The sequence below is a fragment of the Oncorhynchus clarkii genome, chromosome 25 (assembly GCF_045791955.1).
Source record: "Oncorhynchus clarkii lewisi isolate Uvic-CL-2024 chromosome 25, UVic_Ocla_1.0, whole genome shotgun sequence".
Taxonomy (NCBI): Eukaryota; Metazoa; Chordata; class Actinopteri; order Salmoniformes; family Salmonidae; genus Oncorhynchus; species Oncorhynchus clarkii.
This window is the reverse complement of record NC_092171.1, coordinates 37,239,445-37,310,799: the sequence shown is the minus strand read 5'-3', so window position 1 is coordinate 37,310,799 and position 71,355 is coordinate 37,239,445. Positions and strand designations below refer to the sequence as shown.

General features: G+C 44.5%; 4 protein-coding genes across 5 annotated transcripts in view; 3 read left to right on the top strand and 1 right to left on the bottom strand.

The window, feature by feature from the left end:
• LOC139383714 (intersectin-2-like) overlaps window positions 1-23,028 on the bottom strand; it is a 76,079-nt gene extending 53,051 nt beyond the window's left edge. Inside the window, exons 1-2 of the mRNA XM_071128269.1 lie at window positions 22,745-23,028; window positions 3,095-3,163 (exon numbers count right to left, since the gene is read on the bottom strand). Of these exons, the coding sequence (XP_070984370.1) occupies window positions 3,095-3,101 (7 nt within the window). The 5' untranslated portion in view covers window positions 3,102-3,163; window positions 22,745-23,028. The remainder of the gene's footprint in view (window positions 1-3,094; window positions 3,164-22,744) is intronic.
• A 4,943-nt stretch (window positions 23,029-27,971) lies between these two features.
• Window positions 27,972-42,761, top strand: LOC139383759 (GC-rich sequence DNA-binding factor 2). Its single transcript, XM_071128321.1, has 18 exons — window positions 27,972-28,364; window positions 28,898-28,993; window positions 29,085-29,246; window positions 29,614-29,856; window positions 30,171-30,277; window positions 30,429-30,556; window positions 30,729-30,912; window positions 31,064-31,187; window positions 31,342-31,405; window positions 34,479-34,573; window positions 34,840-35,039; window positions 35,142-35,286; window positions 37,459-37,580; window positions 39,774-39,850; window positions 40,163-40,229; window positions 41,999-42,145; window positions 42,314-42,447; window positions 42,548-42,761. The coding sequence occupies exons 1-18, from the start codon at window positions 28,034-28,036 to the stop codon at window positions 42,663-42,665; spliced, it is 2,544 nt and encodes an 847-aa protein (XP_070984422.1). The 5' UTR covers window positions 27,972-28,033; the 3' UTR covers window positions 42,666-42,761.
• A 429-nt stretch (window positions 42,762-43,190) lies between these two features.
• LOC139383305 (profilin family member 4) lies at window positions 43,191-44,572 on the top strand. Of its 2 annotated transcripts, none has more exons than XM_071127782.1 (4): window positions 43,191-43,307; window positions 43,631-43,765; window positions 43,922-44,027; window positions 44,402-44,572. In XM_071127782.1, exons 1-4 carry the CDS (start codon window positions 43,191-43,193, stop codon window positions 44,428-44,430), a joined length of 387 nt encoding a protein of 128 aa, XP_070983883.1. In that variant the 3' UTR covers window positions 44,431-44,572. The 2 variants fall into 2 exon arrangements, with proteins under 2 accessions (XP_070983883.1, XP_070983882.1); XM_071127781.1 differs by having other exon boundaries at window positions 43,922-44,099; window positions 44,402-44,430.
• A 3,675-nt stretch (window positions 44,573-48,247) lies between these two features.
• Window positions 48,248-68,731, top strand: LOC139383841 (protein eva-1 homolog A-like). Its single transcript, XM_071128418.1, has 4 exons — window positions 48,248-48,740; window positions 66,570-66,904; window positions 67,537-67,893; window positions 68,009-68,731. The coding sequence occupies exons 2-4, from the start codon at window positions 66,796-66,798 to the stop codon at window positions 68,119-68,121; spliced, it is 579 nt and encodes a 192-aa protein (XP_070984519.1). The 5' UTR covers window positions 48,248-48,740; window positions 66,570-66,795; the 3' UTR covers window positions 68,122-68,731.
• The last annotated feature ends 2,624 nt before the right edge of the window (window positions 68,732-71,355 follow it).

The window sequence follows — 71,355 nt, the reverse complement described above, 5'->3', positions numbered from 1 at the left end:
GTTAGATACAACAGAACAGCATCAGGGAGGAACGTAGAGTTAGATACAACAGAACAGCATCAAGGAGGGACGTAGAGTTAGATACAACAGAACAGCATCAGGTACAGCAGATACAGCAGTAGAACAGACTCAGGTACAGTAGATACAGCAGTAGAACAGACTCAGGTACAGTAGACATAGCAGTAGAACAGACTCAGGTACAGTAGATACAGCAGTAGAACAGACTCAGGTACAGTAGACAGCAGATACAGCAGTAGAACAGACTCGGGTACAGTAGACAGTAGACACAGCAGTAGAACTGACACAGCAGTAGAACAGACTCAGGTACAGTAGATACAGCAGTAGAACAGACTCAGGTACAGTAGATACAGCAGTAGAACAGACTCAGGTACAGTAGATACAGCAGTAGAACAGACTCAGGTACAGTAGATACAGCAGTAGAACAGACTCAGGTACAGTAGACATAGCAGTAGAACAGACTCAGGTACAGTAGACATAGCAGTAGAACAGACTCAGGTACAGTAGACACAGCAGTAGAACAGACTCAGGTACAGTAGACACAGCAGTAGAACAGACTCAGGTACAGCAGACAGTAGAGACAGCAGTAGAACAGACTCAGGTACAGTAGATACAGCAGTAGAACAGACTCAGGTACAGTAGATACAGCAGTAGAACAGACTCAGGTACAGTAGACATAGCAGTAGAACAGACTCAGGTACAGTAGATACAGCAGTAGAACAGACTCAGGTACAGTAGACAGCAGATACAGCAGTAGAACAGACTCAGGTACAGTAGACAGTAGACACAGCAGTAGAACTGACACAGCAGTAGAACAGACTCAGGTACAGTAGATACAGCAGTAGAACAGACTCAGGTACAGTAGATACAGCAGTATAACAGACTCAGGTACAGTAGATACAGCAGTAGAACAGACTCAGGTACAGTAGATACAGCAGTAGAACAGACTCAGGTACAGTAGACATAGCAGTAGAACAGACTCAGGTACAGTAGACATAGCAGTAGAACAGACTCAGGTACAGTAGACACAGCAGTAGAACAGACTCAGGTACAGTAGACAGTAGACACAGCAGTAGAACAGACTCAGGTACAGTAGATACAGCAGTAGAACAGACTCAGGTACAGTAGACACAGCAGTAGAACAGACTAAGGTACAGTAGACAGTAGACACAGCAGTAGAACAGACTCAGGTACAGTAGATACAGCAGTAGAACAGACTCAGGTACAGTAGATACAGCAGTAGAACAGACTCAGGTACAGTAGATACAGCAGTAGAACCGACTCAGGTACAGTAGACACAGCAGTAGAACAGACTCAGGTACAGTAGACATAGCAGTAGAACAGACTCAGGTACAGTAGACATAGCAGTAGAACAGACTCAGGTACAGTAGACACAGCAGTAGAACAGACTCAGGTACAGTAGACAGTAGACACAGCAGTAGAACAGACTCAGGTACAGTAGATACAGCAGTAGAACAGACTCAGGTACAGCAGATACAGCAGTAGAACAGACTCAGGTACAGTAGATACAGCAGTAGAACAGACTCAGGTACAGTAGATACAGCAGTAGAACAGACTCAGGTACAGTAGATACAGCAGTAGAACAGACTCAGGTACAGTAGATACAGCAGTAGAACAGACTCAGGTACAGTAGATACAGCAGTAGAACAGACTCAGGTACAGTAGATACAGCAGTAGAACAGACTCAGGTACAGTAGACAGCAGATACAGCAGTAGAACAGACTCAGGTACAGTAGATACAGCAGTAGAACAGACTCAGGTACAGTAGATACAGCAGTAGAACCGACTCAGGTACAGTAGACACAGCAGTAGAACAGACTCAGGTACAGTAGACATAGCAGTAGAACAGACTCAGGTACAGTAGACATAGCAGTAGAACAGACTCAGGTACAGTAGACACAGCAGTAGAACAGACTCAGGTACAGTAGACAGTAGACACAGCAGTAGAACAGACTCAGGTACAGTAGATACAGCAGTAGAACAGACTCAGGTACAGCAGATACAGCAGTAGAACAGACTCAGGTACAGTAGATACAGCAGTAGAACAGACTCAGGTACAGTAGATACAGCAGTAGAACAGACTCAGGTACAGTAGATACAGCAGTAGAACAGACTCAGGTACAGTAGATACAGCAGTAGAACAGACTCAGGTACAGTAGATACAGCAGTAGAACAGACTCAGGTACAGTAGACAGCAGATACAGCAGTAGAACAGACTCAGGTACAGTAGACACAGCAGTAGAACTGACACAGCAGTAGAACAGACTCAGGTACAGCAGATACAGCAGTAGAACAGACTCAGGTACAGTAGACATAGCAGTAGAACAGACTCAGGTACAGTAGACATAGCAGTAGAACAGACTCAGGTACAGTAGATACAGCAGTAGAACACTCAGGTACAGTAGATACAGCAGTAGAACACTCAGGTACAGTAGATACAGCAGTAGAACAGACTCAGGTACAGTAGACAGTAGACACAGCAGTAGAACAGACTCAGGTATAGTAGACAGTAGACACAGCAGTAGAACAGACTCAGGTACAGTAGATACAGCAGTAGAACAGACTCAGGTACAGTAGATACAGCAGTAGAACAGACTCAGGTACAGTAGACACAGCAGTAGAACAGACTCAGGTACAGTAGACACAGCAGTAGAACAGACTCAGGTACAGTAGACAGTAGACACAGCAGTAGAACTGACACAGCAGTAGAACAGACTCAGGTACAGTAGATAGTAGACACAGCAGTAGAACTGACACAGCAGTAGAACAGACTCAGGTACAGTAGATACAGCAGTAGAACAGACTCAGGTACAGTAGATACAGCAGTAGAACAGACTCAGGTACAGTAGATACAGCAGTAGAACAGACTCAGGTACAGCAGATACAGCAGTAGAACAGACTCAGGTACAGTAGATACAGCAGTAGAACAGACTCAGGTACAGTAGACACAGCAGTAGAACAGACTCAGGTACAGTAGATATAGCAGTAGAACAGACTCAGGTACAGTAGACAGTACCAGACACACACACACAGAGTAATGAAGCCGTGGTCTTACCATTCATGGCTGCAGGTGGCAGAGGGGGCGGCTCCCGCTCCTCTACTCAGCCGGCCGGCTCGCAGTCATCTGCAAAACACACACACCCACACTAGTGTCCAAGCACACTGAGCAAAACGTCCTCTCATAAATAATGAAGGGAGGGCAGAGCGCTGCTCATCCCAGAGAGAGAGGTAAAGAGAGAGAGAGAGAGAGAGAGAGAGAGAGAGAGTAGAGAGAGAGCGAGAGAGAGAGAGAGAGAGGTAGAGAGAGAGAGAGAGAGAGAGAGAGAGGTAAAGAGAGAGAGAGAGAGAGAGGTAAAGAGAGAGAGAGAGAGAGAGGTAAAGAGAGAGAGAGAGAGAGAGGTAAAGAGAGAGAGAGAGAGAGAGAGGTAAAGAGAGAGAGAGAGAGAGAGGTAAAGAGAGAGAGAGAGAGAGAGGTAAAGAGAGAGAGAGAGGTAAAGAGAGAGAGAGAGAAAGAGGTAAAGAGAGAGAGAGAGAGAGAGAACAAGAACACAGTGAAAGAATACCTGACCACTGTGACTGACCCAAACTTAAGGAAAGCTTTGACTATGTAGACTCAGTGAGCATAGCCTTGCTATTGAGAAAGGCCGCCGTAGGCAGACATGGCTCTCAAGAGAAGACAGGCTATGTGCACACTGCCCACAAAATGAGGTGGAAACTGAGCTGCACTTCCTAACCTCCTGCCCAATGTATGACCATATTAGAGACACATATTTCCCTCAGATTACACAGATCCACAAAGAATTTGAAAACAAATCCAATTTTGATAAACTCCCATATCTACTGGGTGAAATTCCACAGTGTGCCATCAAAGCAGCAAGATTTGTGACCTGTTGCCACAAGAAAAGGGCAACCAGTGAAGAACAAACACCATTGTAAATACAACCCATATTTATGCTTATTTATTTTCCCTTGTGTACTTTAACCATTTGTACATTGTTACAACACTGTATATATATGACATTTGTAATGTCTTTATTGTTTTGAAACTTCTGTATGTGTAATGTTTAATGTTAATTTTTATTGTTTATTTCACTTTTGTATATTATCTACCTCACTTGCTTTGGCAATGTTAACACACGTTTCCCATCCCAATAAAGCCCCTTGAATTGAATTGAATTGAGATTGATAAAGAGAGGAGCAGCTGCTCAGTTTCTCATTGGTCAGCAGGTTAACAGGGTTTCTCCTGTTGCCCTTAGAGTCACACACAGAGACCCCAGGGCCACTTCCCAACTCTACAGCTAAACAGAGACACCAGGGCCACTTCCCAACTCTACAGCTAAACAGAGACACCAGGGCCACTTCCCAACTCTACAGCTACACAGAGACACCAGGGCCACTTCCCAACTATACAGCTACACAGAGACACCAGGGCCACGTCCCAACTCTACAGCTACACAGAGACACCAGGGCCACGTCCCAACTCTACAGCTACACAGAGACACCAGGGCCACGTCCCAACTCTACAGCTACACCAGGGCCACGTTCCAACTCTACAGCTACACAGAGACACCAGGGCCACGTCCCAACTGTACAGCTACACAGAGACACCAGGGCCACCTCCCAACTCTACAGCTAAACAGAGACACCAGGGCCACGTCCCAACTCTACAGCTAAACAGAGACACCAGGGCCACGTCCCATTCTTTTCTGAGCCAGCCAGCCAGCCAGCCAGCCAGCCAGCCAGCCAGCCAGCCAGCCAGCCAGCCAGCCAGCCAGCATGTGTGAAGAAAGATGTGTGTAATAACAAGCATAGCACCAAAACATCTGAACTCCTCAGGTACACATTGGTGCAACGACAGTGCTTTTTTCGTGAATGCACTTGTTAAATCATCTGTTTGGCGAAGTAGGCTGTGATTCAATGATAAATTAACAGGCATCGCATCGATTATATGCAACGCAGGACAAGCTAGATAAACTAGTACTATCATCAACCATGTGTAGTTAACTAGTGATTATGTTAATATTGTTTTTTATAAGATACAGCTAATGATAGCTAGCACCTTACCTTGGCTCCTTGCTGCACTCGCATAACAGGTAGTCAGCCTGCCACACAGTCTCCTCGTGGAGTGCAATGTAATCGGCCATGATCGGTGCCCAAAAATGCCGATTTACCAATTGTTATGAAAACTTGAAAATCGGCCCTAATGAAATCGGCCATTCCGATTAATCGGGTCGACCTCTAGTTAGGTCATACAAGGAAAACAAAGGAGAATTCCAATGACGCTTCTTTTCCTCTTCCAGTTCAGTTACCCACAGACACCAGCATTTCCTGTCCGGCTACTCGGAAGCAGTCAGCTGACAGGAAGTCAGCACAGCTATTCAACTATCTACTTACAGGGCCAGATTTGAAAAAGGTCAGACATTTTCTACATGGGATTCCTTTTCCTTATATCACACAAAACAAAACATCTGAACTCCTCAACAAGCATTTTCGCTAGATATTTGGCTTTCTTGTGGAGGCAACCAGCCCTTCCTTAAGCTCACGAAGGCTTCTCTCTTGACAGCATTATTATCCTTGCTTAGCAAACCCAACTTCCTTACGTAAAAGTAGATCTTGATGCTATGATGGCCATAACTGAATCCATAGCATTTATTAACTCATTCATACCCCCAGACTTATTCCACATTTAGTTACATCCTGAATTAAAAAATGTACACACAATAACCCACAATGACAAAAGTGAAAACATGTTTTTAGACATTTTTGCAAATGTATTAAAAAATGAAATACTTAAATATCTAGTGTTCATAAGTATTCATGCCACTGAGTCAACACATGTTAGAATAACCTTTGGCAGTGATTAGAGCTGTGAGTCTTTCTGGTTAACTCTAAGAGTTTTGCACACCTGGATTGTACAATATTTGCACATCATTATTTTAAAAATTCTTCGAGCTCTGTCAAGTTGGTGGTTGATCATTGCTAGACAGCCATTTTCAAGTCTTTCCATAGTCAAAACTGTAACTAGGCCACTCAGGAACATTCAATGTCATCTTGGTAAGATACTCCAGTGCATATTTGGCCTTGTGTTTCAGGTTATGGTCCAGCTGAAAGGTGATTTAATCTCCCAGTGTCTGGTGGAAAGCACACTGAACAAGGTTTTGCATGTGTCTAGCTCCATTCCGTTTCTTTTTATCCTAAAAGACTCCCAAGTCCTTGCCGATGACAAGCATACCCACAACCTGATGCAGCCACCGCAATGCTTGAAAATATGAGGAGTGGTATTCGGTAATGTGTTGTGTTGGATTTGTTCCAAACTTAACACTTTCTATTCAGGACATTAAGTTCATTTCTTTGCCACATTCTTTTGCAGTTTTACTTTAGTTAGTTGTTGCAAACAAGATGCATGTTTTGGATTTTTTAAATATTCTGTACAGGTTTCCTTCCCTTCACTGTGTCAATTGGGTTAGCATTGTGGAAGAACTACAATGTTGTTCATCCATCCATCAGTTTTTTTCCTATCACAGCCATTAAACTCTGTTTTAATGTCACCATTGGCCTCATGATGAAATCACTAAGTGGTTTCCTTCCTCTCCGGCAACTGAGTTAGGAAGGACACTGTATCTTTGTAGTGGCTGGGTGTATTGATACACCATCCAAAGTGTAATTAATAACTTCACTATTCTCAATTCAAGATTCAATGTCTGCTTTTTTTACCCATCTACCAATAGGTGCCCTTCTGTGCAAGGCATTGGAAAACCTCCCTGTGGTTGAATCTGTTTGAAATTCACTGCTCGACTGAGGGATCTTACAGATAATTGTATGTGTGGGGTACAGACGAGGTAGTCATTCAAAAAGCATGTTAAGTCCATGAAACTTATTATGCGACTTCTTGCTAAGGATTTAGGCTTACCATAACAAACCATAACAAAGGGGTTGAATACTTAGGCACTGTATGTGGCAGGGACTCCAGAAAATCAGACTATAAAGGCGAAAACCACACCAACGCCTTGCTCTCGGATAAGCAAAACACCTTCGCCCGCTTCTAGGAAAACACAGTGCCACCGACGTGGGCCCCCACCGCTCAGGAGGACTGTCTGCCCACGAGGTTTGTCTGCCCACGAGGACTGTCTGCCCACGAGGACTGTCTGCTCACGAGGACTGTCTGCTCACGAGGACTGTCTGCCCACGAGGACTGTCTGCCCACGAGGACTGTCTGCCCACAGGGACTGTCTGCCCACGGGGACTGTCTGCCCACGGGGACTGTCTGCCCACGGGGACTGTCTGCCCACGAGGACTGTCTGCTCACGAGGACTGTCTGCCCACGAGGACTGTCTGCTCACGAGGACTGTCTGCTCACGAGGACTGTCTGCCCACGAGGACTGTCTGCTCACGAGGACTGTCTGCCCACGAGGACTGTCTGCCCACGAGGACTGTCTGCCCACGAGGACTGTCTGCCCACGAGGACTGTCTGCCCACGAGGACTGTCTGCCCACGAGGACTGTCTGCCTACGAGGACTGTCTACTCACGTTCGCCGTGGCCGACACGAGTAAGACATTTAAGCATGTTAACCCTCGCAAGGCTGCTGGCCCAGACGGCATAACAAGCTGCAGAGCTTGTGCAGACCAGCAGGCTGGAGTGTTTACAGACATATTCAATCTCTCCCTAACCCAGTCTGTCGTCCTCTCTTGCTTCAAAATGTCCAGCATTGTTTCTGTACCCAAGAAAGTGAAAGTACCTGCCCTAAATGTCTAGTCCTGTCATCATGAAGTGCTTTGAGAGACTAGTCAAGGATCATATCACCTCCATCTTACCCGACACCTTAGACCACGTGTCAAACTCATTCCATGAAGGACCGAATGTCTGCAGGTTTTTGCTCCACCCTTGTACTTGATAGAATTAAAGTCACTAATTAGTAAGGAACTCCCCTCACCTGTTAATTTAGGTCATTTAAAAAAAACATTAAAAAAAAATAAAACACACAGACACTTGGCCCACCATGGAATGAGTTCGACACCCCTGCCCTAGACCCACAACAATTTACATACCGCCCCAACAGATCCATGGATGTAGCAATCGCACTGCCTTTCCCATCTGGACAAGAAGAATACCTATGTAAGAATGCTGTTCATCGACTACAGCTCAGCCTTCAACACCATAGTGCCTTCCAATTTCATCACTAAGCTCGGGGCCCTTGGGTCTGAACCCCGCCCTGTGCAACAGAGTCATGGACTTCCTGAAGGGCCGACTCCAGGTGGTACAGGTAAGCAACAAAACCTCCACCACACTGATCATCAACAAGGGGACCCCACAAGGGTGCGTGCTCAGCCCCCTTCTGCACTCCCTGTTCACCCATGACTACGTGGCCATGCGCATGTCCAACTCAATCATCAAGTTTGCAGGTAACAGAGGTAGGCCTGATTACCAACAATGACGAGACAGCCTACAGGGAGGGAGGTGGTGAGGGCCCTGGTGGAGTGGTGCCAGGAAAATAACCACTCCCTCAATGTCAACAAAATGAAGGAGCTGATCGAGGACTTCAGGAGAAAGCACGTCCCCAACCACGAGTGAAAAGCTTCAAGTTCCTCCGCGTGCATGTAAAATAGCGGACCCAGAGAAGCCAAGGGAGGTGATAGGTTGGAATGAAGTGGACCCACAATTGTACAAAAACAATACTTGAATTTATTACAGATATAGGGTTTCAGGATTCAAGGCTTGTCTCAAACAGTCCATAGCAGCAACATTCAGGACATGAAAACTCACAAAAAATGACAAATGTCGAGTCTAAAACTCAGCGTCTCAAAAGGGTTCCTACTGCATCTAAGTCTGGGCCTAAATGGTAAACAGCATAACTAGAGGATTACCCCTTTTCCCAGATCTAAACAGAGCCCAACTCCCCTTACTGGGACTAAATATTGTCTACCAGAACAGCCTAAATCAACTGTCTGTGGAGCACAATGTAAAATGGTGTTCAAATCTCAGCTGAAAGAAAAGGAAAACATGTATCCCCTGTGATCCTCAACCCCACCCACACATATTAACCAATGAGAAGCAGCATTTAATTAGCATAACTTTACTTTGTTAATTAGACCAGGTAACACTATGGAAAACATGATTCGTTAATTGCATTCAATAGTTTAAAATCACCATATTTCGTCATGTACAACTTAGTTTAAAAGACAAGAGCTACATCAAATAGAACATGATTCATGTACAACTTAGTTTAAAAGACAAGAGCTACATCAAATAGAACATGATTCATGTACAACTTAGTTTAAAAGACAAGAGCTACATCAAATAGAACATGATTCATGTACAACTTAGTTTAAAAGACAAGAGCTACATCAAATAGAACATGATTCATGTACAACTTAGTTTAAAAGACAAGAGCTACATCAAATAGAACATGATTCATGTACAACTTAGTTTAAAAGACAAGAGCTACATCAAATAGAACATGATTCATGTACAACTTAGTTAAAAAGACAAGAGCTACATCAAATAGAACATGATTCATGTACAACTTAGTTTAAAAGACAAGAGCTACATCAAATAGAACATGATTCATGTACAACTTAGTTTAAAAGACAAGAGCTACATCAAATAGAACATGATTCATGTACAACTTAGTTTAAAAGACAAGAGCTACATCAAATAGAACATGATTCATGTACAACTTAGTTTAAAAGACAAGAGCTACATCAAATAGAACATGATTCATGTACAACTTAGTTTAAAAGACAAGAGCTACATCAAATAGAACATGATTCATGTACAACTTAGTTTAAAAGACAAGAGCTACATCAAATAGAACATGATTCATGTACAACTTAGTTTAAAAGACAAGAGCTACATCAAATAGAACATGATTCATGTACAACTTAGTTTAAAAGACAAGAGCTACATCAAATAGAACATGATTCATGTACAACTTAGTTTAAAAGACAAGAGCTACATCAAATAGAAGATGATTAGAACTACTACTGAGGGAGACTAAACGCATGGCTGAACTACATGCTAATTATCTAACACACCACACCTGGTTTAAACCTGAACAACCAACTCGGTAGCAAACAACAAAGGTTAGGAACACCTAAACTGGTAGATAGCCATGCATGGATCTTTGCACTTTATCCAAACCACACAATTTATATACATTGAATCATTTAAAGATAATGTTAACTTCCATTTTAAAATGGTAATGAGGCCAGACGAAGGCTGCCTCTTCACAGTGCACATCACTGACAACCTGAAAATGGTCCACACACACACAGACAGTGTGGTGAAGAAGGTGCAACACTGCGCCTCTTCAACACATGGAGGCTGAAGAAGTCTGGCTTGGCCCCTAAGACCCTCAGGAACTACTACAGATGCACCATTGAGAGCATCCTGTCGACCTGTATCACCGTCCGAGCTGTACAGAGGGTGGTGAGTCACCGGGGGAACACTGCCTGCCCACCTGGTGTCACAGGAAGGGTAAGGAGATCATCAAGGACACGAGGTCACCCGAGCCACGACCTGTTCACCCCACTACCATCTAGAAGGTGGAGACAGTACAGGTGCATCAAAGCCTGGGACCGAGAGACTGAAACACAGCTTCTATCTCCAGGCCATCAGACTGTTAAACAGTTATCATCAGCCGGCATCCGCCCAGTAACCTGCCCTGAACATTAGTCACTGTTACTAGCCGGCTACCACCTGGCACTCTACCCTGCACCTTACAGACTGCAGCCCAATGTACATAGAGTCATGGAACACTGGTCACTTTAATGATGTTTACATACAGTTTTACCCACTTTATATGTAAATACTGTATTCTAGTCAAGGCTATATAACTACTGCTGTACACACCTTTTCTATTCATACACTGTCCATACACACCATCATATACATTTACAGTGTATTTACACTGAACAAAAATATAAACGCAACATGTAAAGTGTTGGTCCCATGTTTCATGAGCTGAAATAAAAGATCCCAGAAATGTTCTATATTCACACAAAAAAAAGGTTTATTTCTCTCAAATTTTGTGCACACATTTTTTTACATCCCTGTTAGTGAGCATTTCTCATTTGCCAAAATAATCCATCCACCTGACAGGTGTGGCATATGAAGAAGCTGATAAAAACAGCATGATCATTACACAGGTGCACCTTGTTCTGGGGACAATAAAAGGCCACTCTAAAATGTGCAGATGTCTCACAACACAGTGCCACAGATGTCTCAAGTTTTGAGGGAGTGAGAAATTGGCATGTTGACTGCAGGAATGTCCACCAGAGCGGTTGCCAGCAAATGTAATGTTAATTTCTCTACCATAAGCCGCCTCAAATGTTGTTTTAGAGAATTTGTATTATGTCCTACCGGCCTCACAACCGAAGACCACGTGTATGGCATGTGGGTGAGAGGTTTGCTGATGTCAACGTTGTGAACAGAACAAACCTATCTGTATCAGTGAGAAAGGTGTCCGTGTAGGTGCCTGTCTGGAAAAGAGAAAGGCCTAATCCAGGATGCAAAAAGGTATAGGAAAACATTACTAACAGCCAGGGATCCCCTAGGTCTTTGTGGAGCCTGCTGACACATAACACTGAGCAGCACAACAGGAGAGAATGGTGTCTGACAGGACAGAGAACACAGGCAACTCCATGTTTACAATCCATTTAGAGGAGCGGAGGAGAGGAGACAAGGGCTGGGAATTGCCAGGGACCTCACGATACTATCAGGATACTTAGGTGCCGATACAATATGTATTGCGATTCTCACGATTCTATATGTATTGCGAATCCATACTGCGATTTAGGATGAAGGAGTTTTGGTGCAGGGAATGCCACTTAGCGCGAGCTAACGCCACCTAGCGCTAGCTAACGCCATCTAGCCCTAGCTAAAGCCATCTAGGGCTAGCTAAAGCCATCTAGAGCTCAAAAAATAAGTATATGGATTCTGCACTGACCACATCTTGTGTTGAAAAGGAGAGAATACCGCTACAAAGAGAACAGAGTGACAACTCTGGGCCTGTAGAGATGACATCATCAGAACACCAGTTAACCCTGTCATCATTCTCTGTGGGAGTTCTACTCTACCAACAGGGAATAACACAACACATATCAGGGCTGAGATACAGAGACCGAACAGAAAGGAGAGAGGGTAGGAACAACACACGTCACTGTCCATACCTCTCACTGATCTATTGAGGCAATTCCGTTCGGGGCGATGAGCGCTGACTCAACACACACCTGAGTCATCCTGTCACAGCTCAGGAATGCAGACTGGCAGCTCTGAGAGAGAAATATAGAAAAAAGGAGAAAAAAGAGCTGAGAGAATGAGAGCATGTAGGGTGGGTAGAGGGATACGCCTAGCCGAGACGTGGCCTAAAGCCCATCTCACCATGGTGACATCAGGACTTTAAATGGTGAACTATAGAATCACTGCAACATGAACACAGATTAATGATGTTTACCTTTCTTTCTTTCGGGGCACGCCTCTCCCTCCATTGTTTCACCCTGAAGCCTTTGGGTGAGTTCCATCTAGAAACTCCCTCTACACAGGCCTGTACAGATGATCATTGGGCCTACAGACAGATTAGCTGACAACGTCAGGAAAACGATGCAGGAGTTTCAATGGGGCAGAAGTCTGTTTGTTTGTTGTGATTCTGGACGGCCAGATAGTTAGCAATATTGACAAGAAACTGTGGGAAATCGTAAGTGGCTCGTTTGAGCTAGTTTCATCTGGTTCTTGATACCTTGTCTTGGGGTGTTCTGACTGATACCATGTCTATGCTAATATGGCTCAAATTCACTAGCTAGCTAACCAACAACTGTATCAATGTATTTGAGAATCAACATGTGCTCATTGTGCAAATGTATTTAATGTTTCAATAAACATTGGAAAGGAAATATAGTTTACATGACGTCAACAGTCTCTGTGTCTCTCTCTGTCTCTGGTAGTGATGCACCGATATGCTGTAATAGAAATAAGGTCATGCTATTTAAACAAGAATAAATCATCCTCCCTGATCTTAAAAACATCACTGCAACCCATCTATAGCATATTGATGTGGTCCTTGACATACTGAAGACCTCTCCAGACATTGTAAATATCTGTATATCTGCCTGGACCTACCAGGGATGAAGTTCTCCACAGCCAATCACAGACAAGATGGAGATCAGTGCACAGTTTCCCAAAAGCATCTTAAGGCTAAATTAATCATTTAGGTCAATGGTTCTAACGATGAATTTAACCTTGATCTAGAGAATATTAGGTCACTTGATCTCATCTAGGCTGGATTGGCTATCTGGATGAAGGTTTAATCTGGATTAACGGGTGTGGAACTACTTAAAATCTCTCCCTGATCACAGTCAAGACCAGAGCTGGAGAACAGCTGGCTACTGTTGGTATAGTTTGGGTTATGGGCAATTCCATGGTAATGGAATTGCGTTGAGACTCAAGATTTATCACTTAAAATGTATTCCAAACATAAACCATTGATTTCAAAGTTTAACGAACCATACAACTCTATGCACAAAGACTATTTTAAACAAATTTACACAGAACATTTGACAAAACCATGTTAACTGGAAGAACTGTGCAAATGCAAAGTTTGGTACGAGAATTTCTGTAAAATAGCTTCGTGTTTTTTTTTGTCTCCCCATGTTTTCCAAAAAGTCTAAAATATCTGCTTCGAATTAAGATTGATCGATGTCTTCAGAAAGAATGGGGTGTCAGCTACGACATGACACAAAGGACACAATGGTTATGGAACTAGGTTTACATTAAGTGGATTTCCACCCGGTAACAGAATTGCATCATGGGATCTGTACTACATAGAAATACATAATGATGGATATGAATGTCATTCTCTTCATGGTGATGTATCCTAAATAAGTCAACAAAAAGGTATAAATATACAATATCCTCCGTTGCATATTTAAATATTAAACAACACACTGGCATCAGACCGTCTGTTTCACAAGTTTCAACATCAAAGTACAGCACAGTACAGTAGAGAGGAGTAGAGTTCAGTACAGTACAACACAGTACAGAACAGAACAGTAGAGAGGAGTAGAGTTCAGTACAGTACAGTACAGTAGAGAGGAGTAGAGTTCAGTACAGTACAGCACAGTAGAGAGGAGTAGAGTTCAGTACAGTACAGAACAGAACAGTAGAGAGGAGTAGAGTTCAGTACAGTACAGAACAGTAGAGAGGAGTAGAGTTCAGTTCAGTACAGTACAGAACAGTAGAGAGGAGTAGAGTTCAGTACAGTACAGAACAGAACAGTAGAGAGGAGTAGAGTTCAGTACAGTACAGAACAGTACAGTAGAGAGGAGTAGAGTTCAGTACAGTACAGAGGAGTAGAGTTCAGTACAGTACAGAACAGAACAGTAGAGATGAGTAGAGTTCAGTACAGTACAGAACAGTAGAGAGGAGTAGAGTTCAGTACAGTACAGAACAGAACAGTAGAGAGGAGTAGAGTTCAGTACAGTACAGAACAGAACAGTAGAGAGGAGTAGAGTTCAGTACAGTACAGAACAGAACAGTACAGAGGAGTAGAGTTCAGTACAGTACAGAACAGAACAGTAGAGAGGAGTACAGTACAGTACAGTACAGTAGAGAGGAGTACAGTACAGTACAGTACAGTACAGTACAGTAGAGAGGAGTAGAGTTCAGTACAGTACAGCACAGAACAGTAGAGAGGAGTAGAGTTCAGTACAGTACAGCACAGAATAGAACAGTAGAGAGGAGTAGAGTTCAGTACAGTAGAGTTCAGTACAGTACAGTAGAGAGGAGTAGAGTACAGTACAGTACAGTAGAGAGGAGTAGAGTTCAGTACAGTACAGTACAGTAGAGAGGAGTAGAGTTCAGTACAGTACAGAGGAGTAGAGTTCATTACAGTACAGAACAGTAGAGAGGAGTAGAGTTCAGTACAGTACAGTACAGTAGAGAGGAGTAGAGTTCAGTACAGTACAGAGGAGTAGAGTTCAGTACAGTACAGAACAGTACAGTAGAGAGGAGTAGAGTTCAGTACAGTAGAGAGGAGTAGAGTTCAGTACAGTACAGAACAGTACAGTAGAGAGGAGTAGAGTTCAGTACAGTACAGAGGAGTAGAGTTCAGTACAGTACAGAACAGAACAGTAGAGAGGAGTAGAGTTCAGTACAGTACAGAACAGTACAGTAGAGAGGAGTAGAGTTCAGTACAGTACAGAGGAGTAGAGTTCAGTACAGTACAGAACAGAACAGTAGAGAGGAGTAGAGTTCAGTACAGTAGAGTTCAGTACAGTACAGTAGAGAGGAGTAGAGTACAGTACAGTACAGTAGAGAGGAGTAGAGTTCAGTACAGTACAGAACAGAACAGTAGAGAGGAGTAGAGTTCAGTACAGTACAGAGGAGTAGAGTTCAGTACAGTACAGAACAGTAGAGAGGAGTAGAGTTCAGTACAGTACAGAACAGAACAGTAGAGAGGAGTAGAGTTCAGTACAGTAGAGAGGAGTAGAGTTCAGTACAGTACAGAACAGTACAGTAGAGAGGAGTAGAGTTCAGTACAGTACAGAGGAGTAGAGTTCAGTACAGTACAGAACAGAACAGTAGAGAGGAGTAGAGTTCAGTACAGTACAGAACAGTACAGTAGAGAGGAGTAGAGTTCAGTACAGTACAGAGGAGTAGAGTTCAGTACAGTACAGAACAGAACAGTAGAGAGGAGTAGAGTTCAGTACAGTACAGAGGAGTAGAGTTCAGTACAGTACAGAACAGAACAGTACAGAGGAGTAGAGTTCAGTACAGTACAGAACAGTAGAGAGGAGTAGAGTTCAGTACAGTACAGAACAGAACAGTAGAGAGGAGTAGAGTTCAGTACAGTACAGAACAGAACAGTAGAGAGGAGTAGAGTTCAGTACAGTTCAGTACAGTACAGAGGAGTAGAGTTCAGTACAGTACAGTACAGAACAGTAGAGAGGAGTAGAGTTCAGTACAGTTCAGTACAGTACAGAGGAGTAGAGTTCAGTACAGTACAGTAGAGAGGAGTAGAGTTCAGTACAGTACAGAGGAGTAGAGTTCAGTACAGTACAGAACAGAACAGTAGAGAGGAGTAGAGTTCAGTACAGTACAGAACAGTAGAGAGGAGTAGAGTTCAGTACAGTACAGAGGAGTAGAGTTCAGTACAGTACAGAACAGTAGAGAGGAGTAGAGTTCAGTACAGTAGAGAGGAGTAGAGTTCAGTACAGTACAGTAGAGAGGAGTAGAGTTCAGTACAGAACAGTAGAGAGGAGTAGAGTTCAGTACAGTAGAGAGGAGTAGAGTTCAGTACAGTACAGAACAGAACAGTAGAGAGGAGTAGAGTTCAGTACAGTACAGAACAGAACAGTAGAGAGGAGTAGAGTTCAGTACAGTACAGAACAGAACAGTAGAGAGGAGTAAAGTTCAGTACAGTACAGAGGAGTAGAGTTCAGTACAGTACAGAACAGAACAGTAGAGAGGAGTAGAGTTCAGTACAGTACAGAACAGTAGAGAGGAGTAGAGTTCAGTACAGTACAGAAGAGTAGAGTTCAGTACAGTACAGAACAGTAGAGAGGAGTAGAGTTCAGTACAGTAGAGAGGAGTAGAGTTCAGTACAGTACAGTAGAGAGGAGTAGAGTTCAGTACAGAACAGTAGAGAGGAGTAGAGTTCAGTACAGTAGAGAGGAGTAGAGTTCAGTACAGTACAGTAGAGAGGAGTAGAGTTCAGTACAGAACAGTAGAGAGGAGTAGAGTTCAGTACAGTACAGTACAGAACAGAGCGGTAGAGAGGAGTAGAGTTCAGTACAGTACAGAACAGAACAGTAGAGAGGAGTAGAGTTCAGTACAGTACAGAACAGAACAGTAGAGAGGAGTAGAGTTCAGTACAGTACAGAACAGAACAGTAGAGAGGAGTAGAGTTCAGTACAGTACAGAACAGAACAGTAGAGAGGAGTAGAGTTCAGTACAGTACAGAACAGAACAGTAGAGAGGAGTAGAGTTCAGTACAGTACAGTACAGTAGAGAGGAGTAGAGTTCAGTACAGTACAGAGGGGTAGAGTTCAGTACAGTACAGTACAGTAGAGAGGAGTAGAGTTCAGTACAGTACAGAGGAGTAGAGTTCAGTACAGTAGAGAGGAGTAGAGTTCAGTACAGTAGAGTTCAGTACAGTACAGTAGAGTTCAGTACAGTACAGTACAGTACAGAGGAGTAGAGTTCAGTACAGTAGAGTTCAGTACAGTACAGAACAGAACAGTAGAGAGGAGTAGAGTTCAGTACAGTACAGAGGAGTAGAGTTCAGTACAGTACAGAACAGAACAGTAGAGAGGAGTAGAGTTCAGTACAGTACAGTACAGTAGAGAGGAGTAGAGTTCAGTACAGTACAGTAGAGAGGAGTAGAGTTCAGTACAGAACAGAACAGTAGAGAGGAGTAGAGTTCAGTACAGTACAGTACAGTAGAGAGGAGTAGAGTTCAGTACAGTACAGTACAGTAGAGAGGAGTAGAGTTCAGTACAGTACAGAACAGAACAGTAGAGAGGAGTAGAGTTCAGTACAGTACAGTACAGAACAGTAGAGAGGAGTAGAGTTCAGTACAGTACAGAACAGAACAGTAGAGAGGAGTAGAGTTCAGTACAGTACAGAGGAGTAGAGTTCAGTACAGTACAGTACAGTAGAGAGGAGTAGAGTTCAGTACAGTACAGAGCAGAACAGTAGAGAGGAGTAGAGTTCAGTACAGTACAGAACAGAACAGTAGAGAGGAGTAGAGTTCAGTACAGTACAGAGCAGAACAGTAGAGAGGAGTAGAGTTCAGTACAGTACAGAACAGAACAGCACAGAGGAGTAGAGTTCAGTACAGTACAGAACAGAACAGTAGAGAGGAGTAGAGTTCAGTACAGTACAGAGGAGTAGAGTTCAGTACAGTACAGAACAGAACAGTAGAGAGGAGTAGAGTTCAGTACAGTAAAGTACAGTACAGTAGAGTTCAGTACAGTAGAGAGGAGTAGAGTTCAGTACAGTAAAGTACAGTACAGTACAGAACAGAACAGTAGAGAGGAGTAGAGTTCAGTACAGTAAAGTACAGTACAGTAGAGTTCAGTACAGTAGAGAGGAGTAGAGTTCAGTACAGTAAAGTACAGTACAGTACAGAACAGAACAGTAGAGAGGAGTAGAGTTCAGTACAGTAAAGTACAGTACAGTACAGAACAGTACAGTAGAGAGGAGTAGAGTTCAGTACAGTACAGAGGAGTAGAGTTCAGTACAGTACAGAACAGTAGAGAGGAGTAGAGTTCAGTACAGTACAGTACAGTAGAGAGGAGTAGAGTTCAGTACAGTACAGAACAGAACAGTAGAGAGGAGTAGAGTTCAGTAAAGTACAGAACAGTAGAGAGGAGTAGAGTTCAGTAAAGTACAGTATAGTACAGAACAGTAGAGAGGAGTAGAGTTCAGTACAGTACAGTATAGTACAGAACAGTAGAGAGGAGTAGAGTTCAGTACAGTACAGAACAGAACAGTAGAGAGGAGTAGAGTTCAGTACAGTACAGTATAGTACAGAACAGTAGAGAGGAGTAGAGTTCAGTACAGTACAGAACAGAACAGTAGAGAGGAGTAGAGTTCAGTACAGTACAGAACAGTACAGTAGAGAGGAGTAGAGTTCAGTACAGTACAGTACAGTAGAGAGGAGTAGAGTTCAGTACAGTACAGTACAATAGAGAGGAGTAGAGTTCAGTACAGTACAGTACAGAACAGTAGAGAGGAGTAGAGTTCAGTACAGTACAGTACAGAACAGTAGAGTTCAGTACAGTAGAGAGGAGTAGAGTTCAGTACAGTACAGTACAGTAGAGAGGAGTAGAGTTCAGTACAGTACAGAACAGAACAGTAGAGAGGAGTAGAGTTCAGTACAGTACAGTACAGAACAGTAGAGAGGAGTAGAGTTCAGTACAGTACAGAACAGTAGAGAGGAGTAGAGTTCAGTACAGTACAGAACAGAACAGTAGAGAGGAGTAGAGTTCAGTACAGTACAGAGGAGTAGAGTTCAGTACAGTACAGAACAGAACAGTAGAGAGGAGTAGAGTTCAGTACAGTACAGAACAGAACAGTAGAGAGGAGTAGAGTTCAGTAAAGTACAGTATAGTACAGAACAGTAGAGAGGAGTAGAGTTCAGTACAGTATTTAATTTCAGTAAATACCAATCACCTCACTGAAGACGTTCCTTTAAACAAAAGTAGACTCGGTCATAAGTCTTTATATGGGCCAATAAAACTCAGAACAAAAAGGAAGGTTTTACATCTCCCGTAGTCTGAGGGTGGTTTCAACCTTCCAGACTTGGAAGTGTATCAACTCACTATTCCAGGGCTTCTACTTGTGACATATAGTTCAATGCACTAAAGACAAAACAATGGGAACATATTGAAGATGAGCTCTTCCCCAGAATATTCTTACCTGTCTATTTTCAAAAGGATAAAGCTAAGAACATTAACAAATTCATAGTTAACATCACTATTAAAAAACATGGAAGAATATGAAACGTATTCTACAACAACCAGTATTACTCCCTAAAAACACAACCTTCTGGAACAATCCATGGATAGCTTTTAGGAATTCACAGACACATTGATCCGTATGGAAAACTAAAAGGAATAGAAACTGTAAACGACTTGGTAACAGGTCATTAAAAAGTCATTTTGGACCAATTAAGATATTTTCAATTTCACAGCTCTGTTTATCCATGTCCCCATCACAGCTCTGTTTATCCCTGTCCCCCATCACAGCTCTGTTTATCCCTGTCCCATCACAGCTCTGTTTATCCCCATCACAGCTCTGTTTATCCCCATCACAGCTCTGTTTATCCCCATCACAGCTCTGTTTATCCCTGTCCCCCATCACAGCTCTGTTTATCCCTGTCCCCATCACAGCTCTGTTTATCCCTGTCCCCATCACAGCTCTGTTTATCCCTGTCCCCATCACAGCTCTGTTTATCCCTGTCCCCATCACAGCTCTGTTTATCCCTGTCCCCATCACAGCTCTGTTTATCCATGTCCCCATCACAGCTCTGTTATCCATGTCCCCATCACAGCTCTGTTTATCCCTGTCCCCATCACAGCTCTGTTTATCCCCATCACAGCTCTGTTTATCCCTGTCCCCATCACAGCTCTGTTTATCCATGTCCCCATCACAGCTCTGTTATCCATGTCCCCATCACAGCTCTGTTTATCCATGTCCCCATCACAGCTCTGTTTATCCCTGTCCCCATCACAGCTCTGTTTATCCCTGTCTCCATCACAGCTCTGTTTATCCCTGTCCCCATCACAGCTCTGTTTATCCCTGTCCCCATCACAGCTCTGTTTATCCCTGTCCCCATCACAGCTCTGTTTATCCCTGTCCCCATCACAGCTCTGTTTATCCATGTCCCCATCACAGCTCTGTTATCCATGTCCCCATCACAGCTCTGTTTATCCCTGTCCCCATCACAGCTCTGTTTATCCCCATCACAGCTCTGTTTATCCCTGTCCCCATCACAGCTCTGTTTATCCATGTCCCCATCACAGCTCTGTTATCCATGTCCCCATCACAGCTCTGTTTATCCATGTCCCCATCACAGCTCTGTTTATCCATGTCCCCATCACAGCTCTGTTTATCCCTGTCCCCATCACAGCTCTGTTTATCCCTGTCTCCATCACAGCTCTGTTTATCCCTGTCCCCATCACAGCTCTGTTTATCCCTGTCCCCCATCACAGCTCTGTTTATCCCTGTCCCCATCACAGCTCTGTTTATCCCTGTCCCCATCACAGCTCTGTTTATCCCTGTCCCCATCACAGCTCTGTTTATCCCCATCACAGCTCTGTTTATCCCTGTCCCCATCACAGCTCTGTTTATCCCCATCACAGCTCTGTTTATCCCTGTCTCCATCACAGCTCTGTTTATCCCTGTCCCCCATCACAGCTCTGTTTATCCCTGTCCCCCATCACAGCTCTGTTTATCCCCATCACAGCTCTGTTTATCCCCATCACAGCTCTGTTTATCCATGTCCCCATCACAGCTCTGTTTATCCATGTCCCCATCACAGCTCTGTTTATCCCCATCACAGCTCTGTTTATCCCCATCACAGCTCTGTTTATCCCTGTCCCCATCACAGCTCTGTTTATCCCTGTCCCCATCACAGCTCTGTTTATCCCTGTCCCCATCACAGCTCTGTTTATCCATGTCCCCATCACAGCTCTGTTTATCCCTGTCCCATCACAGCTCTGTTTATCCCCATCACAGCTCTGTTTATCCCTGTCCCCATCACAGCTCTGTTTATCCCTGTCCCATCACAGCTCTGTTTATCCCTGTCCCCATCACAGCTCTGTTTATCCCTGTCCCATCACAGCTCTGTTTATCCCCATCACAGCTCTGTTTATCCCTGTCCCATCACAGCTCTGTTTATCCCTGTCCCCATCACAGCTCTGTTTATCCCCATCACAGCTCTGTTTATCCCCATCACAGCTCTGTTTATCCCTGTCCCATCACAGCTCTGTTTATCCCCATCACAGCTCTGTTTATCCCTGTCCCATCACAGCTCTGTTTATCCCTGTCCCATCACAGCTCTGTTTATCCATGTCCCCATCACAGCTCTGTTTATCCCCATCACAGCTCTGTTTATCCATGTCCCCATCACAGCTCTGTTTATCCCCATCACAGCTCTGTTTATCCCCATCACAGCTCTGTTTATCCCCATCACAGCTCTGTTTATCCCTGTCCCCATCACAGCTCTGTTTATCCCTGTCCCCATCACAGCTCTGTTGTTGATCCCTATTCGATGGCCCTCAAGTTATGGAAAACAAAGCAAGTTGTGTGCAATGCAGTCGGTGTTAAATAATCCACCATGAGTTCAACCTTCACCACCTGCTATGTACAGGTGAGCCTGGATCATTCAGCGCTACCCAAATGGATGCAGGCCTAATAGAAATCTAATACCATTTCCACTCCACTATCAACAGCAGCAGCCTGTCTGGAGGATGGGATGTTACATCTGTGTAGAATCACATCACCAAGGTTTGCTGACATAAAACAAAACGTAAACAGGCACGATTCTTTATATGGTAAGATCTTTATACTGTTTGGAATGACCAGATGATAATGATTGAAATTGCTGTGAAGTCCCTGGGTGTGTAGATCCATGGACAACACCAGACAGACACAAAACAACCGTTCAAGTGGAGGATAACACGGTTTAGTTTATTTAAAAATGTAGGCTAACAGTATCAATAGTATCAGAACCACTTTGCATGGTGCTATGTTGTACTGCTGCTATCAAATCTAAAACGGACACCTAGCTGTCTGCTGTGGAAGTCTCGGATCACTTGTCTCAAGCAAGAGACACACATTTGCAACCTGCTCAAACGTGTTTGGTTTGAGTTTTGTGCATGAGATACGGTTTTAAACACAACAGGTTAACTATTGGCTATCTAGATAGCTAAAATGACAAAGCAGACATCTTATAGTTCGAACAACTTCAAACAAGTTCGTGTGAGGAAGGCACACTTATCAGTGTTGATTATTTTTTTTAAATCCATGTTTCAAGTGCAAAAAAGAAATCCCTAGCTAGGGATAATACAACTATTACGTAGCTAAGTACATTCAATCAATATTTTATTTAAGTAAGGGCAGTAGCTCAATGTTTTCGCAAGCAGTATCTTCCCAACCAAAATAACATGGGCTCGCTGGGAAAGGCGGTTTGGGGTCGCTTACCTCTCATCAACTTTATCTTCTTTTCTGTCCGCAGTAAAAAATCTAAATACCCCCCGACAAGGTCACCCTGGCGTTATGCAGCCTTCTCGTAATGGCAGAATGGTGTAATTCCGAGAGTAATGTGTAGTTTAATAAACCGGACAGGTAGCTGACAGCTCGATCACATAGACAATATGGATGACAGGCGGGTCGCCGGTGCGCGGGCACGGCGAAGTTTGACTGGGAGGAGGGGAGCGCGCATGGAGTTATCCAGCTGATTAGACAATCTTCTTCTTCGGTATTGTAGCGTTCGCACATTTGTTTGTGCATGCAACCACCTACTGTGCGGGAGTGAGTGGTCGATCACGTTACATTCGTTGATACAAACATTTAAAGGAATCATCATTTAAAATTGTAGCAACAATTACACCTTGTTACTATTCTGCAGTAAAACCTTGTACACCCAAGTACTTTTTTATGTTTTTTAATTGAACCTTTATTTAACTAGGCAAGTCAGTTAAGATCAAATACTTATTTACAATGACTGCCTACCCCAGCCCAACCCGGACGAAGCTAGGCCAATTGTGCGCTGCCCTATGGGACTCCCAATCACAGCCAGATGTGATGTTGCCTGGATTTGAACCAGCTACTTCTCTGCAGCTGTCAACACAACATCTATTATTTGCATTCCATTTATGCAGTACAGGTGATAACCATGGAAATTAATGATAAGAAACCAAACTTACTGGAGCACAAATTTGTATCTCTATGTATTGGCCTAGGACTACTACTCACCATTGATTTGATTTGATTTATTTGATTTGATTTGACCCCCTATCATCCTCTGCTCAGCACATGAGCAGAGGATGATACATCTTCTGTTAAACTCTGACAACCTCAAACTGTCTCTATTGCACAGGGAACTTCTGATCCCCAGCAACATATCCCCCCGATACGACACATTTGTTTGTCCCATGACCTCCTGCACAATTCTCACATCCTGGAATCTCCATCCTATACACTGCTGCATCATGACCATAAGCTTGGCATCTAAAACATCTTAGTGGGTTCGGCACAAAAGCTCTCAAGGGATAACTGACATATACTAACATGACATTGCCAGTTAAAGACTCAGCTTCAAAACTCAAAAGGACAGACCGTGTCTTCTCAGTTTCAACACGCTCGCCACCGGGCCTGTGTCGCACCAAACAACGGGCGTCACAGACCCAGGGAATCCATTATTTCAGTTGCTCCACCTCAACACTTAACGCCACCCCAAAAAATAATTCCTTTTAAAAGGTGCCCTGCTCCGGAGAGTAAAGCAAGTCACAGGTCTTGTCCCAAGTAAAGTCACAGGTCTTGTCCCAAGTAAAGTCACAGGTCTTGTCCCAAGTAAAGTCACAGGTCTTGTCCCAAGTAAAGTCACAGGTCTTGTCCCAAGACGTGTGATGCGAAGCACCTGCTCCCTCTGGGTGGAAGAAACGTGGAAAATGATCACAAGTCCAAATCGAGCAACCTTCACCGATTTAACAGTAAACTATTTATTTTCCACCCAGCCTGAGACTAAATGTGGGTCAGTCAAAAGGCAGGGATTCCCTTTCTCCAAAAATGTCCCTCTCAATGGGCCAGAATCATTATTTGCATGAACATCGGGGTGAGGCTAGGACTCTGAGGTCTCCACCACACCTGCCACCACAGTTATTATTTAACCTCACTCTCGTCAGGTTCAATTTCTGAGCCATCAGAGACAGCAGAGTACGGTTTGTAGTACTTGGTGCCATTCTTGCTCAACACATCTACCGTCCTGCACTGGACTCTTCTTCTTCTTCCTCGCTGTCCATTACCACGTCTATCTGTTCACCACACTCATGCCTCACCTTCATCCATGCCTCACCTTCATCCATGCCTCACCTTCATCCATGCCTCACCTTCATCCACTGTATTGTTTGCAGAAAATACCCACCTTCTGTTCCTTATTAACCCAATTTACTAGTCTGGCTATCGCTGGCCTGGCCATGCCTGCAAACTGTGCCACAGTCGTCAGCCAGTTCTCCTCCTCGTCATCCATCTTGGGACATGTCACATCCTTCCAAACCTGATCTAAGGTCAGTTTTGCGGTCAGTTATTGGTTGTATACCCCTCCTAAGACATTGCATGCATCAACTAATGGTTGGGTGCCACATCATCAACTGCACCGTTGGGCATCTGATTGCTATATTGCTGTGTTCAAATGAACTGGGAACACTTCAACTATGACAGACAAAATGAGAAAAAAAATCCAGAAAATCACATTGTAGGATTTTTTATGAATTTATTTGCAAATTATGGTGGAAAATAAGTATTTGTGAGTACAATGTGATTTTCTGGATTTTTTTTCTTCTCATTTTGTCTATCATAGTTGAAGTGTACCTATGATGAAAATTTAAGTGGGGGGTGCAGTGCTGTTGACCGGGGTAGGGGTAGCCAGGTGAAAAGCATGGCCAGCTGTATAAAAATGCTTATTGAAATTCTCAATTATCGTAGGTTTATGAGTGGTGACAGTGTTTCCTAGCCCAGAACTTTTTTGGAGTTTGTGCTACAGGATGCAAATTTCTGTTTGAAAAAGATAGCCTTTGCTTTCCTAACTGCCTGTGTATATTGGTTCCTAATTTCCCTGAAGTTGCATATCGCGGGAGCTACTCGACGCTAATGCAGTATGCCACAGGAGGTTTTTGTGCTGGTCAAGGGCAGTCAGTTCTGGAGTGAACCAAGGGCTATATCTGTTCCTGGTTCTACATTTTTTGAATGGGGCATGCTTATCTAAGATGGTGAGGAAATTACTTTTAAAGAACAACCAGTCATCCTATACTAATAGAATGAGGTCACTATCCTTCCAGGATACCCGGGCCAGGTCGATTAGAAAGGCCTGCTCGCTGAAGTCTTTTAGGGAGCGTTTGACAGTGATGAGGGGTGGTCGTTTTCACCACAGACCCATTACGGACGCAGGCAATGAGGCAGTGATCGCTGAGATCCTGATTTAAGACAGCAGAGGTGTATTTGGAGGGCAGGTTGGTTAGGATGATATCTATGAGGGTGCCCGTGTTTACGGATTTGGTGTTGTACCTGGTAGGTTCATTGATCATTTGTGTGAGATTGAGGGCATATAGCTTAGATTGTAGGACGGCCGGGGTGTTAAGCATGTCCCAGTTTAGGTCACCTAACAGTACGAGCTCTGAAGATAGATGGGGGGCAATCAATTCACATATGGTATCCAGGGCACAGCTGGGGGCAGAGGGTGGTCTATAGCAAGCGGCAACGGTGAGAGACTTGTTTCTGGGAAGGTGGACCAGCAGGGTTAAATAATAATCACTGTAGTTATAGAGGGTGCAACAGATCAGTACCTCAGGAGAAAATGTCAGTTGGCTTTTCGTAGCTGAGCATTCAGAGTTCGAGACAGCAGGTGCGGTTGAGAGAGTCGAAAACAGCAAGTCCGGGACAAGGTAGCACGTCCGGTGAACAGGTCAGGGTTCCATAGTCACAGGCGGAACAGTTGAAACTGGAGCAGCAGCACGACCAGGTGGACTGGGGACAGCCAGGAGTCACCAGGCCAGGTAGTCCTGAGGCATGCATGTAGGGCACAGGTCCTCCGGGAGGGGAGGGAGGGAGAATTAGAGGGAGCATACTTCAAATTCTGTTAAAATAGAACTTTGTTCTACTTGTTATGCTTGACGCGGTGCAAGTCCCACCTCTCTCATGTCCTCATTGGTTTTTAGGAGCAGATTACCCACATGGGTGATTGAAAGATAAACTGAGGTCCACACTCCAGTCGGTGGTGGTGGTAATGCACCTTGAAGTTGGTTGCTAACCACCATATAATGTCCAAAGAAGAAGCCTAAATAGCAGAGATTGTTTCTAGTAAACTCGGTTTACCCTTTTATCTGTGAATTAATTTTCGGAGTAGAGGACCTTGTGCTTTTCAGGTAAAATAACAACCCAATGTTTGGCTTCCTCTGTGATTTTACCTTCGCACCGCTACTGATTAGCATAGAGATGGCATCAGTCAAAACACCTCCAAACAAGACATGGTATTAACATACACAATTCACCACGACAGTTTCTAGTCATTACTGCTATCTGGCCATTAACAACCATAACAACACACAGCCTTTTGGCCCTTTGAAGCTCCTGCATCGTTTTCGTGACTTTGCTCACCCTTGCAGAGGACAGAATATTTCCAAATAATTCCCATAGAGACAGATAGAGGACTGTAGTGCCCGGAAGCTTGTTTAAGCATGGGCAGTATCCATTGAGGACTTTCACCATTTTGAAGTAGTCAACTGGGTGGGACTTCCTATGGGTGAAGGAAGGATCACATGATTCCATCTGGGTCATCAGAAGGGATCAGTCAAAGACAGTACAGTATGAAGATAGGCAGAAACTTATTCTCTAATAGAAATCCCTGATCACCCTTTAAGATGATGTCATGGCGACGTTGGCTAGCTAAGCTCGTGCAGAAACACATCATCTGGATTTGATTTGAAAGGTTGTCTGGCGCGGAACTGTGCAGGCCGTCAAATCAAAGGCACACCTTCGATATAAAGTTGTTTTTGACAAAAATGTAAATGTGTGATTTTGTCACTTTCATGAGGTTGGAGTACTAACATGTTCCACTACTTAAGACATTGGCTCAAGTTGAGGTTGTGCCTTTAGATTTTTTTTTAAATGAACTACTAAGGAATAATGTTTAACTTCTTGTGAGCAAACATTCCATATTTGTAGCTGGCAGTAAATCGCTAACCTTGGCTTTATACATGTTGAAACAACACACTTTAGATGGAAGTATGCACCCTTTCAGTTTGTTTGCCAATACATAGAAGTAGTAGAATAAGAAAATTGACTAGGCCTACTTCAAAATGGAGATGGCCTCAATGGCGCTGCCCATGCTCTCACAAATGCCACGATGGATCAGATACAATGATGCGATGTCTATCTAAGTCTATGGGTATTCCTCTTGTTGGATCAGCTAAAAAGGAGGACTTGGAAACAATAATAAGAAAATACTGTTACTGTTTTTCAGACTTTCATAGTGTTTACTATGGAAGACTGTAACTATCACATAATACTATAATTTCAGAAATTGGTAATATATTGATATAATTAAAACGTCGTTATTGTGACCGTGAACGCACCCCACCCGAGTCCCCGACACTGACTAACTACATGACCCAAAATGCATTTCGAGAGGATTGCCGACAGATTTACTTCTTCTCAAATGTATTTCCGACTTACCGTATTGCGATTTATTTACACGGCGATCACCTTGTCCTGAAAATGTTCAACAAGAAACCGCGAAGAAACTTCAGGCAAAGGAAAGGAAAATCGAGCGATGAAGATGAACAGAAGAGCGGAGAGGATGATGGAAGTAAAACACAAGCTACCGCTTCTAGCATAAAGCCCGTCAAGTTGCCGCAGAATCGGGGGATCTCATGCAGTTCCAAGCGGGAGGCGAAGTCACCCAAGTCGGACTCGAGTGGTGCTGAAGACGCGGTAGAATATGGTACTAGTGGGCCGTTCGTTGGCACTAGACCGCCTAACAGTAAAGAGGACAAGGATGGACGGAAGAAGAAAGGAAACGTGCTCAGCTTCTCTAATGAGAAAGAAGGTACGCGTTCGACCTGTTTTTGTTATGTAAACTCACAGTCCACAGACGTATTTCAAACGTCACTGACAGTAAGGTGGGTGTTGTGTAAGAGTATCTGTAAAGCGGCTTCCCCTCATTGTGTCCTTAATTTGTACTGTCTGAAAAGTGAAAACACAGGACTGGTGGCGGCGGCAGCAATATGGGACATTAATTGAATATCCCATGTATGAATTTCCTTTCCTTCACTTGGCTAGTTCTCTAGTTCAGGTGGAGGAGAGGGGTGAATCTCAATTGTATTTCCTTGATTCCATGCATTGTTGCTTCTTGCCCCCTTCTCAAAACACATTGGAAGAGAAGATCAGAGGGGAGGGCATGAGGAATCAAGGAAATACAATTTAGATTCACCCAAGGTTTCAATAACATGTTTGACAAGGATATGAAGCCATTTGTTATGTACGGTGAACCCAATGTCTTGATTTAGAGAGACAGTCAGTTGTGTTATTAATAACAGTTTTCTCTCTCTCTCTCTCTCTCTCTCTCTTCCCATTTTGAAGGATCTGAGTTCAAACTAAAGAAATCGTCAGATAAAGCTGTGGTCTTCCAAGCCAGGAGAAAGGAGGCTTCCCCTGCAAAGACCTCCCAGCCTACTGGTGAGCACAACGTTGCCATTTTAATGCTGTAAAAACACCACTGTTAAGGCTAGATGATTGATCAGTCTAACCATGTCTGTTTTGACCCCAGCCAGGAAAGATGTGACTGTGGTTGTGCCCCAGAACGAGAGGTCCGGAGAAGAACTGTCATCAGAGAGTGACGGAGAGGGAGGCGCCAAGTCATCCACATCCAGCTCTGCCTCCTCCATGTCCTCCACATCCTCCAAGTCCTCCACTCAGAAACACAAACCAGGTCAGCCTCACAGATAGCTATGGCTCAAAAGAAAAGGCTGTAATGTATCCAGTGCACCAGCAATCGGCCAAATGCTGGTGAAAATTCTGAGTGGCTAGTCATTTTTTTATTTTAATTTTTAATATAAATCAGTCAGCCACACTGGCTGGTAGACGCAAAAGTTAGTTTCAGGACATGGACAAAATCAAATAGCTCCGAAGAATGAATTTGTCTTAACCAGCCTGTAGCTACAACGGCCCCTTGCAGGGTAAGATGGTCCACCACTGGTCTACACAGAGACAGGCAGATAGGCAGCATTCTGAAGAGACATCCCGTGTGTGTGTGTGTGTGTGTGTGTGTGTGTGTGTGTGTGTGTGTGTGTGTATAGTGGTGATCCCAGATGCAAGAAGGATCCAGGCGGCCAGAAGGCAGCGTCAGGCGGCCAGAGCCCAGAAAGACTATATCTCCCTGGGGAGAGACGGGGAGAGCTCCCCCCGGACCCCAGACCAGGACCTGGAGGAACGCACTGACGAAGATTATGATGACGATGATGAGCCAGACGACCATGAACGCAGGATTGAGTTTGCCCCGCGGTCCAAAACCATCAGGGAGAGGATAGCAGAGAAGATGGGTGAGAGGAGGGAGTTGAGAGAATGGAAGATCTATTGTTTTGTGGTCCTGGGCAACAGTTTATTTTTTTTTAGTTTTAGTAATAAATTATAAACAGGCAGTTAATAATCAAACCCCATAATGATGTATCTGTGGCTTGGAGACGGTGTAGTGAGTTGTAGATGAGCTTATCACACCTCCTTTGACTGAATGCTGAAATGTGTTCTCTTTGTTTTTAGTCCTTGTTGTGTTGATACTTGAGGAAGTGACAGTCTGTCTTTCTCTCTGTATTTCCCTGTATGGCTCTGTCGCTCCATCCCTGCCTGTTCGGTACAGGAGGTAGTGGTGCTAGTGAGTCTGACGACCACCAGGAGAGCGAGGACAACAACCTCTGGGAGGAGCAACAGATTGGAAAGGGAGTCAAGAGACACCCTGGGGAGCAGGTAATATACTCACCCCTCTGTCTCACCTACCCACACCCACACACTTTCAGTTTCATTCCACTCCTCTGTCTCACTGACACACACACACACACACACACACACACACACACGTTCAGTTTCATTCCACTCCTAACTCTGTCTGTCCCCCTAGAGTCCATCAGGCAGTGAGGGCAGTGGCTCTGTGAGGAGCGGTAGTAGTAGACGGAAACAGAGAGTCAACATCCCAGAGTGTCTGCCTCTCATCAGCCTCAGCGTGGTGAAGAAGAGGATCACCGGGAAGTCAGTTCATTCATCCTTCCATTGCCTCCTCAATACAATATACCTCATGTACTCTAGCTGCAAAATAATGTTTGTCTAGTAAATCAAAGCTCCACCTCTTCTCCATTTCTCTTCTTCTCTCTCCCCTTCATCCTCCCACCATACCTCTCCTTCCTCTCCTTCCCCTCTCCAGACTGTGTGATCTGAGGGAGGTCCACAGGGCTCATGAGGCAGACCTGAGGAGGATGGAAGTGGACATGGACAGCTCTAGAACCTCTCTGGAGAACCTGGAGAGTGGTTCCTCCGACCGCCAGCTTCAGTTCTACCGGGACACCAACACTTACATTCAGAACCTGGTGGAATGTCTCAGAGAGAAGGTCAGAGGAATTCTGGAAGTGTCTGTTGGCCTGTTCTGGTCTTTAAAATGACAAACAGAAGCACTGTGAGATATGTGAAAGTTTGTGATTGAGACAATGTTAATGAGGGGTGATAATAACAGTGATTGACTGATTAATTGATCCTCTCTAGGTGGTAGAGATCAACAGTGTGGAGGTGGACATGCACACTCTTCTGTCTGACCAGGCGGAGGTACTGTTGTCAAGGAGACGAGAGGCTATACGGCAGGAGTCATCTTGCCTCCAGCAGCTCAGCTGTGAGTGTCACTGTTTGTGTACTGTGAGTGTGTGGTCCTAGTCAGTGGAAAGGCAGAATGTTAACTGTAGTACTCCTCCTCCCACTCTCTTCATCTGTTTATTAGTTCTAGTTGGGTGAATTTCTAGACTTATTATCACTCTCTCTCACTCTAGATGCCACTGATCCACAGAGGGAAGGAGACCCCGGGGAAAGTGGGAATGAAGAAACAAATAAAAGGTGAGTGAGAATTCTCCGTTTAGTACTAACACATCACTTTAGGTTTAACCAGTCACGATGTTACGCGCTCACTTCCACCACTGTGTTACGCAGTCACTTCCACCACTGTGTCAATGTTACGCAGTCACTTCCACCACTGTGTCAATGTTACGCAGTCACTTCCACCACTGTGTTACGCAGTCACTTCCACCACTGTGTTACGCAGTCACTTCCACCACTGTGTTACGCAGTCACTTCCACCACTGTGTTACGCAGTCACTTCCACCACTGTTACGCAGTCACTTCCACCACTGTGTTACGCAGTCACTTCCACCACTGTGTTACGCAGTCACTTCCACCACTGTGTTACGCAGTCACTTCCACCACTGTGTTACGCAGTCACTTCCACCACTGTGTTACGCAGTCACTTCCACCACTGTGTTACGCAGTCACTTCCACCACTGTGTCAATGTTACGCAGTCACTTCCACCACTGTGTCAATGTTACGTAGTCACTTCCACCACTGTGTTACGCAGTCACTTCCACCACTGTGTTACGCAGTCACTTCCACCACTGTGTTACGCAGTCACTTCCACCACTGTGTTACGCAGTCACTTCCACCACTGTGTTACGCAGCCACTTCCACCACTGTGTCAATGTTACGCAGTCACTTCCACCACTGTGTTGTGCAGTCACTTCCACCACTGTGTCAATGTTACGCAGTCACTTCCACCACTGTGTCAATGTTACGCAGTCACTTCCACCACTGTGTCAATGTTACGCAGTCACTTCCACCACTGTGTCAATGTTACGCAGTCACTTCCACCACTGTGTTACGCAGTCACTTCCACCACTGTGTTACGCAGTCACTTCCACCACTGTGTTACGCAGTCACTTCCACCACTGTGTTACGCAGTCACTTCCACCACTGTGTTACGCAGTCACTTCCACCACTGTGTCAATGTTACGCAGTCACTTCCACCACTGTGTCAATGTTACGTAGTCACTTCCACCACTGTGTTACGCAGTCACTTCCACCACTGTGTTACGCAGTCACTTCCACCACTGTGTTACGCAGTCACTTCCACCACTGTGTTACGCAGTCACTTCCACCACTGTGTCACGCAGTCACTTCCACCACTGTGTCACGCAGTCACTTCCACCACTGTGTCAATGTTACGCAGTCACTTCCACCACTGTGTTACGCAGTCACTTCCACCACTGTGTTACGCAGTCACTTCCACCACTGTGTTACGCAGTCACTTCCACCGCTGTCAATGTTACGCGCTCACTTCCACCACTGTGTCAATGTTACGCGCTCACTTCCAACACTGTGTCAATGTTACGCGCTCACTTCCACCACTGTGTCAATGTTACGCGGTCACTTCCACCACTGTCAATGTTACACGCTCACTTCTACCACTGTGTCAATGTTACGCGCTCACTTCCACCACTGTGTCAATGTTACGCGCTCACTTCCACCACTGTCAATGTTACACGCTCACTTCCACCACTGTGTCAATGTTACGCGCTCACTTCCACCACTGTGTCAATGTTACGCGCTCACTTCCACCACTGTCAATGTTACGCAGTCACTTCCACCACTGTCAATGTTACGCAGTCACTTCCACCACTGTCAATGTTACGCCCTCACTTCCACCACTGTTAATGTTACGCAGTCACTTCCACCACTGTGTCAATGTTACGCGCTCACTTCCACCACTGTGTCAATGTTACGCGCTCACTTCCACCACTGTCAATGTTACGCGGTCACTTCCACCACTGTGTCAATGTTACGCGCTCACTTCCACCACTGTCAATGTTACACGCTCACTTCCACCACTGTCAATGTTACGCGCTCACTTCCACCACTGTCAATGTTACGCGCTCACTCCCACCACTGTCAATGTTACGCGCTCACTTCCACCACTGTCAATGTTACGCGCTCACTCCCACCACTGTGTCAATGTTACGCGCTCACTTCCACCACTGTGTCAATGTTACGCGCTCACTCCCACCACTGTGTCAATGTTACGCGCTCACTCCATCCACTGTCAATGTTACGCGCTCACTCCCACCACTGTCAATGTTACGCGCTCACTTCCACCACTGTCAATGTTACGCGCTCACTCCCACCACTGTGTCAATGTTACGCGCTCACTCCATCCACTGTCAATGTTACGCGCTCACTTCCACCACTGTCAATGTTACACGCTCACTTCCACCACTGTGTCAATGTTACGCAGTCACTTCCACCACTGTCAATGTTACGCAGTCACTTCCACCACTGTCAATGTTACGCAGTCACTTCCACCACTGTCAATGTTACGCCCTCACTTCCACCACTGTCAATGTTACGCCCTCACTTCCACCACTGTCAATGTTATGCAGTCACTTCCACCACTGTCAATGTTACGCCCTCACTTCCACCACTGTGTCAATGTTACGCGCTCACTTCCACCACTGTGTCAATGTTACGCGCTCACTTCCACCACTGTGTCAATGTTACGCGCTCACTTCCACCACTGTGTCAATGTTACGCGCTCACTTCCACCACTGTGTCAATGTTACGTGCTCACTTCCACCACTGTGTCAATGTTACGCTCTCACTTCCACCACTGTGTCACAATGTTACGCGCTCACTTCCACCACTGTGTCACAATGTTACGCGCTCACTTCCACCACTGTGTCACAATGTTACGCGCTCACTTCCACCACTGTGTCACAATGTTACGCGCTCACTTCCACCACTGTCACAATGTTACGCGCTCACTTCCACCACTGTGTCACAATGTTACGCGCTCACTTCCACCACTGTGTCACAATGTTACGCGCTCACTTCCACCACTGTGTCACAATGTTACGCGCTCACTTCCACCACTGTGTCACAATGTTACGCGCTCACTTCCACCACTGTGTCACAATGTTACGCGCTCACTTCCACCACTGTGTCACAATGTTACGCGCTCACTTCCACCACTGTGTCAATGTTACGCGCTCACTTCCACCACTGTGTCAATGTTACGCGCTCACTTCCACCACTGTGTCAATGTTACGCGCTCACTTCCACCTACTGTTTGATCTGATCATCCAGTGAGTCAGGAGAGCCGGGTGAGGAAGACTATGGTAGCCTGACGGCCGACAGCGAACCTTCTCCTGACGAAGAGGCAGAACTGCAGAGGGCGAGAGGTGAGCGGTGTAGCTGTCTTGGGCGAGGACATATGTCCTCCACTTACCAAACGTGTGTTGGTGACACCTTATTTTCAGCCTAGTATTTAATTCCCAAATGGGTGTCTGCGATAAAGGATTTCTGCAATATTCAAAATATATCTATTTATCTATCCAGCTATAGATTTGCCATCCCATTCCTTAGAGTTTAGTGCTGCTCTCTAAACCGTAGAATAACAGACAGTGTTTCCACTCTCGCATCTCTTTATCCCTCCTGTTTAATTCAGAGGAGATCCTGAGCAGGTCCCAGGATGTGTTCTGTGACGTGCAGGAGGACTTCTGGGAGGTGAAGAAGGTTCTGTCTCGCTTCAACGAGTGGAGAGTAGCCTTCTCCGAGTCCTACCACTCAGCCTACATCAGCCTCTGTCTACCCAAACTACTCAACCCGCTCATCAGACACCAACTTTTAGGCTGGAACCCCCTACAGGTACTGTACAAAATACGTACTGGACGCCACACAGTTAATTCTTTGTGTTTATTTTGACGTACCTCTGTATTTGATGTCATAATAATTCTCTGCGTGCATCAGGCTGCAGGAGAGGACTTTGAGGCCCTGCCGTGGTTCTCTGCTGTAGAGACGTTCTGTCACGGCCTGGGCTACCAGGAGGCAGACCACACTGACAGGAAAACACTGCCTGCAATCATAGAGAAGACTCTCCTGCCCAAGATACAAGGTCACCATACACACATACACAGTACCAGTCAAAAATTTGGACACTAATATTAAGGGTTTTTCTTTATTTTTAGTATTTTCTACATTGTAGAATAACAGTGAAGACATCAAAACTATGAAATAATACATGGAATCCTGTAGTAAAGTGTTAAGAAATATATATATATATATATATATATATATACACTGCTCAAAAACATAAAGGGAACACTAAAATAACACATCCTAGATCTGAATGAATGAAATATTCTTATTAAATATTTTTTTCTTTACATAGTTGAATGTGCTGACAACAAAATCACAAAAATGATCAATGGAAATCAAATTTATCAACCCATAGAGGTCTGGATTTGGAGTCACACTCAAAATTAAAGTGGAAAACCACACTACAGGCTGATCCAACGTTGATGTAATGTCCGTAAAAGTCAAAATGAGGCTCAGTAGTGTGTGTGGCCTCCATGTGCCTGTATGACCTCCCTGCAATGCCTGGGCATGCTCCTGATGAGGTGGCGGATGGTCTCCTGAGGGATCTCCTCCCAGACCTGGACTAAAGCATCCGCCAACTCCTGGACAGTCTGTGGTGCAATGTGGCGTTGGTGGATGGAGCGAGACATGATGTCCCAGATGTGCTCAATTGGATTCAGGTCTGGGGAACGGGCGGGCCAGTCCATAGCATCAATGCCTTCCTCTTGCAGGAACTTCTGACACACTCCAGCCACATGACGTCTAGCATTGTCTTGCATTAGGAGGAACCCAGGGCCAACCGCACCAGCATATGGTCTCACAAGGGGTCTGAGGATCTCATCTCGGTACCTAATGGCAGTCAGACTACCTCTGGCGAGCACATGGAGGGCTGTGCGGCCCCCCAAAGAAATGCCACCCCACACCATGACTGACCCACCGCCAAACCGGTCATACTGGAGGATGTTGCAGGCAGCAGAACGTTCTCCACGGCGTCTCCAGACTCTGTCACGTCTGTCACATGTGCTCAGTCTGAACCTGCTTTCATCTGTGAAGAGCACAGGGCACCAGTGGCGAATTTGCCAATCTTGGTGTTCTCTGACAAATGAAAAACGTCTTGCACGGTGTTGGGTTGTAAGCACAACCCCCACCTGTGGACGTCAGGCCCTCATACCACCCTCATGGAGTCTGTTTCTGACCGTTTGAGCAGACACTTGCACATTTGTGGCCTGCTGGAGGTTATTTTGCAAGGCTCTGGCAGTGCTCCTCCTGCTCCTCCTTGCACAAAGGCGGAGGTAGCGGTCCTGCTGCTGGGTTGTTGCCCTCCTACGGCCTCCTCCACGTCTCCTGATGTACTGGCCTGTCTCCTGGTAGCGCCTCCATGCTCTGGACACTACGCTGACAGACACAGCAAACCTTCTTGCCACAGCTCGCATTGATGTGCCATCCTGGATGAGCTGCACTACCTGAGCCACTTGTGTGGGTTGTAGACTCCGTCTCATGCTACCACTAGAGTGAAAGCACCGCCAGCATTCAAAAGTGACGAAAACATCAGCCAGGAAGCATAGGAACTGAGAAGTGGTCTGGTCCCCACCTGCAGAACCACTCCTTTATTGGGGGTGTCTTGCTAATTGCCTATAATTTCCACCTGTTGTCTATTCCATTTGCACAACAGCATGTGAAATTTATTGTCAATCAGTGTTGCTTCCTAAGTGGACAATTTGATTTCACAGAAGTGGGATTGACTTGGAGTTACATTGTGTTGTTTAAGTGTTCCCTTTATTTTTTTGAGCAGTGTATTTTTAAATACATTCTCTAAAGGAGCCACCCTTTGCCTTTGACAGCTTTGCACACTCTTTCAACCAGCTTCACCTGGAATGCTTTTCTCACAGTCTTGAAGGAGTTCCCACATATGCTGAGCACTTGTCTGCTTTTCCTTCGCTCTCCACTCGTTGAAGTGTGGCTTCTTTGAAGAATGTAAAATATATTTTGATTTGTTTACTACATGATTCCATATGTGTTATTTCATACTTTTGATGTCTTGACTATTATTCTACAATGTAGAACATTGTCCAAGTAAAAACCCTGTATGTGTGTATACTTAACTCCATACTGATGTGTTACTCACTCCCTTTATCAATGTTGTCATGAGTGGGCCTGTGACTTTACCGAGGACTGTGTCACTTTAATGTGCGTCCGTCCCTCCTCACAGGTTTTGTGGAGTTGGTGTGGGACCCTCTGTCCAGCCATCAGTCTCTGTGTCTGTCTGAGCTGTGTCACAGACTGCAGGATGACTACTCTCTGTTTGAGGGAGAGCAGAGCAAACCGGTCAAGGTAACAGTTAATATTGCATCTCCAGTGCAGAGCCCTGGTCTAGCAACAACACTCCCAGCCAGTCACATATGCAACTCCCCGCTGGAGACAGCCTGTCTTCCCCCTCTGTTTCCAATGCAGGTTGACGTTTTATTGTCATGAATCTTGTCCTGGAGGCAGAACTGAGCGACTTCGTCTTATATAGGCCGGCTACAGAATTGGCTATATTGTAAAATGTTGGTCATAATTTAAGGTTAGGCTTTAGGGTTAGCAGTGTGGTTAAGGTAAGGTTTATAATCAGATGTTATGACATTGTGTCTGTGCCAGCTAGTGACCACTCTGCAGAGCTGCCTCCAGAACAAGATTCATGACAAAAAACGCTAACCTGCATTTCAAACAGTATATAAAGTGTACCTTTTTAAAAAAACAAAAATGCTAATACAGTGAATTCGGGAAGTATTGAGACCCCTTGACTTTTTCTACATTTTGTTACGTTACAGCCTTATTCTAAAACTGATGAAATTATGTTTTTCCCCTCATCAATCTACACACAATACAACATAATAACAAAGCAAGCTCTGTCATGTTGGAGAGGTGTTTCGATCCAGTTCACGTCTGGGCTCTGGCTGGGCCACTCCAAGGACATTCAGAGACTTGTCCTGAAGCTACTCCTGCGTTGTCTTGGCTGTATGCTTAGGGTCGTTGTCCTGTTGGAAGGTGAACCTTCACCCCAGTCTAAGGTCCTGAGAGCTCTGGAGCAAGTTTCCATCAAGGATCTCTCTGTACTTTGCTTCGTTCATCAGTCCCTGCCGCTGTAAAACATCCCCAAAGCATAATGCTACCACCACCATGCTGCGCCTTAGGTATGGAGCCAGGTTTCATCCAGATGTGATGCTGCCACCACCATGCTTCACCGTAGGGATGCTGCCAGGTTTCCTCCAGACTTGATGCTGCCACCACTATGCTTCCCCGTAGGGATGGTGCCAGGTTTCCTCCAGACGTGATGCTGCCACCACCATGCTTCACCGTAGGGATGCTGCCAGGTTTCCTCCAGACATGATGCTGCCACCACCATGCTTCCCGGTAGGGGTGGTGCCAGGTTTCCTCCAGACATGATGCTGCCACCACCATGCTTCCCCGTAGGGGTGGTGCCAGGTTTCCTCCAGACATGATGCTGCCACCACCATGCTTCCCCGTAGGGATGGTGCCAGGTATCATCCAGATGTGACGTTTGGCATTCAAGGCTTTTCTCCCCCGATTGCTCAGTTTGGATGGGTGGCCAGCCCTAGGAAGAGAATTGGTGGTTCCAAACTTCTTCCAGAATGTGTTCTTGGTGACCTTCAATACTGCAGAAATGTTTTGGTACCCTTCCCCAGATCTGTGCCTCGACGCAATCCTGTCTCGGAGCTCGAATGGACTATTCCTTTGACCGCTTAGTTTTTGCTCTGACATACACTGTCAACTGTGGGACCTTATATAGACAGGTGTGTGCCTTTCCAAATCATGTCAAATCAATTGAATTTACCACTGGTGGACTCCAATCAAGTTGTAGAAACATCTCAAGGATGATCAATGGAAACAGGATGCACCTGAGCTCAATTTCGAGTCTCATCGCAAAGGGTCTGAATACTTATGTAGATAAGGTATTTCTGTTTTGAATTTGTAATAAATTTGCAAACATTTCTTAACCTGTTTTCACTTTGTCATTATGGGATATTGTGTGTAGATTGTTGAGGATTTATTTTATTTTTTTAATCCATTTTAGAGAAGCCTATGACGTAACAAAATGTGGAAAGTCAAGGGGTCTGAATACTTTCTGTCTATATACAGTACCAGTCAAGTTCGGACACACCTACTCATTCAAGGGTTTTTCTTTATATTTACTTTTGTAGAATTATAGCGAAGACATCAAAATTAATGAAATAACACATATGGAATCTTATAGTAATCAAAAAAAGTGTTAAACAAATCAAAATATATTTGAAACTCTTCAAAGTAGCCAACCCTTTGTCTTGATGACAGCTTTGGGAACCACTTCCCTAGTCAAGGTTCTAGTCACAAAGAATGCCAACCAGAATGTTGACTGGCTGTAGTCACAGAATTGGAGAGAAACATTTTGAAACCTAACCTACTTCCTGTGAGTGTGTCAGAATGTAAATAGTTCCCTCTGTCCGTCCCTGTCCTGTGTTTTCATTCGGTCCTGTCCCCTGCCAGGCCTTTGTTGAAGCAGTGAGTGGTAGATTGAGGAGTTCTGTGGATGATGACATCTTCATCCCTCTATACCCTAAGAAGTGAGTGAATCCACCCAGGGTTGTCTCAATGTGATTCTTTAAGTGGTTCATCTAGCTAGACCAAGGCTCTCCAACCATGTTCCTGGAGAACCACCCTCCTGTTTTCACTCTAACCTCAGTTGTGATCAATTGATCATCCAGAATTAAAATCATGTGCTCTAAATTAGAGTTGGAGCGAACATTTACAGGATGGGAACTCTCCAGGAATAGGGTTGGAGAGCCCTGAGCTAGAAATTTCACATTGGAACATGTTTATACCAAGCTTGTCATAACGTAGCTTACTTGACCATAACTGCCTGGTTGTTTTAACAGGTTTTTAGATGACAAGTCCTCTCCACAGAGGAGGTTCAGAGACCAGCAGTTCTGGACAGCTGTGAAGGTACGTAAAAACACTGTTTTAAAATAGTCTTTTTTTCGATGGTGTGCTTCCCATGAGTGGATGGTGTACTGTAGTGACCATGTGGTTCAGTTAGCCCATTATAACTTCCCACAACAAATGCTAACTCCCGTTCGTATAAACTGGTAGCATAGCTAACATACAGAACTCGGTGGTGGTAGCCAGTCATTTTTAACTGCAATGCATTTGATTGCATTATCCATACAAGCATTATACTAAGATGTTTACCTCAGCGTAGCGTGAAATACACATATCAACAATAGCCTAATACAGGCAAATTTTGCTGCAGGAAAATTAGGAGATTACAATTTCTACCAATAGTTAAGAGTGAGACAGAGCTTTGTGTGCTGATTATTGCAGCTGCAGTGCATTCGGAAAATATTCAGACCCTTCCACATTTTGTTATGTTACCGCCTTATTCTAAAATGTATGACATTTTTTTCCCCTCATTAATCAGCACACAACACCCCATAATGACAAAGCGAAAACAGGTTTCTAGAAAGATTTGCAAAATAAAAAAATGTAAAAGCAAATGCCCTCCAGACTGGTGCAGCGGTCTAAGGCACTGCATCGCAACCTGGGTTCGATCCCGGGCTTTATCACAACCTGAATGCCAAACATCACGTCTGGAGGACACCTGGCACCATCCCTACGGTGAAGCATGGTGGTGGCAGCATCATGCTGTGGGGATGTTTTTCAGTGGCAGGTACAGGGAGACTAGTCAGCCTATAGGGAGGAGGTCAGGGACCTGGCAGTGTGGTGCCAGGACAACAACCTCTCCCTTTGTTGTGCTCAACGTGGGCAAGACAAAGGACCTGACTGTGAACTACAGGAAAAGGAGGGGACGAACATGCCGCCATTCACATCGACGAGGCTGTAGTGGAGCGGGTCGAGAGCTTCAAGGTCCTTGGTGTCCACATCACCAACAAACTATCATGGTCCAAACACACCAAGACAGTCATAAAGAGGGCACAACAATGCCTTTTCCCCCTCAGGAGACTGAAAAGATTTGGCAATGGTCCCCAGATCCTCATAGTTATACAGCTGCACCATTGAGAGCATCCTGACCGGTTGCATCACTGCCTGGTACGACAACTGCTCGGCATCCGACCGTAAAGCACTACAGGGGGTATTGAGCACAGCCCAGTACATCCCTGGGACCAGGCTTCCTACCATCCAGGAACTATATACTAGGCTGTGTCCTCGGAAGACCCTAAAAATTGTCAAAGACTCCAGTCACCCTTGTCAAACTGCTCTCTCTACTACCGCACGGCAAGTGGTACCGGAGCGCCAAGTCTAGTTCCACAAGGCTCCTTAACAGTTTCTACCCCCAAGTCATAAGACTCCTGAACAGCTAATCAAATGGCTACCTGGACTATTTGCATTGACGACCCCCCCCCCCTGTTTCTACACTGCTGCTATTCGCTGTTTATTATCTATGCATAGTCACTTTACCCCTACCTACATGTACAAATGACCTCGACTAACCTGTACCCCCACACATTGACTCGGTACCGGTACAGTCTCATTATTGTTTTTTTGATTTTATTTTTTACTTTAATTTATTTAGTAGATCTTTTCTTAACTCTTTCTTGAACTAGATTGTTGGTTGAGGGCTTGTAAAGTAAGCATTTCACGGTAAGGTTGTATTTGGCGCATGTGACCAAATAAAATGTGATTTGATTGTCTCTTGCTGTTTCTGTAACATCCAATGCATTGCTTTTAGTGTTGTTTTGTCTCTGGTGCATCAGCTCCTAGGTAACATTGGTCAGTGGGATGGGTTGATATCTGAACATTTTCTGAAGGAGCTAATGTTGGACAAACTCCTGAACCGCTACCTGATGATGACGCTACTCAACGAGACCCACTCACATGACTCTGTCCACACATGTAAAAAGGTGTGTAGGTGAATCACATGTGTGTCTAATGTTAATGTATTGTCTATGGAGGTTTCAAGTTGTTTTCTTGGGGAATAATTGCTCTGCTGTCTTTTGAGATGACTCAGTTTAGTGGTGTCATTTTCAAGTTTTTCTCAAATGAACTAAGATTTCCCTCTCGCTGAGCAGGTCGCGGTGTGTTTTCCTAAGTCCTGGTTTAAAGACCTGAGCTCCTGTCCCTCTCAGCTGAAGTCCTTCAGTGACCACCTCCTCCAGACTGCCCATTCAGTCTGCAAGCAGCAGCCTGTCCACCCCAACACACGGTAACACTGCCTGCCTACCTCAAATGTACTTTTAGGCAGATTAATGTACCATGGTGAAAGTAGTGTTTTGATGTTAATGTATGTAATGTGGTTTCTGTAGGGCTGTGGTGAGCGACGTGCTGACTGTTTTGGGAAGCATCCAGGCCTGGGACAAGGTAGAGACGATATCGGACAAATACCATTACAATGACCTGGTGGACACACTCAAACTGTCCTAGTGTGTCCTACTGTGTCAACCATACATCATGTAATATGTGTTGCAACTTTATTTGTATTTTTTTAATCTATAAATAAATATTTGAGATGTTTGAACAGATGTTTGGTCCAGTTGCCTTCCTAACTGTTTTATTTTTGCTTCTGGTCTTCTCACAAGAAAAAGGTAGAGCGCTTGTAGCTTCATCCCCAGGGCTAAAAATGCATCCATCCTTTCTTGTAAAAATGTGTTGAATGGGTGTTTTGTGTGTGTAGAGGAGCAAAAAAATAATTGTACAGTATGTAATGGCAGTGTTTTCTTTCTTTTTTAAATTGATGTACGCAAAATGTATCAAGGATCAATTACAATGGGAACCATTAGCAGACGCATGTTTTCACTACGATCTCTTTATGCTAGTAACACCCACCGATGGTCTCCATGGAAACGTCGTCCACCACGCTGAAGGGGGAAAAGTATCAGCAGTAACGCTAACGTTAGTTCTCTGACCTTGACAAGACATACTATACAGTCTTTGACAAAATTGGTTATTATGAACCAATTTCAGAATTTGATAAATGACTGTCTTATCGATACAAAACACGTGGAAAGCGCTGTCATTCTGGTTGCCAAGACTGCAGCAGTAACTGCGGCGTCTGCAAGGTTTCAGGCAAGTTCGTCATGTCGCTTTTGTTGTAATTTTTTTTTTAATGAACATTCAGACATCGCAATCAACACAATCCAATTCCCGTGTTGACATCCAAGTCCAAGCCCACTTCACAGGGCACCCCATTGTTATCTTCCAAACCTCAAATTGGAAGAGGTATTGTGGTGCAATATATTATAGTTTTCAGAATTCATGATTTTCCACATATGGGGTTGAGGCAGTTGGATGGATCAAAGCAATGAGGAAGTGGATTCATCTGGGAGCCTAAAAAACCATCTGTCTCCGATCAGATTCATTATGTTTCCCTTCACACTGTAACTTTACAGGTTCTTCCTACACAAGCCCAGATTTTCATAGACTCTTTCAAGCACATGACATCGACCAGAGAGCGGGGCTTCTACTTTCAAGACAAAGCATACACCTGTGTCCGAGCTGACAGGAACTCCATCTACTGCAAATGTGTCAGTAGGCTCATCACAATTTATGAATATACACGTATTATTTCTCTCCAGTTTTACAGCAGTGGTTTTGCAGTTTAGTGCAGCTATACTGCACTGTACTTGTTTTGTTGTTGAAAGGGTATGTCTGGTCTGATGGATATTTTTTTCTCTCAACAGGGAACACATGGCTTGATTCTTGTGAAGACTGCTCTGTACGTTATAGTGGCCACATACAACGACAGCATGTACCCTAGCGTGTGTGTGGAGGCTGTCGAGAAACTAGGTAGGGGGATGTTGATGCTTCTTACAGCATACAACATTTTAATTAAACAGCTTTCAACTGCAGGTTTTAAAGGCGGTGGATTATTGACTGTGTATTATTTACAAGTCAGATATGAGGGCTATTTGTTTTATGTGTTTGACTAATATGTAATATCATGAGCTATATATTTTTTTTAAATATATATATTTTACCTTTATTTAACCAGGCAAGTCAGTTAAGAACACATTCTTATTTTCAATGACGGCCTGAGCGGGTTAACTGTCTGTTCAGGGGCAGAACGACAGATTTGTACCTTGTCAGCTCGGGGGTTTGAACTCGCAACCTTCCGGTTACTAGTCCAACGCTCTAACCACTAGGCTACCCTGCTATTTCAGCTGTGTACCTCAAGGAAAAGGGAAAATGAAGCAAGACCTGAAGAGGAGCAGCGTTCTGATGGATGAAACGGATGAAGTGGACTGGTCAAGTTAAACAGTTGCCTACAGGTCCGTGTTAGGCCACCTGCTAAGGAGGACAAACATGTTTAGGAGAAAGTCGGTGTGCGTTTGTTTTTTCCTTCTATGAACTCGCCCCTGTCCCCTCTCACAGTATACAGGTTTAACCACTAGGTGGTAGTAAATAGTAAATAACCCAGCTGTGTGGTCCAAGAACAGTTTTTAGTGTTGAGATCCTCTTAGAACAGGGATTATGACCAACCATGGTCAATGAGATGCTGTAGTTCCAGCCCTGCTCTATCACATCTGATTCTACTCCTCAGCAGACAGACATGGTTTTGGGGCTTCGTGGCTAAAGGCCTTTTTAAACTGTCTTGTGTTCATCGCAGACTTTCTGTTCAAACGCTTCAATTACTCTCCAACCCCCTCTGGTGATAACATGATTAACCTAACTACACACTCGCACTTTACTCGCATGAACACACACACACACACACACAACCTGACGTAGCCTTGATGAGTGTTTCAGAGCTGAAGCTGTGTAAATGAATTTCCTCATGTGAACAAATAAGGAAATCTGTAACTGAGTCAAAACATCAAAGATCCCCCACCATATTTTACAGTAGGGATGAGGTGTTTTCTGCATATGTGTTGTTGTTTCGGAAGGCCAAACCCACCATCTGACCATACCACTGCCTGGAGTTTGCTAATTGGCTTTGACACTTGTATTGTTGCTATGGTTATATGACATGAAAATAGAGCTCTGGCCACACTGCAGCAGTGGCTTTGGCCTTCGAAAGAACAACACATTTTCAGAAAATACCTCATCCCTACTGTAAAATATTGTGGTGGATCGTTGATGTTATGAGGCTGTTTTGCTTCCGCTGGTCCAGGGCCCCTTGTTAAGGTCAACGACATCATGAACTTTACCAAGTACCAGGACATTTTTGCCAAAAACCTGGTTGCCTCTGCCAGGAGGCAGAAACGTGGCCGCAAGTAGATCTTCCAGCAAGACAATAACCCCAAGCATAAAATAATAATAAATGTTTTAGCAATGTAGCTGGCTTTCTGTATTATTGATTTTATACAGTATTTTTTTCCTCATCTTTGTCAAGGGATCCAATCATTCCAGACTCCACAGTACATGCTGCAGAGAGACAAACAAGAATGCATGGTAGCACACAGACTTCCTGCACTCTCTGTCACATGCGGTTAGGGCACCTGTGCTTTTAAAGGAATGTGACCTTTGTTGTCAAGTTCTGGTTGAAACCTCTAAAAATGGAAGCAGGGCGGTCACAAAGAATCAGCCGCCTGTCCATGTGGTTGCACACACACTCTGACACGTCTCCTGAATTCCTCAGAGAGGATTTGTGCTTGTGTCAGCCTGCATGATTGGTTAGAGGAAGAGAGACCTTTTTAACATGGAGAACAACATCTATCAAGCACAGAGTCCCACAGTATGAGTCATAAAACCCATAAAACTCTGTGGTCAAAAAAGGAAACACAACATTTTAGAAACACTTAAAATAATTGCTGTGTTTTGATAACCGTGTAAATCTCTCTAGGACAAGATTATTTATATCGATATATTCGCCTGAATTTAACCCCCCCCCCCCTTTTTTTTAATACTAATTACTGTAGCATTTTAGAATCCGAGTAAATGGAGCCGATGTCACCCTGTACAGAGAGAGTTACATCATCAAAACGTCACACCAGGGTCAGTCTACACGAAACGCTGCCCTTATTTCAAGTGTTTCTAAAATACCCAATTGGAAAAATGAATTGTGCAAAAAAATCAATTGGAACCATTTCCCTGTTTGACTGCTAGGTTGCATGGGTATTATGACACCTCCCCTGTGGGGCTCTATTGTCAACAGAACTCACAGGAAAACAGATATTTTGTCATTTGGAGGCATATTATTTCTTTGTGTTAGAGAATACTTTTTCACAAGGGAGAAACAGCAGTGAGACAGTGGATGAAAGGTTACGTAATGATCCTACAGTGAGATTGAGGCGCAGAGGAGGACTATGGGTAAATGAGGGGCAGCGGTGCGCACTAACAACTCTAGTGTCCTGCTACGTCTGCATAGTGACATCTCTTAAGTGCACTCCATGACCCACTTATCAGAGGTGCGTTCCAACTCCATTGTACGGTATATGATGTGACTGAAGTCTCTCACTGGAACTTTAACACAGCGGTGGGAAACACTCCTGGAGAGATACAGTTTTCTCCACCCCTGCACCAACAGCAGCTACCCACACAATGTCCCGATGAACAGGGGCACCCCTGTCTGTAACTTGAAGACTGATGTTAGCGGATGCCAAGCTTTTAGCTCAGTGGGCTCACACAGTCTTGAGTCATGCCACCAACTGCCATGTTCATTATATTTAAAATCATTATTGCTACGGGTTGTTTGTTAATATGTGCTGGAGAAAAAGGGAGGTGTGTATATTCCCTGATGTGTGTGTGTGTGTGTGTGTATTTTCCTTGACGTGGCCTCTCTCTGCATGCCAGTCTTGGTTGGTTTGTGTTTTTGGCTCAGAGACAGTCGCTTCATTATTTTTTGAGATGTGTGTGTTACATAAATGATGGTCCTACACAGTCATAATCTAATCATTCCCATGACTGAGGCAGTAGGAGCAGAGACCCAATCTGCCTTTCCTTCTCCCCTCTTCTAGTCTCTATATCCCACTCTTTCACTCTCGTTTTCTGGGAGTTCCTCTCCTAATCTAGACATTAATGAGCAGATTAGTTCAGGCAGGCAGGCAGGCAGGCAGGCAGGGATAGGATAGCCAGAGACACACAATAACTCTGTTCTCATGCAGAGGAATGTCTGTTCTGTTGGCAGGTCAATAGGTAGGTGATCGGGGGTTGTGTGGAAGTTGTATGCTGGTTGTGTTCTCTAAAAGGTTGTGGGAGAGTTGTGTGCGTTTATTGGTCGAGTCAAAGTTGTGTAGGCCTACAGTTATGCTGTTGTTCTCTAGGGAAACTGTTGTCTTTGTGTGTTGTAGGACTAAGGTCAGCAACAATAAATGATTCCGTCAGTAACCTTTTTATTCAGAGTGAAAGACCTTATCATCTAACACTGATCACATTTGATTGGCTCATTCAGATCATCTGATCATTGTTCCAGCGCTCAAATACACACACACTCACACGTGCGCGCGTAAGTAATGCAGTATGATAAATCTTCAGTTCATAAAAGCAGCATGAAGCATATTAACAACAGTCAAAGTAGGTCTGCTCCTACGTGTGTGTGATCGTAGCAGGGGGTCTTGTTCAGCCCACTGGTCAACAGTACTACTCCTAGTAGGAGCAGGAACTATGGACAGGATTATTCAATGAAGTGTTTGTTGACATTCATAGAGAGACTAATAGTTCTCATGCGTCAAACGTCTCAGTTAGATGTAAAATTGCGCGACTAAGACTTCCTTGGCAAAAACGTCAAAATCAATGACAGATTTCTTGATTTATCTTCGATCAATTCTGCCTATTTTGGGAAGTGTTGCTGGGTATGTTGTTGCTACGGTGGCTCAAGAGACAAACTTTATATTGACGGAAAAAGTCAGGAGGCAAATTCCCAGTCAAAGCTGAATGAAATTCCCATGCCATACTCAATCCTCCCTCTATTTCTCTGTCTCGTTCCCTCTCTCTTTCACCCTCACTTCATTGGTTCTCCAATCTTATTCGCTTGTCTCTCTTTTTCTCCATAGCCAAATCCAAAGCTCTACCCCCCACCACACCCTGCTTCTCTCTCTCCCTTTTTGTCTGTCTTTGTGCCACAGAGTTGCTCTCTCTGCTCAATGTAGTCAGGTTGGGTGGTAAGAGGGGAATGTATAGCAGAGACGATGGGTCTTACAGAGTGTGGGAGATGAGAGTGAGGGTTTTTTAGGAACAAGAGTGCGGAGCACGAGTGTGTGTGTGTGTGAATATCCGTGGGGGTGAGCTTCTCCTGTGTCACATTCCATCTTCCAGGGATCGATTCCTGCCTGCTGAGAGACGGACCTGGAAAACTTTGGAAAATCATTCTTGGAAAACTGTGATTGGAAGCTGGAAAGTCTTAAAACCATCCCTATATCTCTTTGTGACTTCATATTGTTGCTGTAGGAGTGACTCCCCCTCTGCTGCTGTTGTTTTTGGGTCTCTGGGCTTTGGATAGTGGTCTCACTGGAGCCGCGCTGATGCTCTCCCGGATTACTACGGCAGAGGAGAGGAGGGGAGAGAACATGGAACTTCAAACGTGTTTCGTTGGAAGGGATTTATAATCTGGATCATGGATATGTAAGTATGCACAGTACTAGAGTCTTTAGTCAACAAGCAACTACAGTCTTTTCTATATGTAAATGGCATCCTTAATATAAATACATCTGACTTTAGACTTAAACATAGCACTGCTAGCACCACAATGCTTGTTGGGAGTGATATTGCAAACGTCTTGGATAATAGAAAAAGTTGTGCTGCCATGTTTATTGACTTTTACAAAGCTTTTGATGGTGTTGATCATGGAACTCTGTTAAAATCAGCCGTCTTCGATTGGACTGGGCGCTGATGTTTGCTTATGGTTCAATAATTATCTCCATGAAAGAACCCAAGTCATCATGGTAGATGGTATCAAATCGGAGTTTCTGGCGTTTCAAAAAGGTGTCCCATAAGGCTCAGTACTATCTCCACTATTGTTTTAATATCTATATTAATAACATAAATGACAAAATGAGAAATTGTCAAATTAATTTATACTCTGATGTTACTGTGTTATACTCCATCGTTCCTACTATTGGCCAAGCATTTCCACATTTGAAATCTGATTCTGGCATTTCAGAAGACACTTTCTGATCTTAAATTGGTGCTAAATGCTAACAAAACAACATATATTCTCTTCTCTAGACTACATCATTTTTTATTTACAGTTGCAAGAAGAGTATGTGAACCCTTTGGAATTACCTGGATTTCTGCATACATTTGTCAAAAAATTTGATCTGATCTTCCCCTAAGTCAAAACAAGACAAAAACAGTGTGCTAAAACTAATAATTTGTCTATGTTGAATACATAATTTAACATTCACAGTGTAGGTTGGAAAAAGTATGTGAACCCCTAGGCTAACGACTTCTCCAAAAGATAATTGGAGTCAGGAGTCAGCTAACCTGGAGTCAATGAGACGAGTTTGGAGATGTTGGTTAGAGCTGCCTTGCCCAATAAAAAGCACTATTTGCTATTCACTTGAAGCATTGCCTGATGTGAACCATGCCTCGAACAAAAGAGATCTCAGAAGACCTAGGATTAAGAATGGTTGACTTGCATAAAGCTGGAAAGGGTTACAAAAGTATCTCTAAAAGCCTTGATATTCATCAGTCCACTGTAAGACAAATTGTCTATAAATAGAGAAAGTTCAGCACTGTTGCTACTCTCCCTAGGAGTGGCCGTCCTGCAAAGATGACTGCAAGAGCACAGCGCAGAATGCTCAATGAGGTTAAGAAGAATCCTAGTGTCAGCTAAAGACTTACAGAACTCTCTGGAACATGCTAACATCTCTGTTGACGTGTCTACGATACGTAAAACACTAAACAAGAATGTTGTTCATGGGAGGACACCACGGAAGAAGCCACTGCTGTCAAAAAAACCTATTGCTGCATGTCTGAAGTTCGCAAAAGAGCACTTGAATGTTCCAGAGCGCCACTGGAAAATATTCTGTGGACAGATGAAACTGAAGTTGAGTTGTTTGGAAGGAACACAACACTATGTGTGGAGAAAAAAAAGTACAGTACACCAACATCAAAACCTCATCCCAACTGTGATGGAGGGAGCGTCATGGTTTGCGCTGATTTTCTGCCTCAGGTACTGGACAACTTGCTGTCATCGATGGAAAAATGAATTCCCATGTTCATCAATACATTTTGCAGGAGAATGTAAGGCTATCTGTCCGACAATTGAAGCTCAACAGAAGTTGGGTGATATAACAGAACTACGACCCAAAACACAGAATTAAATCAACAACAGAATGGCTTCAACCGAAGAAAATATGCCTTCTGGAGTCCTGACCTCAACCCGTTTGAGATTCTGTGGCATGACCTCGAGCGCGGTTCACACCAGACATCCCAAGAATATTGCTGAACTGAAACAGTTTTGTAAAGAGGAATGGTCCAAAATCCCTCGACCATTGTGCAGGTCTGATCCGCAACTACAGAAAACATTTGGTTGTGGTCATTGCTGCCAAAGGAGGGTCAACCAGGGTTCACATATTTTTTCCACCCTGCACTGTGAATGTTTACACAGTGTGTTCAATAAAGACATAAAAACAAATAATTGTTTGTGCGTTATTAGTTCAAGAAAACTGTGTGTCTATTGTTGTGGCCTAGATGAAGATCAGATCAAACTTTATGACCAATTTATGCAGAAATCCAGGTAATTCCAAAGGTTCCAATACTTTTTCTTGCCACTATAAATGACTATAAAATTACTAGGCTAAATGGTATAGAAATGGAACTAGTTCCTTATTATAAATATCTTGGTAAATGCCTAGATGACAAGTTGTCTTTCAAAACACATCTGAGCTGGTAAAAAAGTTGAAGTTCAAGATTTGGTTGATTTTACAAAAACGAAAGCCTGCTCATCATCTGCTAATAGGAAGAAAATGGTTCAGTCTACCTTTGTGTGTGTATTGGATAATGGGGATGTTGTTTACATGCATGCTGCAGCGTCCTCAGTTAAACCCTTAGGTGCTGTATGTCGTTGTGCTCTGAGGTTCATTACTGGCTCTGTGTCACGTTTGTCTTCGGGTGAAAGAGAGGAGGACCAAAATGCAGCGTGATGATAATCCATATTTTAAATGGGATACTTAAACAACGAACAAAACAATAACTTGCCAAATCAACGAAGTCAAAACAGTCCCGTACCGTGAACACTGGTAACAGGAACAATCACCCACAAAATACCCACAGAATATGGCTGCCTAAATATGGTTCCCAATCAGAGACAACAATAGACAGCTGCCTCTAATTAAGAGCCAATCTAGGCAACCATAGACTTACAAAAACACCTAGATAGGGTTCACCACTGTTCCTTATATCTACAAGTAGGTTGGGTCTCTTTAACCGATAGAAGGGAGCAGTAGTTTGTTATTTACAGTGCCTTGCAAAAGTATTCTGCCCCCTTGAACTTTGCGACCTTTTGCCACATTTCAGGCTTCAAACATAAAGATATAAAACTGTATTTTTTTGTGAAGAATCAACAACAAGTGGGACACAATCATGAAGTGGAACGACATTTATTGGATATTTCAGACTTTTTTAACAAATCAAAAACTGAAAAATTGGGCGTGCAAAATTATTCAGCCCCTTTACTTTCAGTGCAGCAAACTCTCTCCAGAAGTTCAGTGAGGATCTCTGAATGATCCAATGTTGACCTAAATGACTAATGATGATAAATACAATCCACCTGTGTGTAATCAAGTCTCCGTATAAATGCACCTGCACTGTGATAGTCTCAGAGGTCCGTTAAAAGCGTAGAGAGCATCATGAAGAACAAGGAACACACCAGGCAGGTCCGAGATACTGTTGTGAAGAAGTTTAAAGCCGGATTTGGATACAAAAAGATTTCCCAAGCTTTAAACATCCCAAGGAGCACTGTGCAAGCGATAATATTGAAATGGAAGGAGTATCAGACCACTGCAAATCTACCAAGACCTGGCCGTCCCTCTAAACTTTCAGCTCATACAAGGAGAAGACTGATCAGAGATGCAGCCAAGAGGCCCATGATCACTCTAAATGAACTGCAGAGATCTACAGCTGAGGTGGGAGACTCTGTCCATAGGACAACAATCAGTCGTATATTGCACAAATCTGGCCTTTATGGAAGAATGGCAAGAAGAAAGCCATTTCTTAAAGATATCCATAAAAAGTGTTGTTTAAAGTTTGCCACAAGCCACCTGGGAGACACACCAAACATGTGGAAGAAGGTGCTCTGGTCAGATGAAACCAAAATTGAACTTTTTGGCAACAATGCAAGACGTTATGTTTGGCGTAAAAGCAACACAGCTGAACACACCATCCCCACTGTCAAACATGGTGGTGGCAGCATCATGGTTTGGGCCTGCTTTTCTTCAGCAGGGACAGGGAAGATGGTTAAAATTGATGGGAAGATGGATGGAGCCAAATACAGGACCATTCTGGAAGAAAACCTGATGGAGTCTGCAAAAGACCTGAGACTGGGACGGAGATTTGTCTTTCAACAAGACAATGATCCAAAACATAAAGCAAAATCTACAATGGAATGGTTCAAAAATAAACATATCCAGGTGTTAGAATGGCCAAGTCAAAGTCCAGACCTGAATCCAATTGAGAATCTGTGGAAAGAACTGAAAATTGCTGTTCACAAATGCTCTCCATCCAACCTCACTGAGCTCGAGCTGTTTTGCAAGGAGGAATGGGAAAAAATTTCAGTCTCTCGATGTGCAAAACTGATAGAGACATACCCCAAGCGACTTACAGCTGTAATCGCAGCAAAAGGTGGCGCTACAAAGTATTAACTTAAGGGGGCTGAATAATTTTGAACGCCCAATTTTTCAGTTTTTGATTTGTTAAAAAAGTTTGAAATATCCAATAAATGTCGTTCCACTTCATGATTGTGTCCCACTTGTTGTTGATTCTTCACAAAAAAATACAGTTTTATATCTTTATGTTTGAAGCCTGAAATGTGGCAAAAGGTCGCAAAGTTCAAGGGGGCCGAATACTTTCGCAAGGCACTGTACCTATAAACAGTTCATGCAAAAAACACGTCCAATGTATCTGACATCTCTAATCTCTTATAGAATTACTAATTATAAAACTAGGTCAATGAATTACATTACACTTTCAGATCCCTCCCAGTTTCTACACAGATCGGAAAATGCGCCTTCAGTTATGCTGCACTTTACATAATGAACAATTTACAAAATTCTCTTAGAATAGATGTTCCGGTCCCTCCTTAGGAAATAAAACCAGATGGATATCTGATCTGTGAAATGCTAATTGTGGATGTTTTTCTTCATGCGTATGTCTTTTATTTGTGCATATATGTGCTTTTTCTTTGTATTGAAAACAGGGATCAGTTGATCTGCTGTATAAATAAAATGAATAATAATAATAATAATAATAGTTAATGGTCCTTTAACGTTTCTGATGGATGAGTTGGAAATAGGACAAACATGTGTGACATTGTGTGTGTGTGTGTGTGTGTGTCTGTGTGACGTGTGTGTGTGTGTGTGTGTGTGTGTGTGTGTGTGTGTGTCTGTGTGACAGTGTGTGTGTGTGTGTGTGTGTGTGTGTGTGTGTGTGTCTGTGTGTCTGTGTGACATTGTGTGTGTGTGTTTTAGGGTGTGTGTGTTGGATAATGTGTGGTATCTAGAGAAGCATAATAACAGCTTGTCCTCCTCACTCCACCGCTGGCTGTGGGCTGGGCTGCAGGGTGTAGGAAACACACAGCCACTGGCCCCAGCAGAGAGTCCGTTTAATTCATTTATCAATGGGGGGGGCTTCATAAAGGCCTGATGCCTCATATCAGAGGGATCTCATGGGGGGGATGGGAGGAATCAGTTGCAGTGAAAATATCCGCTACTCTCACTCTCAGCACTAAATCTACAAACCTATATTATTTCCCTTTCTTACTCTCAATCTCCATCTTTGCCTGTATTCCCATTCGCTCTTTAAGCAGATTCATGAGATGATAAAGGGATACTTCAGGATTTTGGCAATGAACCCATTTATCTACTTCCCCAGAGCCAGATTAACTCGTGGATAACATTTTTATGTCTCTGCCTTCAGTTTGGTGGAAGTTGCTATCTTGTGATAGCTCAATTGCTAACTAGCGTTAGCGCAATGACTGGCAACCAATGACTGGAAGTCTATGGTAACTGCTAGCATGCTAGTAGATACCATAGACTTCCAGCCATTGTACTAACGCCAGTTAGCATTGGCAGGAGAAACTACCTCCCACTTCCTTCATACTGGATGCAGACACATAAAAATGAGATCCACAAGTTCATCTGATTCTGTGGAAGTAGATAAAGGGCTTCATTGCCAAAATCCCAAAGTATCCCTTTAAAAGCAGAAAGAGAGAAAAGGCCAATGTCACTATGCATCAGTCTCAGAGTCAACACAGGCATGCTTTTTGGGCTAAATTTGGTCTGGAACCTGGAGGCATGGTTTCTCTGGAATATTAAGGCCAGTGTGGTCAGAGCTCTGTGTGTGTGTGTGTGTGTGTGTGTGTGTGTGTGTGTGTGTGTGTGTGTGTGTGTGTGTGTGTGTGTGTGTGTGTGTGTGTGTGTGTGTGTGTGTGTGTGTGTGTGTGTGTGTGTGTGTGTGTGTGTGTGTGTGTGTGTGTGTGTGTGTGTGTGTGTATTTTGTCATGATTCTGCACACACTGGTCAGAGTCATTCCAAAGTGTGTGTGTGTGTGTGTGTGTGTGTGTGTGTGTGTATTTTGTCATGATTCTGCACACACTGGTCAGAGTCATTCCAAAGTGGGGTAGGAGTTGAGCAGTGTAGGAAGCCCAGTTTAAAACAGCACAGGGACTCTGTACAACATTGGACTATTGTGCTGTAAGGCACTGTGTGTCTGTCTGTATACATCTTTGTGTTTTACCAAAGCGATAGGTTTTAGTACCTGCTTTTCTACAGAAAGAGAGTGGTGACTTGAAGAAGAAAACAGAGAGACGGAGACATACAAATAGAAAGAGGAGAAAACTAATTAGAAGGATAAGAAAGAGAGTTCATGAACTGTTGAGTGTTTAGTCGAGTCAATCTAACTGTATCAGACTGTAATCCGTTTAGTTGAACATTCTAACGAACTGTAACGATGTCTAACGAGCTGAAACCACCGTTAATTAACAAGGCGTGTGTGAGCCGAGTCTGACTCTTATAAAACTCACCTATCACATCAGCTCAGTTTGATTGATAAGGAAATCTGACAAACCATGCATAGATATTAGTAGCTTTAATTTCACCTTCAGCTGATCTGTGATCAGTTTTCAGCTGATCTGGTCAGTTTCCAGCTGATCTGTGATCAGTTTTCAGCTGATCTGGGCAGTTTTCAGCTGATCTGGGCAGTTTCCAGCTGATCTGGTCAGTTTCCAGCTGATCTGGGCAGTTTTCAGCTGATCTGGGCAGTTTTCAGCTGATCTGGGCAGTTTTCAGCTGATTTGGGCAGTTTCCAGCTGATCTGGTCAGTTTCCAGCTGATCTGGGCAGTTTTCAGCTGATCTGGGCAGTTTCCAGCTGATCTGGTCAGTTTCCAGCTGATCTGGTCAGTTTCCAGCTGATCTGGGCAGTTTTCAGCTGATCTGGGCAGTTTTCAGCTGATCTGGGCAGTTTCCAGCTGATATGGGCAGTTTCCAGCTGATATGGGCAGTTTCCAGCTGATATGGGCAGTTTCCAGCTGATATGGGCAGTTTCCAGCTGATCTGGTCAGTTTTCAGCAACGTTGTTCTCTTGTTTTCTCCTTTCTCTCTCTCCGTCCATCACAAAGCTGCATTCCTGGATTGTTTCACTGACACCTGTGTGTCACGCACACACGCACACGCACACGCACACGCACGCACACACACACACACACACACACACACACACACACACACACACACACACACACGAACACACACACGCACACACACACACACACAGGCCACGCAGAGCGATGGAGAAAGGAAGTGATATGGAAAGAGAAGGAGAGAGATTTGTAAAGGGTGGTGTTCAGCCTGAGATTGTGTTTTGTTTTTCTAATGAGGGTGAGAAGGTCAGCCCCCAAGAAGGAACACACACACAGACCCTACTCCCCATCTCAACCCGCTGTGATACTGTGGTTGCATTTAGACAGGCAGCCCAATTCTGATCTTTAGCCTGTCTAAACGCAGTAGCCTACAGTCCCCTGTTCCTCATTTTTGGTACTGTCAGTATCATCTCCATGGAGGATAGATTAAAGACATGCTCTGGAACAGATTAAAGACATGTTCTGGAACTTTGGCGACTACCAACTATTCTTTAAACCTCCCGCTTTGGGCTGAATGAGTCAACGTGTAGTTCTTACGTGCTTAATCTATGAGCAGAATTGCTGTTTTACTTCAATTAGCCACAAAATCTCTAGTTTGAAAGCGACTGTTTTTCTGGAAGCTGTGCTGCGCCATTTTCCCTACATTTTCCCCTCGTGGACCAGCCTCCTTGAAATTCGAGTTCCAGCCAATCAGCTTTAGCCCTCGTTATTTCAAATCAAATCAAATGTTATTTGTCACATGTACCGAATACAACAGGTGTAGACTTTACAGTGAAATGCTGAATACTTACAAGCCCCTAACCCAACAATGCAGTTTAAAAAAAATACCTACAAAAAATAAGAATAACAAATAAAAGTAACAAATAATTAAAGAGCAGAAGTAAGAAAAACAAATAATTAAGGCTATATACAGGGGGTACCGGTACAGAGTCAATGTGCGGGGGCTCCGGTTAGTTGAGGTAGTATGTAGATGTTGGTAGAGTTATTAAAGTGACTATGCAGCTAGATAATAGCAGAGTAAAAGGGGGGGGGGGGGGCAATGCAAACAGTCTGGGTAGCCATTTGATTAGATGTTCAGGAGTCTTATGGCTTGGGGGTAGAAGCTGTTTAGAAGCCTCTTGGACCTAGACTTGGTCCTCTGGTACAGCTTGTCATGCGGTAGCAAAGAGAACAGTCTATGACTAGAGTGGCTGGAGTCTTTGACAATTTCTTGGGCCTTCCTCTGACACCGCCTGGTATAGAGGTCCTGGATGGCAGAAAGCTTGGCCCCAGTGATGTACTGGGCCGTTCGCACTACCCTCTGTAGTGCCTTCGGGTCGGAGGCCGAGCAGTTGCCATACCAGGCAGTGATTCAACCCATCAGGATGCTCTCGATGGTGCAGCTGTAAAATCTTTTGAAGATCTAAGGACCCATGTCAAATCTTTTCAGTCTCCTGAGGGGGAATAGGTTTTGTTGTGCCCTCTTCACGACTGTCTTGGTGTGCTTGGACCATGTTAGTTTGTTGGGGATGTGGACACCAAGGAACTTGAAGCTCTCAACCTGCTCCACTACGGCCTCGTCGATGAGAATGGGGGCGTGTTCGGTCCACCTTTTCCTGTAGTCCACAATCATCTCCTTTGTCTTGATCACGTTGAGGGAGAGGTTGTTGTCCTGGCACTACACAGCCAGGTCTCTGACTTCCTCCCTATAGGCTGTCTCGTCATTGTTGGTGATCAGGCCTGCCACTGTTATGTAATCAGCAAACAGGGATTACAGGAGAGGACTGAGCACGCACCCCTGAGGGGCCCCAATGTTGAGGATCAGCGTGGCGGATGTGTCTTCGGCAAACAGGGAGTACAGGAGGGGACTGAGCATGCACCCCTGAGGGGCCCCAATGTTGAGGATCAGCGTGGCGGATGTATTGTTACCAACCCTTACCACCTGGGGGCGGCCCGTCAGGAAGTCCAGGATCCAGTAGCCGAGGGAGGTGATTAGTCCCAGGATCCTTAGCTTAGTGATGAGCTTTGAGGGCACTATGGTGTTGAACGCTGAGCTGTAGTCAATGAATAGCATTCTCACATATGTGTTCCTTTTGTTTAGGTGGGAATGGGCAGTGTGGACTGCAACAGAGATTGCATAATCTGTGGATTTGTCAGGGCGGTATGCAAATTGGAGTGGGTCTAGGGTTTCTGGGACAATGATGTTGATGTGAGCCATGACCAGCCTTTCAAAGCACTCCATGTTATTTTCTTAACATACCCACTGTTTACATTGACAGCCCAATTTGCCTGAATCATGCTTTCCACCCTGCATTGGATGATGTGGTGTTTTCACAGTGGAGGGAGAAGGGGCTCACAACAATTGGTAATCTATACATAGATGGTCAGTTAGCTTCATTTCAACAATTACAGGGAAAGTTCAACATCAACAACACATTTTTTCAGAGACCTCCAAATCAGGAATTCCATAAGGACACATATCCCACAGTGTGGCATGAAGCCAAATAGTCCTACATTAGATAGCTTGATCCTTGTCAAACCCCATTCAAAAGGGTCGGTCTCTAGACTGTATGATGTGCTACTGTCCCTCATAGAGGTATCCACAGACACCATTAAAAGGGCTTGGGACAGAAATCTCAGATGAGGACTGGGTAGAAGCTCTCAGGAATATAAACCACAGTTCAGTGAATGCCAGACACAACCTTGTTCAGTTTAAGGTGATACACAGGTTACATTACTCAAAAGTGAAACTGCATAAAATTTTCCCGGACAGTGGTGAGCACTGTGTGAGAGGTGCAAGCAGGATGAGGGGACGTTGACCCACTTATTCTGGACATGTCCTAAGTTACATGCTTACTGGGCTCTCCCTTTTGATGACTTATCTAAAGCCTTCGATAGAGTTCTAGCCCCAGACCCATTGATCGCTCTGTTTGGTACAGTTGATGGGAATAACCAGGAGGGGAAGGCTGTCTATCTTTGTACTAAATTAGCCAAAAGGCTCGTATTGCAATTTTAGAAATTGGAGACTGTACCTACCTTTGAAATGTGGTTACGGGATTTAGGGAAAATAATACATATGGAGAAGATACGATACAATACCTCCAATAGAAGTCCAATGTTTTACAAAATATGTCAGCCGATACTGGATAAATGGTCTAGTCCCGCTTCATAACTGGGTTGACGATCTCCTGCTACTCTGAGCTGTACTCCACTCAGTATTTATTTTGGGCTTAACTACACTGCTTGTAATGACTATATGCTGTCTTCCTATACATGTACCACCTAATAGGATTTAGTTTTATGTTGTGTGAGTTAAGTTGTGTTTTGTCCTCTACATTGTCCGTCCCATTCAACAGTACAATGAATGTCAATGTTTTGTACTGCTGTCTTTTTTAATACATTTTTTATTGGAAAATAATAAACACATTATAAAAAAATAAGCAAAATAAAACCCGCTGGTCCATAACACGTCCACACACACACACACACACTATATATATTTTATATGCCCAATAAATGTTAACTTCACATGAAAAGAGTCATGTGTAGAAACTGATTCTTGTGGACGTGTTATGGACGGCTCTCTACTGTGCCAGCGGCTTTTCATAGGGAATCCTCGTTCCTACACTAGTAAGAGCTGTATCTCCTCTCACATGTGCTGCCAAACTGGGTCATCGGCCTCTCTGTGCAGAATGTGCTTCCTGCCTCTAGGAAGGTGTACGTCTGGATAACCTGGTTGCCTTTACTGTGTTTGACCTTTACTGATACAATAGCAAGTATAAATTGTTGGTCGCTGGTCACGGTATACCCGACTGCTGCTTCTGATGACTGTTCTGCTGTTTCCCATCAATACGAAGCACATTTGAGTGAGTTTGGCTACACACACTGCATTTGAGACGCTTATTGCAGTCTCTTGACGTGTCCACTTGACAAGCAACCAAAACAAATTCTGTTTCCCTTTAGGAAACCAATCTTCTCCCTGTGGCTCCTTTTCCTAAGTCGTGGACACAGCTCCAATTCCTGACTGCAGTTACAGAACAGACGTGACGTGTTGGGGTTGTGTGTGTGTGTGTGTGTGGGGGGGGGGGGGCTAGACATGTGAATGAGCCTTGACTGCAGCCTTTGAGTCTTGCTTCTGGATTGTGTTGGATCTTGAATATCACCGAACACCGGATAAAAAATAAATAAATAAATAAAAAAATAAAAATACTTGTAACCCACCGATGGTCTCCATGGAAATGAAAAATAAATCCAATAAAAATGATGTTTTTTAAGCTGGAGGCCAGATCCATCTCCTCCATATCTTCCATTGCATTACAACAACCTCTGAGGTAAAACGCATAGGCGTGTCATGCCATGTGGTCTTCGGGTTTTGATGCTAGGCCAGCTAAAAGCCTTCTCCTTGTATGCCTTGGCAATCTTGTATTCATTACCATAGATCTCCTGTAATAAGCCTTTCTGATAGCCCTTGTCCTAACTAGCTCTCGAGGCTGCCCTCTGGTGTACAGTTTGAGGAAGTGCAGTTTCTCCTGGCTAGTTTGGGCTCTATTCTCTATACCATGTTCAAATGACTGAATGAAGGACCTGTACTGCAAAATGTCACCATCAAAAACACTAGTCTCTCTGGGTGGCGGAAAGATGTTGCTGTTTGACTAACATAGCAGTCTTTGGAGATGAGAGGGTTTTCTTGTGAAATGTCCTGAAAGTCTTGGCTGTTTTCCCCATAGTCGGTCAGCACAGAGGGGCCTTGTCCTGTATAGACTGGCAGACTTGGGTTAGAGTCTGGTGGTGCAGCAGTGTTCTCTCTATGAGCGGCTGTCTGAATCCCACTGTGTCCTGACAGTTCAGATTGAGCTGAAACACTGGGAGCCTGGGCTGATTGAATGTCAATGTGCTCAATGACTTGGGGTCCTTCTTTGAGATGCACACTTGGTGCATGTCTGGCTGAAGTGCCCCTCTTCCCTGTGTGAAATTCAAGGTCTGAGATCCTGTATCTCTCTGCCATTTCCTCAAAGTCGTCATTCTATTGTTGTTGAAATGGCATTTCTTTCTTCCCTGCAGATGTCAAGACCGTGAGCTTTACAGAGGCAGCTGCTATTTCAATTTACAGCTCAAATCTCCCTGTTTTCCTCTGTCTTTTGTTGGTTTAATTCCTCGTCCTCGTCCTCTAGATGGGTTTAATTCCTCATCTTCTAGATGGGTTTAATTCATCCTCCTTGTCCTCTAGATGGGTTTAATTCATCCTTCTTGTCCTCTAGATGGGTTTAATTCATCCCCCTTGTCCTCCAGATGGGTTTAATTCCTCCTCCTCATCTTCTAGATGGGTTTAATTCATCCTCCTCATCCTCTAGATGGGTTTAATTCCTCCTCCTCGTCCTCTAGATGGGTTTAATTCCTCCTCCTTGTCCTCTAGATGGGTTTAATTCCTTGTCCTCTAGATGGGTGTAATCCCTCCTCCTCGTTAAACCCCTCGTAGATGGGTTTAATTATTCCTCCTCGTCCTCTAGATGGGTTTAATTATTCCTCCTCCTCCTCTAGAAGGGTTTAATTCCTCCTCCTCGTCTTCTAGATGGGTGTAATTCCTCGTCCTCTAGATGGGTTTAATTCATCCTCCCTGTCCTCTAGATGGGTTTAATTCCTCCTCCTTGTCCTCTAGAAGGGTTTAATTCCTCCTCCTCGTCTTCTAGATGGGTGTAATTCCTCGTCTTCTAGATGTGTTTAATTCCTCCTCCTTGTCCTCTAGATGGGTTTAATTCCTCGTCCTCCGCCTCTAGATGGGTTTAATTCCTCCTCCTCGTCCTCTAGATGGGTTTAATTCCTCCTCCTTGTCCTCTAGATGGGTTTAATTCCTCGTCCTCCTCCTCTAGATGGGTTTAATTCCTCCTCCTCGTCTTCTAGATGGGTGTAATTCCTCCTTCTCATCCTCTAGATGGTTTTATTCCTCCTTCTTGTCTTCTAGATGGGTTTAATTCCTCCTCATCCTCTAGATGGGTTTAATTCCTCCTCCTCATCCTCTATATGGTTTTATTCCTCCTTCTTGTCTTCTAGATGGGTTTAATTCCTCCTCCTCGTCCTCTAGATGGGTTTAATTCCTCCTCGTCGTCTTCTAGATGGGTGTAATTCCTCCTTCTCATCCTCTAGATGGTTTTATTCCTCCTTCTCATCCTCTAGATGGTTTTATTCCTTCTTCTTGTCTTCTAGATGGGTTTAATTCCTCCTCATCCTCTAGATGGGTTTAATTCCTCCTCCTCATCCTCTAGATTGGTTTAAATCCTCCTCCTCATCCTCTATATGGTTTTATTCCTCCTTCTTGTCTTCTAGATGGGTTTAATTCCTCCTCCTCGTCCTCTAGATGGGTTTAATTCCTCCTCCTCGTCTTCTAGATGGGTGTAATTCCTCCTTCTCATCCTCTAGATGGTTTTATTCCTCCTTGTCTTCTTGATGGGTTTAATTTCTCCTCATCCTCTAGATGTGTTTAATTCCTCCTCCTTGTCCTCTAGATGGGTTTTATTCCTCCTTCTTGTCCTCTAGATGGGTTTAATTCCTCCTCCTCGTCCTCTAGATGGTGTTTGAACTTGAGAGCAGCAGCCTGTGCTGTTAATGCTGCTCTTTCAGCCTCTGCTGGGATGCAGGCTGAGGATGTGGAGGATTCACCAAAGCTGAACTCCTGTTAGACCTGCGGCTGGAGGTTTGGGACACTCTGTCAGTAGGATTAACATCTTCTTTCTCACCAATGTGTTTATCAGGTTTCTCTGGTGCTGGTGCTGTACCTGAAATCCATTTGGACACAGTACCAAGAAATGCCTTAATATTCTGCCATTTGGGTTCATAACAATTCAACATATCATTGTTTTTATTTCATCCTCAGGTATCATGTGATGATAGGAGTCGATAACATCTTTGAATCCACTCAACATTTCATTGAACTGGACCATTTTTATTTATGTTTTTACTATTTCAACATTCTTATTGTCAGTCATCAGATGAGTAACAATCTTCATTTTGCGTGTCAAATTTCCCAGTTTACCCCTGCTGGATTTGGGAACGTTCTCCTTCAAGGCCGTTCCTGATAAAGGCTCCTCCACTAGCGCCGTGTTGCCCCCACATACACAACGCTATATGCAGTAGGAGAATTCTCTTCGGTCATATTCCCTCAATAGGCGATCACATCAATATCAATATCTATTTCAACATGGAACCATGAACATGGATCAATAAGAGCTCCTTTAACAGTGTCACTATATCAATCATCTTCACAGTTTGGAAATCGAATTCTGTGGATTCGATCCTTTGTCCAAATAAGTCACTCCAATAGCAACATTTCCATTACTTTGAATGCATGATAAATGTAGGCATAAACACTTCCATGTACCCATCAATCAATGCAGAAGTTTGTGCGTTTCTTTTCTACTCTATTCATTGGTTATACGTCTTTCCAAACAATCCCGTTTTTCAATTCCAGCAAAGTATTTTCCAGCTAAGTATTTTGACTAAATGTAGTGGCTAAATTATCCAATATAATTGTCCCAATACAATTTCCATTCTAATTCCATTCTTAGCCACAATGGAGAGTTGTGAAGTGTTAGTCTTGACGCAGACAAATCCAATTGGCCAGAGTTTGTTTCAAGTTGAAAATTAATAATTTATTTATTTTGTTGTTATTCTGGACACAAAAAATGTAAAGAAAACTCTACCAAAACGAATTTTGATCATTTAAACTAAAGAAACAAACAGCATGGTAAACATTGTCTGGTATGGTCAAAAGACTGCTGCCATTCCAGTCACTCCCAGAAGGCATTGGAGAATGTCTGCCTTTCAACTGTATTCTCCATTGGCCAGTAGAGGGGGTATACACACATACAACAGAAATTCATCATGAATTGGAAACATACTAAAATGTACAATATAACCTATATGGCTCCTACACAGTGCTTTCTCTTATGTTTAAGTTCTTTCATATTTCTGGTGTGTGTGTGTGTGCGTGCGTGTGTGTGAGTGTGTGTGTGTGTGTGTGTGTGTGTGTGTGTGTGTGTGTGTGTGTGTGTGTGTGTGTGTGTGTGTGTGTGTGTGTGTGTGTGTGTGTGTGCGTGCGTGCGTGCGTGCGTGCGTGTGCGTGCGTGCGTGCGTGCGTGCGTGCGTGCGTGTGTGTGAGTGTGTGTGTGTGTGTGTGTGAGTGTGTGCTTGCGTGAAGGAGAGGAGACAAACCAAGGCTGCTGTATTTTCTGTCTGTAATATGAGTCCTACGTGTGTAGGAGGGAAGAGAACGAGAGGTGGAGAGGGGGAATGGATGAGAGGGAGAAAGTGGGGGAAGGGGAGAGGGGGAATGGATGAGAGGGAGAAAGTGGGAGAGGGGGAATGGATGAGGGAGAAAGTGGGGGAAGGGGAGAGGGGGAATGGAAGAGAGGGAGAACATGGGGGAAGGGGAGAGGGGGAGAAAGTGGGGGAAGGGGAGAGGGGGAATGGATGAGAGGCAGAATGTGGGGGAAGGGGAGAGGGGGAATGGAAGAGAGGGACTACGTGGGGGAAGGGGAGAGGGGGAATGGAAGAGAGGGAGAAAGTGGGGGAAGGGGAGAGGGGGAATGGATGAGGGAGAAAGTGGGGGGAAGGGGAGAGGGAGAAAGTGGGGGAAGGGGAGAGGGGGAATGGATGAGAGGGAGAAAGTGGGGGAAGGGGAGAGGGGGAATGGATGAGGGAGAAAGTGGGGGAAGGGGAGAGAGGGAATGGAAGAGAGGGAGAACGTGGGGGAAGGGGAGAGGGGGAATGGAAGAGAGGGAGAAAGTGGGGTGAAGGGGAGAGGGGGAATGGATGAGAGGGAGAACGTGGGGGAAGGGGAGAGGGGGAATGGAAGAGAGGGAGAAAGTGGGGGAAGGGGAGAGGGGGAATGGATGAGAGGGAGAACGTGGGGGAAGGGGAGAGGGGCAATGGAAGAGAGGGAGAACGTGGGGGAAGGGGAGAGGGGGAATGGAAGAGAGGGAGAAAGTGGGGGGAAGGGGAGAGGGGGAATGGATGAGAGGGAGAACGTGGGGGAAGGGGAGAGGGGGAATGGAAGAGAGGGAGAAAGTGGGGGAAGGGGAGAGGGGGAATGGATGAGAAGGAGAAAGTGGGGGGAAGGGGAGAGGGGGAATGGAAGAGAGGGAGAACGTGGGGGAAGGGGAGAGGGGGAATGGAAGAGAGGGAGAACGTGGGGAAGGGGAGAGGGGGAATGGATGAGAGGGAGAACGTGGGGGAAGGGGAGCGGGGGAATGGAAGAGAGGGAGAAAGTGGGGGGAAGGGGAGAGGGAGAACGTGGGGGAAGGGGAGAGGGGGAATGGAAGAGAGGGAGAACGTGGGGGAAGGGGAGAGGGGGAATGGAAGAGAGGTAGAAAGTGGGGGAAGGGGAGAGGGGGAATGGAAGAGAGGGAGAACGTGGGGGAAGGGGAGAGGGGGAATGGAAGAGAGGGAGAAAGTGGGGGAAGGGGAGAGGGGGAATGGATGAGAGGGAGAAAGTGGGGGAAGGGGAGAGGGGGAATGGAAGAGAGGGAGAACGTGGGGGAAGGGGAGAGGGGGAATGGAAGAGAGGGAGAAAGTGGGGGGGAGGGGAGAGGGAATGGATGAGAGGGAGAAAGTGGGGGAAGGGGAGAGGGGGAATGGAAGAGAGGGTGAAAGTGGGGGAAGGGGAGAGGGGGAATGGATGAGAAGGAGAAAGTGGGGGGAAGGGGAGAGGGGGAATGGAAGAGAGGGTGAACGTGGGGGAAGGGGAGAGGGGGAATGGAAGAGAGGGAGAACGTGGGGGAAGGGGAGAGGGGGAATGGAAGAGAGGGAGAACATGGGGGAAGGGGAGAGGGGGAATGGATGAGAATGTTCATGTGGTCCAAGGAACCAGGCTTGCCAAACCATGAAAGCAGTGCTGCCTCGTTATGTTTACAATCTGTCCTTTATGATGTTTTTCTCTGACATATTTCTTCCCTTCACTAAATACTCTCTTTGTGTCATCTCCTTCTGATCAGGGAAACGACACTGGGTTTGGGTAAAAGCTGAGTGGTATTTCTGGGGTAAATCACTGTGACTTGGAGAGAACGTTTAGTGGTAGGACTTCCAATTACAGAGCGTTTTTGTAGCTTTATTGACTACATACAGATGAAGGATCTTAATTTGACCCTGCTTGTCACAGCAGGAAAATAATCCTGCAGCATCAGGAAATGTGAATTATTATGTTGATTATAATTTGTTGACATTTTTTGTAGGGGTTGATCCTACATCTGTGACTCTATTGGAATGTTTTCAGGGGGAAAATGGAAACCAATAATTGGGGGGTATTCTATGAGTTTTCCTATGAGCACTCTGTAATTTTCTCTAGCTTCGTCAGACAGCCCCATAGTCACCCAGAGCCATCAGGGTAGGAGACAGGGTTCATCGCTGGTTCGATGTTTATGTGACACTTTGATTGAACATGGCTAACGAGGAGACAGCAGGATGCAATCATTTCTCAGACTTTCTCGTAAATTATGCAAGAATTATGAAATCATCTAGAATTATCGGACTTTGTCACTCACTACTCTCTCTCTCTCTCTCTCTCTCTCTCTCTCTCTCTCCCTCTCTCTCTCTCTCTCTCTCTCTTTCTGTTTGAACCTTACAGTGACAGAAAAGACTGCTGTCCTGTTCTCGGCTGAGTGGACCAGTGCATATTTCATATAAGACAGAAGAGAGAACCCAGTACAGACTTTATGGAAGGGGGTAGCCAGAAATTGTTTCCATAAAACCATACAGAATTAAAGACCACAGTCAGCCAAGTCTGACTTATACACAGAAGATATGAGCCTTGGCCTCTCTCATGCCAGAGAGAGACAGTTAGTGACATCATCATGAATGCCCCGCCCACAGGAAGCCCTAGCCAAAATATGGAGGTGAAGGTGGTCTCCCAGGAGATGGCTTTGTTTAGCAACGCCCTGGCAGCCTACACCTTCATAGCAGGTAAACAGTGACTGAAACATCAGGTGTTATTGTTGAACTGTTTGAATATTTGTTGTTACAAAAGATGATAGAAAAAAATGTTCAGGTGTCTGTCAGTGTAACCTGGATAAAGAAATAAATCACTCTTTCTCTTTTATTTTCTGCTCTCAATCTCTTTGTCTCTCTCTCTCCTCTCTCTCTCTCTCTCTCTCTCCCTCTCCTCCCCCTCTCTCTCTCCTCCTCCTCTCTCTCTCTCTCTCTCTCTCTGTCTCTCTCTCCTCTCTCTCTCTCTCTCTCTCTCTCTCTCTCTCGCCTCTCTCTCTCTCTCTCTCTCTCCTCCTCCTCCTCTCTTTCTCTCTCTCTCTCTCTCTCTCTCTCTCTCTCTCTCTCTCTCTCTCTCTCACCATCCTCCTCCTCTCTCTCTCACCCTCCTCCTCTCTCTCTCCCTCCTCCCCCCTCTCTCTCTCTCTCTCTCTCTCACCATCGTCCTCTCTCTCTCACCCTCCTCCTCTCTCTCTCCCTCCCCCCCTCTCTCTCTCACTCTCCTCCCCCTGTCTCTCTCTCTCTCTCTCTCTCTCTCTCTCACCATCGTCCTCTCTCTCTCACCCTCCTCCTCTCTCTCTCCCTCCTCCCCCCTCTCTCTCTCGTCTCAGACCAGCCTGAGCGAGTAACTCTGGTGTTTGTTAGTGGTGTGTGTGTGGGTCTCCTCCTCACCCTCTGTGCCCTCGTGGTCCAGATACACTGTCGCACTGACTGTCACTACAGTAACCGACGACGACATCACCATCAGCATAGCAACAGGCATCACCACCATCACCATGGGGACCATCCCTGTCACCATCATCCCCAACCTGGCAACCCTAACACAAGCAATACCGGCGTAACCACAGAGACGAGCAGAGACAGCGAATCAGTGGACTGGGACGACGGGACTTCTGACCTATCGGCTCGACGACGGAGGCGATTTGAGAGAACGCTGCTGCACACTAGCATGTTCACATCCATAGAAGGTAAACACACACACTACGTTGGAAACTCTTAAGTACTTAGTGTTTTTTTTAATGGTTAAGTATGCAATGCATTATTGAATTAATGTTGTTGGTTTGGTTGTGTTTTGGTCTGTAGAGTTGGAGCGAGCTCAGAGGGTTGAGGAGAGAGAGAGGATCATACAAGAGATCTGGATGAACGGACATCCCGACGTCAACACTGTCACACGCAGCCTCAACCGATACTACTGACAGGGACAGAGAAAACATGGCGAGAAAACAGATGGATGGACAGACAAAAGGACAAAGAGGAAGGATAATATACACTTTTAGACAGGGTCGCATCGAGAGGCTCATGAAGCACCCTGTTAGCCAGGGTGAGTGGGTACAATGACACTGGGCCACAGAACCATGGGTGTGTCCTGAGAACACCAGACTGATGTCACGACAGGTTATGAACCCGGGTCCCCCATTGGAGAAACCAACGTCTTGACCATTAGACCAAGAGGAAAGGACCAAGAGCAACCATGAACCTGACTCCACTACACTTAACTCACAGCTTTTAGATCTGTGATGAGGAGAATGCCTCCTGATTGTGGACCAGGATGGTTCCTCCGGGGTCAGACCCCTTTCAAATACTGAGGTGGATGATGTCACCACCTAGTGGACACCATCCCCATCACCGTTGACAAAGGCCCACAATTCACCTCTTTGGAAAACTCTGATTTCCTAGCCGAACGTACCGCACTACGTTGTACCTGACTGGCACGGTCATACACAGCACGGTTCACTACCAGGACAAGGACCACCGAGAAAACCTGTTAACTAAAACATTTCATGTTTGCCTTCACTCAATCTTAATGTGTATTTAATGAATCCACTCTTGTCTTTTGTAAATAAATTCATTTTTATAAAATAGCAACACTTTGTTCGTTTGTCTCGGGGATGCTTTTAAGGGTTGTTGCAGGGGAACATGTTGTTTTGTATTTTCAAGATGGAGCAACAATCATTCCTCAGAGAGACTGTGACTATAAAACTATATGTGTTTGGTTGTCAGCAGAGGAGTATTAATTAGGGACCCTTAGTCACAACAGACAGAGGCAGTGCTCCAATCCAATCCAGTCAGCTCCTGAGTAGTTCCCTTCAGTGTTAGGTGCTTATTTCACACACATGTGTTAGGTGATTATTTCACACACATGTGTTAGGTGCTTATTTCACACATGTGCTTGTTTGAATTGGAAATTTATTTTTTCCTTTTCATATCCCAACTCCACCTGAGACACCCATTGAGAGGGTCAGCCATTGCTAACGCCGATCTGGTCCCTTCAGCTCTGCTAAAACTGAAGCGGTAGCTAGACTCTCTACGATACGTGTTGCTTTTGGAGTGCACACTACATTGTGATGTTTTTAATGGGGGAGATCACAGGGTAAACTGTGCAGCACTACATTGTGATGTTTTTAATGGGGGAGATCACAGGGTAAACTGTGCAGCACTACATTGTGATGTTTTTAATGGGGGATCACAAGGTAAACTGTTCAACACTACATTGTGATGTTTTTAATGGGGGTGATCACAGGGTAAACTGTGCAGCACTACATTGTCATGTTTTTAATGGGGGAGATCACAGGGTAAACTGTGCAGCACTACATTGTGATGTTTTTAATGGGGGATCACAGGGTAAACTGTTCAACACTACATTGTGATGTTTTTAATGGGGGATCACAAGGTAAACTGTTCAACACTACATTGTGATGTTTTTAATGGGGGAGATCACAGGGTAAACTGTGCAGCACTACATTGTGATGTTTTTAATGGGGGAGATCACAGGGTAAACTGTGCAGCACTACATTGTGATGTTTTTAATGGGGGATCACAAGGTAAACTGTGCAGCACTACATTGTGATGTTTTTAATGGGGGAGATCACAGGGTAAACTGTGCAGCACTACATAGTGATGTTTTAAATGGGGGATCACAAGGTAAACTGTTCAACACTACATTGTGATGTTTTTAATGGGGGATCACAAGGTAAACTGTTCAACACTACATTGTGATGTTTTTAATGGGGGAGATCACAGGGTAAACTGTGCAGCACTACATTGTCATGTTTTTAATGGGGGAGATCACAGGGTAAACTGTGCAGCACTACATTGTGATGTTTTTAATGGGGGATCACAGGGTAAACTGTTCAACACTACATTGTGATGTTTTTAATGGGGCATCACAGGGTAAACTGTTCAACACTACATTGTGATGTTTTTAATGGGGCATCACAGGGTAAACTGTTCAACACTACATTGTCATGTTTTTAATGGGGGATCACAAGGTAAACTGTTCAACACTACATTGTGATGTTTTTAATGGGGGATCAAAAGGTAAACTGTTCAGCACTACATTGTGATGTTTTTAATGGGGCATCAAAAGGTAAACTGTTCAGCACAATAGTATTATCTCTGCATTATTTCTGGGTGTTTCCCCTAGCTTGTCGCCGGTATTGGAAAAACTGTGTAAAGTGAACACTTGTTTCTCTGTGAGAGAGGTTCTCTATGTACAGTATGTATGCATCCTTCCTCTCTTCCTTGAAGTAACCATAGGTGAACACAGTAGGATAGAGGTTAAAGCAGTAGGATAGGTGAACACAGTAGGATAGAGGATAGGTGAACACAGTAGGATAGAGGTTAAAGCAGTAGGATAGGTGAACACAGTAGGATAGAGGTTAAAGCAGTAGGATAGGTGAACACAGTAGGATAGAGGTTAAAGCAGCAGGATAGGTGAACACAGTAGGATAGAGGATAGGTGAACACAGTAGGATAGAGGATAGGTGAACACAGTAGGATAGAGGTTAAAGCAGCAGGATAGGTGAACACAGTAGGATAGAGAATAGGTGAACACAGTAGGATAGAGGATAGGTGAACACAGTAGGATAGAGGATAGGTGAACACAGTAGGAAGGAGGATAGCTAAATGCAGTAGGAAAGATGATAGGTGAACGCAGTAGGATAGAGGATAGGTGAACACAGTAGGATAGAGGATAGGTGAACACAGTAGGATAGAGGATAGGTGAACACAGTAGGATAGAGGATAGGTGAACACAGTAGGAGAGAGGATAGGTGAACACAGTAGGATAGAGGATAGGTGAACACAGTAGGATAGAGGTTAAAGCAGTAGGATAGGTGAACACAGTAGGATAGAGGATAGGTGAACACAGTAGGATAGAGGATAGGTGAACACAGTAGGAGAGAGGATAGGTGAAAGTAGTAGGATAGAGGCTTTGCCACCTTGCTCTCACTTATACAATCATCATACAGATCAGTGGTTTCCTCAAGGAAGGGAAAAATAAATACAATTGATGTGAAGGATAGAATTTAAGCACTCAAACAGGGAGTGGATGACTAAGACCACCACTCTGCACATTAATTGAAGAATAAAACCCTCTAGAACCAAATGATGTGCCTGCTCTGTTCTGTTCTGCCCTATTCTGGTCTGTC

Excerpts from the sequence above, each read along its gene's own strand:
- LOC139383759 (XM_071128321.1), top strand. The coding sequence starts at position 28,034 with ATGTTCAACAAGAAACCGCGAAGAAACTTCAGGCAAAGGAAAGGAAAA. Across the intron at positions 37,581-39,773 it reads AGCAGAGCAAACCGGTCAAG|GCCTTTGTTGAAGCAGTGAG; the intron begins GTAACAGTTAAT and ends GTCCCCTGCCAG. Across the intron at positions 39,851-40,162 it reads ATCCCTCTATACCCTAAGAA|GTTTTTAGATGACAAGTCCT; the intron begins GTGAGTGAATCC and ends TTGTTTTAACAG.
- LOC139383305 (XM_071127781.1), top strand. The coding sequence starts at position 43,191 with ATGAACCAATTTCAGAATTTGATAAATGACTGTCTTATCGATACAAAA. Across the intron at positions 43,308-43,630 it reads CGGCGTCTGCAAGGTTTCAG|GTTCTTCCTACACAAGCCCA; the intron begins GCAAGTTCGTCA and ends GTAACTTTACAG. Across the intron at positions 43,766-43,921 it reads ACTCCATCTACTGCAAATGT|GGAACACATGGCTTGATTCT; the intron begins GTCAGTAGGCTC and ends TTCTCTCAACAG.
- LOC139383841 (XM_071128418.1), top strand. The coding sequence starts at position 66,796 with ATGAATGCCCCGCCCACAGGAAGCCCTAGCCAAAATATGGAGGTGAAG. Across the intron at positions 66,905-67,536 it reads AGCCTACACCTTCATAGCAG|ACCAGCCTGAGCGAGTAACT; the intron begins GTAAACAGTGAC and ends CTCTCGTCTCAG. Across the intron at positions 67,894-68,008 it reads CATGTTCACATCCATAGAAG|AGTTGGAGCGAGCTCAGAGG; the intron begins GTAAACACACAC and ends TTTGGTCTGTAG.